The sequence below is a fragment of the Heptranchias perlo genome, chromosome 1 (assembly GCF_035084215.1).
Source record: "Heptranchias perlo isolate sHepPer1 chromosome 1, sHepPer1.hap1, whole genome shotgun sequence".
Classification (NCBI taxonomy): domain Eukaryota; kingdom Metazoa; phylum Chordata; class Chondrichthyes; order Hexanchiformes; family Hexanchidae; genus Heptranchias; species Heptranchias perlo.
In genome coordinates, this window is record NC_090325.1 from 59,428,845 (window position 1) to 59,500,933 (window position 72,089).

At 43.1% G+C, this 72,089-nt stretch overlaps 1 protein-coding gene and 1 long non-coding RNA gene across 3 annotated transcripts; one reads left to right on the forward strand and one right to left on the reverse strand.

Annotated features, from left to right (window-relative positions):
- Positions 1-7,704: 7,704 nt before the first annotated feature.
- Positions 7,705-15,058, reverse strand: LOC137322656 (uncharacterized). Of its 2 annotated transcripts, none has more exons than XR_010963202.1 (4): positions 14,796-15,058; positions 14,138-14,222; positions 10,151-10,278; positions 7,705-8,922 (listed from the first exon to the last, which is right to left on the reverse strand). It is a non-coding gene; the product is annotated as an uncharacterized lncRNA (long non-coding RNA). The 2 variants fall into 2 exon arrangements; XR_010963205.1 differs by having other exon boundaries at positions 7,705-8,926.
- Positions 15,059-15,166: 108 nt separating this feature from the next.
- Positions 15,167-39,329, forward strand: mrps30 (mitochondrial ribosomal protein S30). The gene is made up of 5 exons (XM_067985569.1): positions 15,167-15,972; positions 22,682-22,827; positions 28,586-28,691; positions 28,939-29,115; positions 38,893-39,329. The coding sequence occupies exons 1-5, from the start codon at positions 15,201-15,203 to the stop codon at positions 39,174-39,176; spliced, it is 1,485 nt and encodes a 494-aa protein (XP_067841670.1). The 5' UTR covers positions 15,167-15,200; the 3' UTR covers positions 39,177-39,329.
- The last annotated feature ends 32,760 nt before the right edge of the window (positions 39,330-72,089 follow it).

The following is a 72,089-nucleotide window of genomic DNA, read 5'->3' on the forward strand; positions in this document are numbered from 1 at the left end:
GTCTGCTGAAGTTACAGCAGAAAATCAGGAGAACTTCCACGGAAACTCTATCCCAGTGTACCTAGACTTTCAAAAGGCATTTGATAATGTTTCACATGAAAGGCTATCAGTTAAATTTAAAGCTGAGAGTATACAGGGTAAACCTTGGGAACAAATAAGAAGGGCTGCAAACAACAAGTACTCATTAGAGGAGTTATGACTGAGTAGAGGGAAGCACTGAGTGCAATGCCTCAGGATTCGATTTTGAGACCGCTACTGTTTTGAATTTACAGAACTGACATGGATTCAGAAACACAATGCAAAGTGATCAAATTCGCAGACGATACCAAACTAGGAGGGGCAGTGAAATTAGGGGAAGCAACTCAGAAATCATAGAATAAAGTGAACAAAATATGTAAGTGGGCAGTACAATGACAAATGAAATTTAATACAGGTAAGTGTAAAGTCCTGCACTTAGGAAGAAAAAATAGGCAACACACGCATTCCACGAATGATGCTGAAATAGCTAAGGATGAAGTTAAAAGAGACCTAGCAGTCTTAATGGACTCAATACTAAATATGTCCAACCAATGCAGAGCAGCAATCTGAAAAGCTAGTAGAATGTTGAACTATAGCCAGAACAGGAGGATACAAGTCAGAGGAAGTTACAACCAAACTGCAGAGTGCTCTGTCTGACCGCACCTTGAATACTGTGTCCAGTTCTCATTGCCAAGAAACAAGGGAGACACATTCAAGCACTGGGGGCAGTGCACAGAACAGCCACAATGCTGATCCCTAGGGGGTAATTTTAACCCACCCACAACGGGCGGGAGAGGGTTGTGGGGGGGGGTGTTAAATCGGCAAATATGTGAAACCCGATCCTAAACTGCTGCGAATGAGCCTACTTCCGGTTTAACTGCGGAGAGTTTGGGGGTGTCCAGGTAACCCGCTCTGGAGAGGCGGGTCTGTGAATATAACATTTAAGTGAGGCTCCAATGCTCAGATTTGGTGAGCCATTTGAATTTAACGGCTGCACAAGAACACACGAACACAAGAAATAGAAGCAGGAGTAAGCCATTCAATCAGATCATGACTGATCTTCGACCTCAATTCCACTTTCCTGCCCGATCCCCATATCCCTTGCTTCCCTTATTGATCTCAGTCTTGAATATTCTCAACGACTGAGCATCCACAGCCCACTGGGATAGAGAATTTCAAAGATTCACTACCCTCTGAATGAAGAAATTCCTCCTCATCTCAGTCCTAAATCGCCCACCCCTTATCCTGAGACTATGCCCCCTAGTTCTGGACTCTCCAGCCAGGAGAAACAGCCTCTCAGCATCTACCCTATCAAGCCCTCTAAGAATTTTATACATTTCAATGAGATCACCTCTCATTCTTCTAAACTCCAGAGAATATAGGCCCATTCTTCTCAATCTCTCCTCATAGGACAACTCTCTCATCCCAAGAATCAATCCAGTGAATCTTAGTTGCACTGCCTCTAAGGCAAGTATATCCCTCCTTAGGTATGGAGACCAAAACTGTACACAGTACTCCAGGTGTGGTCTCACCAAAGCCCTGTACAATTGTATCAAGACTTCCTTACTCTTGTACTCCAACCCCCTTGCAATAAAGGCCAACATACCATTTGCCTTCCTAATTGCTTGCTGTACCTGCATGTTAACTTTCTGTGTTTCATGGACAAAGATACCCAAATCCCTCTGAACACCAATTTAATAGTTTCTCACCATTTAAAAAAGATTCTGTTTTTCTATTCTTCCTACCAAAGTGAATAACCTCACATTTCCCCACAATATACTCCATCTGCCACCTTCTTGCCCACTCACTTAACTATATCCTTTGCGGACTCTATGCGTCCTCCTCACAGCTTACTTTCCCACCTAGCTTTGTATCATCAGCAAACTTGGATACATTACACATGGTCCCTTCATCTATGTCATTAATATAGATAATAAACAGCTGAGGCCCAAGCATTGATCCTTGCGGCACCCCATTAGTTACAGCCTGCCAACCTGAAAATGACCTGTTTATCCCTACTCTATTTTTTCTGTCTGTTAACCAATCCTCTATCCATGCTAATATAATACCCCCAGCCCCATGAGTCCTAATCTCGTGTAACAATCTTTGGTATGCTGGGTTTCACAGAGCTCGTGAAACCTGGAAGCTAAAGAGAGGAGATGATGCCGAATCCAGTAGATAAGTGCTTTTCCATCACTGCCTGTGGGCCAGGAGGAGCAGGAGTGCTTACCCCAGCCCCTCAAGCAAATCTTCTGCCGCGATCTGCTGATCCTACCCGCTACCTGCCGACCCCGCCACGATCTGCCTCCCTCCCCGTGATCTGCCAACCCCTCCATGATCTTCTGTCCCCCCTGCGATCTGCCTACCCCATCACTATGCTCCAAGCCTCCTCCACCACCCCACCACCGTGCCCCAATCTTTTCCAATTGCTGGGGACCATCCCCAGCGGTCCCCGGCTTTGGCCTTGTACCGCAGGCTTTCCCGCTCGGCAGCTGGCCGGCCTCTCAATCTGGCCAGCTGCCGGGCGGGAAACAGAGTAAAAAATATGATAAGAGGTCCTGCCGTTAAATTCAGCAAGATCTCTGTGTTACCGGCATTTCTGGGTTTCCCGGCCGCAAACACGCACCCCCACTCCCTCTCTGCCTACCCGTAAATATTGGGGCCCTAGTGTCAGGGGTCTGAGTTATGAGGAAAGACTGGAGAAACTTGAGCTTTTCAGCCTTGAAAGGAGATGTCTCAGAAGTGATCTTATAGAGATATATATGATTTTAAAGGGAATTCAAAAAGTAAACCCCGAATATTACTGTAAGTTAAATAGCTGGAATAGAATAAGGAGATACAGATTCAAATTATAGAGACATAAAATGAGGACTGATATCAGGAAGTTCTACTTCACACAGAGTGATCAATGTGTGGAGTCAAAGTTGAGGAGTGAAAAATGAGGGTCCATACGTACACGATTAAATGCAAGAAATTTAAAATAGAGAGCAGAAGAATCGTCTTTCCATAGAGAGTTGTGAGGATGTGGCATTTCCTTCCAGGGTTAGTAATTGAGGCAAAAACTATAGCCAGAAATTTAAACCAATGGTCGGCACATTCCGACCCACTTTACCTCCGTACAGAGTCAGGTGGGCAGCCCGCCTCAGCCAGGCGGAAGCTTACTTAAGATGCAGAAGTCACGGCCTGATGATGTCATCGGCACCGCGACACAACTTTAACTCCCGGCCTCGTGAGACCTGCACGACACTAAACCCGCCACCAAAACTACCAGCAATCAGCATCCGGCCAGAAAAGGCCCAGGTACGTGCATTTTTTTTACATTTTCTTAAGGTTCCTTGTGGTCTAGGGAGAGCAGGGGTGGGCCTCCTTCCCTGGGCTCTCCCACCCCCACATCCAGTCACGATTGGCCTGGACCCCACACGCTCACTTACCTTGCCGGAACCATTCTTTTGGGCCCCCAGCAGCGTCGGCCTCCTGCCCGATTTCCTGCTCCTACCCACCGACCGTAACGTCCTTTCCGCCGGCTTTGGGTGGGAGACAGTCTAGAGAAATGCAAATGAGGTCCGGGATTTAAAATGGCCCGGCCCTCACACTCAGCTGTCCGCTGGGGTTCCCGTCTGCCCCGTATGAGCCCCGAGTTAAGATCAGGGCTAATGTCAATATTCAATATTAGACTGGATAGGTGGATGAACGGAGAAACTGAAGGGATATGGGAACAGGGTAGAAGATAAATGTGATTAAAACTATTTGCTTGTGTCGAGGGTAACCACTGACACGAACTAGTTAAGCCAAATGGCCCGTTTATGTGTTGTAACGTATGTATAATTTTGCTGGAATGTAATTTAGACTTGATTAGTCAGATAGTGACCTCCAATGGTAGAATAAAGAACTGCACTGTTAGACAAAGCTAACAGTAATTTAAATATATACTTGCGTATCTAACCACAAAATGTAACTAGACTTATGAAAAAACTATGTTAAAAATAAAACCAGAAAATGTTGGAAATACATAGTATATGAAAGAAAAAGACAGATTATTGTTTTCGGTTGGCCCTTCATCAGGACTGTATGATGAGGAAAAGCGTTTGTAAGATAAGATAAGCGGATGTCAAGCATACAGATATGTTAACGAATAAAGCATTAAAAATGATTTTTTAACATGATTTATCATCTTGGACTGAACTTTCCTCAATTGCTTTTTCTTCACCATAGTATAAACAGAATATCACAAGTCCCAGTGCAGTGTCATATTTATATTGACACGGTTCTGTCCATAGGTCTATATCCAAAATGTTATTCTGTGTTTTTTCTTTCAGATACTGACTGATTTGTCGCAAATTTCCATAATTTTCTGTTTTTATTTGAGATTTTTAGCATTTCTAGGTTTTCCTTTTACTTAAAGAAAGAACTTGCATTAATATAGTGCTTCACATCCCAAAGCACTTTACAACCAATTAATTACTTTTGATGTGTAGACATTGTTATGTAGGCAAACGTGGCAGTTAATTTGTGCACAGCAAGGTACCACAAACAGCAATGGGATGAGTGATCAGTTAATCTGTTTTGGTGGTATCGGTTGAGGGATAATCAGGAGAACTCCCCTGCGCTTCTTCAAGTAGTGCCATGGGATCTTTTATGTCCACTTGTACAGGGTGGATGTGGTCTTAACTTATCATCTCATTCAAAAGACAGTACCTCTGACAATGAAGTACTCCCTCAATACTGCAATGGAGCGTCAGCCTAGATTATATGCTTAAATCCTGAAGCGGGGTTTGAACCCACAACCTTCTGACATAGAGGCAAGGATGCTACCAACTGATCCAAGGCTGACATTCACCATAATTATACAACTGTGCCAGTAATTTCCCGCCGCAACTTTGCTTCTGATTCCAAATTGATGTACAGTATAAATTGTACAGGCACTGAAATCTTTGTAGAAGCAAAAGAGCTTAGGAAAGAGGTAAAAAAAGACAAACATGACCAGAAGTTTGCAAGGCATCAGTTCACCAGATACATCTGAAGAGATCAAGATACCACACCCTACTAAAAATTCTGAGGGCTAGTCTTTTAACTTTAATCTAGCCCTGAGACTGGAAGGGGGTTAAATTGGGCCGTGTAGCCTCCGAGATGAGCCTGGTAAGGCTGCCTCTCGGAATAGAACATGATTGGGAACATGAAGGAAGACGCAGCAGAGCAAGACAAGAGGGACGGAGGAGGAGGAGGGCACTCAGCAGGAGGCCTTATCCACAGAGAGTATTCAAGGAGTACTTCTCCTACCTCAAATTCAGTGAAGAGGAGTGCATCACGCACCTTCGCTTCACAAAGGTGGTTGTGAGTGAGATATGTCAGTTGCTGTAGTCACAACTGCAGCCTCAAAGCAGGGCATGGGCAGAACTGCCTGCGGCTGTCAAGGTCACCGTTGCTCTGAACTTTTATGCGACATTGAACCTTTCAGGGTGCATCAGGTGACATAAGCAACAAGGGAACATAGGAACAGGAGTAGACCATTCAGCCCCTCGTGCCTGCTCCGCCATTTGATAATATCATGGCTGATCTGTGATCTAACTCCATATACCTGCCTTTGGCCCATATCCCTTAATACCTTTAGTTGCCAAAAAGCTATCTATCTCAGATTTAAATTTAGCAATTGAGCTAGTATCAATTGCCGTTTGCGGAAGAGAGTTCCAAACTTCTACAATCCTTTGTGTGTAGAAATGTTTTCTAATCTCGCTCCTGAAAGGTCTGGCTCTAATTTTTAGACTGTGCCCCCTACTCCTAGAATCCCCAACCAGCGGAAATAGTTTCTCTTTATCCACCCTATCTGTTCCCCTTAATATCTTATAAACTTCGATCAGATCACCCCTTAACCTTCGAAACTCCAGAGAATACAACCCCAATTTGTGTAATCTCTCCTCGTAACTTAACCCTTGAAGTCCGGGTATCATTCTAGTAAACCTACGCTGCATTCCCTCCAAGGCCAATATGTCCTTCCGAAGCTGCGGTGCCCAGAATTGCTCACAGTACTCCAGGTGCGGTCTAACCAGGGTTTTGTATAGCTGCAGCATAACCTCTGCCCCCTTGTACTCTAGTCCTCGAGATATAAAGGCCAGCATTCCATTTGCCTTCTTGATTATTTTCTGCACCTGTTTATGACACTTCAATGATCTATGTCCCTGAACCCCGAAGTCCCTTTGGACATCCACTGTTTTTAACTTTTTACCATTTAGAAAGTACCCTGTTCTATCCTTTTTTGATCCAAAGTGGATGACCTCACATTTGTCAACATTGAATTCCATTTGCCACAGTTTTGCCCATTCACCTAATCTATCAATATCGCTTTGTAATTTTATGTTTTCATCTACACTGCTTACAATGCCACCAATCTTTGTGTCATCGGCAAACTTAGATATGAGACTTTCTATGCCTTCATCGAAGTCGTTAATAAATATTGTGAATAATTGAGGCCCCAAGACAGATCTCTGCGGGACTCCACTAGTCACATCCTGCCAATGTGAGTACCTAACCATTATCCCTACTCTCTGTCGCCTTTCGCTCAGCCAACTTCCTAACCAAGTCCGTACTTTTCCCTCGAGACCATGGACTTCTATCTTAGCTAACAGTCTCTTATGTGGGACCTTATCAAATGCCTTCTGGAAGTCCATATAAATAACATCCATTGACATTCCCCTGTTCACTACTTTAGTCACCTCTTCAAAATATATTGCAATTCGCTATGCACTGCTGTATTAGGGATGTGACCGAGGCTCTATATACAAAGTGAAATACTTACATCTCGTTCCTAGTTGTAAAAGAGAAGCAGGAGGAGAGAGCAAGAGGTTTCACCTGTGTGACAGGGTTCCCCATGCTGCAAGGTGCCATTGACAACACGCATATTGCATTGCGTTCTCCCCATCACAACTCTGCAATCTTCATCAATAGAAAGGGATTTCACTCTCTCAACGTCCAGCTGGATTGCGACCACAGGCAGCGCATAGTGCAGGTCTGTGCCCGCTATCCTGGCATCAATCACGCCTCCTTTATTGTGCGGCAGTCATCTATGCCTCCAATATTCGAACCAGCCCTCCAAGTTACAGGTTGGCTTTTGGGCGACAAGGGCTATCCCCTCCGGACATGGCTCATGACTCCGGTCAGGAATCCATGCACAGATGCACAGCAGGAGTACAATGAGAGCCATGCTACCACAAAGAACATCATCAAGCAGACAATCGGCGTCCTCAAACAATGCTTCTGCTGCAGGGACCGTTCGGGAGGAGCCCTGCAGTACAGCACAGAGTGGTTATCCAGATTTGTGATCATCTACTGCATGCTACACAACTTCACCATCATGAGGAACCAGCCCTTGCCAGCAGACAAACTGAGGAGAAGGAGCATGAAGAAGAGGAAGATGACGAGGAGGAGGAAGAGCAGGCAGAGAGGCAGCAACCTAGACAGTCCCTTTCTGCCAGGGCTCTATGAGATCAGCTCATTGTGGAGCACTTCCACTGAGTTCACCAGCACCTCCCCATGCGTCAGCAGTCCCACACTCCTCACCTCTCCTCTTTCAATAACCATCACATTGTCCTCTGTCAGTTATTGGCACTTCCCTCACTTGACTGCAGACATTAAAGCCAACCCCAAATGCAAAATCAAATCAAAATTTATCAAAATAATCATTGCATTATGCATACAAAATAATCACCCTTGTGCATTCCCTTAAGCCTTGTCTTTTGTGTTCCTTTCCCTATCCTAGTGTCCCCAGAGTGGCTAGAGCTTGGCTGGAGGAAGACTGCTGACCCTCATTTGAGGAGACTGCCTTGACCTCGAGCAGCTCTGGGCCTAGAGGGCCTGGCTTCAGACTGCACCATCTTGGCCTGGGCTGACCGGCAGCAGCAAGGACACTGACGGAGTGACAAGGGTCGGAGCAGGAATGCTGTCATCTTGATACAGGACAGCAGGTTCCTTTTCCATAGAGCCACTGCCACATTCCCGGGGTGGTGCCTCAGCAATCCTGGTGATCCATTGGAGAACAGATTGCTGGACTGCTGTGATATCCTGGAAGCCCCTTTCAATAGTAGTATCCAGAGCCACGATGGCATCTGCGTATGCTGTGATGAAAGCTATCAGATTGGTTATCCATCACTGCATTATGGTGGGTTCCACAGCTGTGCTGATGGAGGTGACCACCCATCCCACGTTGGAAAGGATGGGCTCCAAGCTCTGCGCAAAGCCATGAGCCAAGTTGGAGCTGGACTCCTCAATGCTCCTTGACATTGTGCACAAGCTTTCCGGCAGGCTTCCAAGTGCGCCAAGCATTTCGTTGTGTACGTCCATCAGCCTTCTTCGATAGCCTGCCCCATCAAAGTCATCACCTGAGTCCTCGGTAGCAGAACTAATGTGCGACCCCACGCTGCAGTTGGCACCTGTGGCGTTCTTTTCCCCTGCCCTGGCTCTCGTGCTCTTGTACCCGATGACTCATAACGTATAGATTCCGCCTCTATCCTAGCCTCTAAAGTCCATGGAGTGTCAGTCTCTGAGCTGGTGGTTGCAAGAGTGACATCAAGTGACGCTGCATTTTTCTCACCGTTTTCTTCTTCCTCCACTGGCTGAGAAGCATCCGCTTCATGGGGATCCGAAATGAAAAAGGGACAAGAGTTAGGTTGTGGTGAGAGGACAGAGGAAGAAGTGGATTCTCATAGCATCCGCAGCTCCTCATTCAGACTGTGTGGGGTGAGGTAGAAATGAGAAGAGGGCAGGAGGATTAGGCATGAAGAAGCCCTGATTATCGATCCCTCCAGCGTTGCCAGTGGCCACGGCCTCCGCAATGCCCCTTTCCATGATTGCCAGGACTGTCTCCTCCGGGGAGTGAGCATGTGTATGTGCTGCTTCTTCACCAGTTGCAGTATGCTGCCTCCAAGAAAGACAGAAGTGTGTTAGTGAGTGTTCTGTGTTACATCTGGATAATGTGGCTGTCATGGTTGAATAGCTAACAGTGTGTGTGTGTGAGATGTGAGTGTGAAGTTTTCTATAGTGCTGAGTGTGTGAGGGTGAGGTTAAGAATATGAATTGAAGTGCTCAGTACTGATTGATTGAGATTGTAGGTAGGTGGGGGATGGGGGTGGTGAGAATTGAGCATTACATAGAATTATATAGAATTCACAGCACAGAAACAGGCCATTTGGCCCAACAGGTTTATGCTCCACATGAGCCTCCTCCCTACCCACATCATCTAACCCTATCAGCATATCCTTCTATTCAAAAGCAAAATACTGCGGATGCTGGAAATCTGAAATAAAAACAGAAAATGCTGGAAATTCTTAGCAAGTCAGGCAGCATCTGTGGTGAAAGAAATAGAGTTAACGTTAACTATCCTTCTTCCCTCATGTCTAGCTTCTCCTGAAATGCATCTATGCAAATCGCCTCAACTACTTGTGGTAGCGAGTTCCACATTCTAACCACTCTCTCTCTGGGTAAAAAAGTTTCTCCTGAACTCTCTATTGGATTTATTAGCAACTATCTTATGTTTATGGCCACTAGTTCTGGTCTCCCCCGCAAGTGGAAACATCTTCTTTATGTTTACCCGATCAAACACTTTCATAACCTTCAAGACCTCTATCAGGTCACCCCTCAGTCTTCTCTTTTCTAGAGAGAAGAGCCCCAGCCTGTTCAATCTTTCCTGATAGGTATAACCTCTCAGTTCTGGTATCATCTTCGTAAATTATTTTTGCACTTTCTCTAGTGCCTCTATATCCTTTCTATAATATGGAGAACAGATCTGTTCACAGTACTCCAAATGTGGTCTAACCAAGGTTCGATACAAGTTTAACAAAACTTCTCTGCTTTTCAATTCTATCCCTCTAGAAATGAACCCCACTGCTTTGTTTGTTTTTTTTAAATGGTCTTATTAACCTTTGTTGCTACTTTTAGTGATTTGTCTATCTGTACTTCCAGATCCCTCTGTTCCTCTACCCCATTTAGACTCTTATTATCATCCAAGCAGTATGTGGCCCCCTTATTCTTCCTACCAAAATGTAATAGCTCACACTTATCTATATCAAAATATAGATTATACCCCAGCATGTAATGAGGCTAGTGGTGCAGCTGCTATGAGGTGCTATTTGAAAATTGATCTTACCTTGACAACTCTTGTCAGATCATGGCATTCACCTCCTCCATGATTTCCTCCCACTGTCTCCTCATCGAATGTAGTGAGGGTTCCTGCACCCCCTGGAGATAGAGGATGTCCCTCCTTCTCTCCACCTCCTGCATCAAGACCCCAGAGCAGCATCAGAGAACCTTGGGGCACACTCTCTCCTAGCTTCAGCCATTTCAGTTAACAAACAATTCCCACCCCTTCTAGCAGCCACAATGCACCTCCCCTTTAAGAGGTGCTGGCTGCCTTTAAGTAGCGGTAGCCACTCCCTATACCAAAACTCCTCCTGATGTGTGCAGTCAATAAGCAGTGCAGGTAGTGCTGGCCGCACACGGTAATCATTAAAATCAGCAGGCAGCACAAGTTTAACGTGCTGCCTGCATCGCTATGAATGGGCATGGGTTAATCACGTACCATAATCCCCGCGCCCGTTTTCAGGGATTATCCAATTTAACCTCCGAAATGTCACAAATTGATTGATATGCTATGAAACCAATTTGGCCTAAATTGTATTATAATCATGAAAGGCAGCATCCAAATTATCTCTTATTTTTAATAACACTGCACTGGAGTGAGTACCAGGGAGACACTGGTTAGTTATTTCCTCAAGTTACAGAATACTTTAATTGTAGCCAAGTATTTTGATAATCCAAGTCCATGTTCATATATATATGATTAAAAAGTGCAATCTCCTTAGTCTAATACTTGTACATGTGACTCACTATTGGAAAGTTGCTACTTCAAGCTATTAGAAGGCTATACTAGCCCTTTAGCCTACTCTTTTTTTTTATTCGTTCATGGGATGTGGGCGTCGTTGGCAAGTAGGGATCTTGAGGCTGAAATCATTGTGGAGCTGAATTGAAATGGCAATAAGTAATAAAGGCGTTGTTTTTCTTTTAAACAGACCAGATAGACTTTTTTCCGTTACGGACTGCTTGAATCAAACCTTCAACATTACAAAACACACAATCTTCTATTTTTTCCAGTCAGGTTTACTTTTCCCATTACAACTACCAATTGGCTCAAGATCAATTGCATTCCTGGAGGGGGCCCTGTAAAATTTAAATGCCCTCCCACCCGCCATCGTCACACTGGACGCCAATATATGCTGGCATCCCTGATGTCCAGCGTTGGTATGCTGGTAATGGAAGGAAATATGATGTATGATGCCATCCTGTCATTATCATCCACATTGAATACACTCACCCATATTTGTCTGGACATATTCAACTACGTCATCACTTCTGGTGGAAAATCTGGAAGTAGCAGTGAAACAGCACACCGTCTAATTTTCCACATTGCCCCCCCTCCCACCCATCCACCGAGCTGCTTCAAAATCAGGAAGAATGGGAGTGGAAGATTCTACCTAATGATTTCAATTAAAGCCTGCTTCATTATTTGTTTTATTTTACCATAACTGTTTTCAGTTTGCTCTGTTTTTTGTATATCTTGCGTGTGCCAGCTCTGCATTGCTCTAAGCAACTGCTGATTTCCCATGGCATAACTGTGTCTTACGGCTAAGGCAAATCAAAATTTGATCAACTGTAAAGCAAGGGTTTATATACATTATTACTGTTGATGTGCCTGTGTCACTGGCCTAGTCAGGTATCTATATAACCTCCTGCTCCCTCGACCCTATTCTCACCAAAGGCTGACCATCCAACTTCCCTTCCTGGCCCCCATGTTAGCGGATATTGTTAACCGTTCCCTCTCCTCAGGTACTGTCTCCCTCCCCTTCAAATCTGCCATCATCAACCTCCTCCTCATAAAACCCACTCTTGACCCCTCTGTCCTTCCAAACTACCTCCCCATCTCCAACCTCCATTTCCTCTCCAAACTGTTTGAACATGTCGTCGCCTCCCAAATCCGTGCCCATCTTTCCTGCAACTCCATGTTTGAACCCCTCCAATCAGGTTTCTGTCCCTGCCACGGCACCGAAACAGCCCTTATCAAAGTCACAAATGACATCCTATGTTACTGTGAACGCGGTAATCTATCCCTCCTCATCCTTCTTGACCACACCATCCTCTTCCATCACCTCTCCTCCATTGTCCAGCTGGGTGGGACTGCACTCACCTGGTTCCATTTTTATCTATCTAGTCATAGCCAGAGAATCACCTGCAATGGCTTCTCTTCCCACTCCCACACTGTTATCTATGGAGTCCCCCAAGGATCTTTCCTTGCCCCTCTCCTATTTCTAGTGTACATGCTGCCCCTCGACGACATCATCTGAAAACACGTCAGGTTCCACATGTACACTGATGACACCCAGCTCTACCTTACCATCACATCTCTCGACCACTCCACTGCCATTGATTTGTCATGCTGCTTGTCCGACATCCAGTACAGGATGAGCAGAAATTTCCTCCAACTACATATTGGGAAGGCCGAAGCCATTGTCTTCCATCCCCACCACAAACTCCATTTCCTAGCCACCGACTCCATCCCTCTCTCTGGCCACTGTCTTGAGGCTGAACCAGACCATTCGCAACCTTGGCATCCTATTTGACCCCGAGATGAGCTTCCGACCACTTATCCGCTCCATCACCAAGACTGCCTACTTCCACCTCCATAATATCGCCCGTCTCCACCCCTGCCTCAGCTCATCTGCTGCTTAAACCCTCATCCATGCCTTGGTTACCTCTAGACTTGACCATTACAATGCTCTCCTCTTCCACCCTCCAGTAAACTCTGCTGCCCTTATACTAACTCGCACCAAGTCTCGTTCACCCATCACCCCTGTGCTCGCTGACCTACATTGGCTCCCGATCTGGCAATGCCTCGATTTTAAAATTCTCATCCTTGTTTTTGAATCCCTCCATGGCCTCGCAGCTATCTCTGTAACCTCCTCCAGCCCTACTACCCTTCGAGATCTATGCGTCCCTCCAATTCTAGCCTCTTGCACAGCCCTGATTTTAATCGCCTTCACTGCCTACGCCCTAAGCTCTGGAATTCCCTCCCTAAACCTCTCCAACTCTCTACCTCTCTCTTCTCCTTTAAGACACTCCTTAAAACCTAGCTCTTTAACCACCCATCCTAATATCTCCTTATGTGGCTCGTTGTCAAATTTTGTTCGATAATACTCCTGTGAAGCACCTTGGGATGTTTTACATAGAAACATAGAAAATAGGAGCAGGAGTAGGCCATTCGGCCCTTCGAGCCTGCTCCGCCATTCGATATGATCATGGCTGATCCTCTATCTCAATACCATATTCCCGCTCTCTCCCCATACCCCTTGATGCCTTTTGTGTCTAGAAATCTATCTAGCTCCATCTTAAATATATTCAGTGATTTGGCCTCCACAGCCTTCTGTGGTAGAGAATTATACAGGTTCACCACCCTCTGAGTGAAGAAATTTCTCCTCATCTCAGTCCTAAATGTCCTACCCCGCATCCTGAGACTGTGACACCTCGTTTTGGACCCCCCAGCCAGGGGAAACATCCTCCCTGCATCCAGTCTGTCTAGCCCTGTCAGAATTTTATATGTTTCAATGAGATCCCCTCTCATTCTTCTAAACTCGAGTGAATACAGGCCGAGTCGACCCAATCTCTCCTCATACGACAGTCCTGCCATCCCAGGATTCAGTTTGATGAACCTTCGCTGCACTCCCTCTATGGCAAGTATATCCTTTCTTAGGTAATTGTAAACAATTTTACAACACCAAGTTATAGTCCAGCAATTTTATTTTAAATTCACAAGCTTTCGGAGATTTTCTCCTTCCTCAGGCAAATGTTTCCTTAGGTAAGGAGACCAAAACTGTACACAATACTCCAGATGTGGTCTCACCAAGGCCCTGTATAACTGCAGTAAGATATCTTTGCTCCTGCACTCAAATCCTCTTGCAACATACTATTGGCCTTCCTAACTGCTTGCTGCACTTGCATATTTGCTTTCAGTGACTGGTGTCCAAGGACAACGTTAAAGGTGTTATATAAAGGCAAGTTGTTGTTGCAATTAGTTTCAACTTACTTATTTTTAAAAACAGCTGCATCTATAAACACAGTTTGCAACTTGTGCCATTCCTGACATTGGAACTTCTTCAATGACCACAACCCTGAGGAGGTGTAAAAATGGCATAATATAAATCATTAAACACAATTTGATATATTTTAAAATAAAAAAAGCTGATATCAGTAAAAGTGACATTTTACTTTTAAAAAGCTGTTGGATTGTCATAAAAGTGGTTCACTCATGTCATTTAGGGAAGGAAATCTACCATCCTTACTCAGTTTGGCCGATATGTGACTTCAGTCCCACACCAACGTGGTTGACTCTTAACTGCCCTTGAAATGGCCTGGCAATTCATTTAGTTGTACCAAACCGCTACAAAGACTACACCTTCATTGCAGTGGTTAAAGAAGGCCCACTCATCATCGTCTTCTCAGGGAAACTAGGGTTGGGCGTAGGGTTACCAACCCTCCAGGACTGCCCTGGAGTCTCCAGGATGTAAAGACTAATCTTCAGGTCACTGCTGTGAGCAACCCAGGAGAAAAATCATCAGGCCCTAAAAAACTTTTGTTTTAATTTTCTTTCAACACTTTTGTTTATTAATTAATCAGATTTGGGAATAAAGGCGGTTGACTGACAGTCAAGAATTATCCAATGAGGTAATGAAGAGTCTATTCACCTTCCGATTGGTGCCGGGCGGTGGGTCACCGTCAGGATGGACATGGCCCGGCCGCTGATGGAATATGTCCAACCCTAGACGGGCAATAAATGCAGCCAGAGACATTCACATCCCGAGAAATTGAATTTTCTTCCTTCCTTTATTTTAAAGTGTAATAATAACTAGGACCGGGTCATTTAGTAAGAAGCCCGTAGTAATATACAAAAACAACCGGCGTCCTTGAACAACAAATGACGAATCTGTCAGGGGGAAACTAAGCACCTCCTTTTCTTTCTCACCTCCTTTCCGTTCCAGCTTCTAGTCCCGCCTTTAATCTCTTCAATGATTGGTCACCGCGTGAGACCGAGACCGTTCTGCCTTCCATCCGGATGACGCGCATGCGCCCCTTCCAAGTTGCGCGGTAAGATGGCGGCGCGCGGCGGATGGCCGTTGGCGCTCGCGGCGCGTTTGAATGGCAGGCGAGGGTTCGGAGATGGGCGCGCGCGGCTGGGCACGGAGCCGGCGGCCGACCCCGGGCCCAGTTACCCGCCCGTCCTCCCGTCCCAGACCCCGGCGGCCGACCCCGGGCCCAGTTACCCGCCCGTCCTCCCGTCCCGGACCCCGGCGGCCGACCCCGGGCCCAGTTACCCGCCCGTCCTCCCGTCCCGGACCCCGGCGGCCGACCCCGGGCCCAGTTACCCGCCCGTCCTCCCGTCCCGGACCCCGGCGGCCGACCCCGGGCCCAGTTACCCGCCCGTCCTCCCGTCCAGGACCGCCAAAAGTAAGTCGGCTAAAAGGCGGCGGGAAGAAGAGTTCTTCCAGCAGGTTCACGGCGCCCCGACCGTGTCCGACAAGATCCGCCTCTTGACCAGGATCCAGAGGCTCAAGTATGTCGTTTATCCCCAGACGTTCGCGATCGACGCGGATAAGTGGTACCAGTGCTTCACCAAGACCGCCTTCGTGCCGGGGCTGCCCGGCGGGCTCACGGCTGGCGGCACCGGCGCCCCCCTGGACCTCGGCGAGCTGAAGTCGCTGGTCTGCGATGCCGTTTTGCAGGAGAATTTCTACCTGAAGAAGCGGCGGCCGTTCCTGTACCGGGAGAGGGAGCAGATGGCGCTGCCCCTCATCAGCAACCTGGTGCCCCGGCTCGTCAGCGCCCTGGCAGAACGTAACCCGCTGCTGAGCGCCTCCACCCTGGGTAAGGACTCGCCCTTAACGCCGCACTGACTGAGTCCGGCGCGTCCGCTGCTCCTCACAACAAATACTTGCATTTATTTATACAGCGCCTTAACATAGTAAAACATTCCGAGGTGCTTCACAGGAGCCATCGAACAATACAGAGCCACATAAGGAGAGATTAGGACAAATGACCAAAAGCTTGGTCAAAGAGGTCATTTACAAGGAGGTGACGGTTCACTGTGTCAGGATAGCACTGTCTCCTTGTAATATGGAGTGATCTATGTAAACACTGCTGGTCAAATCATGGTGCAGTCTGAGATTGCTATAACATGCATGCTGAACGTGTTTCATATGACCATATGAAATTGATAGGCAGGAAAAGACCATCAAGCCTGCCCCACACACCATGATGGTTGCAGCATAATGACTATAGACACTTCCTACCCACCCCGCAGCCATGTAACCTGGGAACTGCAAAAATCCCAGGGTCAATAAGGGAACAAATACTCTTGGGGGGGGGGGAGAAATCCTCTCAGTCCCCCTCAGGCGATTGAAACCAGTCGAGATCATGTGGACCAAGTGTTATCTATAAAGATAAGTCTACTCTGCTCTAAAGTAAATAGACCAAGACATTTAAGCCTATCTAAGTAGCTGAGGTTCTTTTAAGAAGACTAGTTCAACAGGTGTTAATAAAATATCTGAACTTGTTTGGTGGGAGATACTGTGGCTGGCATACTTTTATATGATAGTGTCTAGTGACATCGGCATTGCCTATAGCGGCTTCTAACCTTAACCACCACTCTCAACCGTAAACCCTAAATCGTGCAGTGTCACTAGTCTTTCTGACTGCACCGATGATGCAGATCGGTCACATTGTCAATAGTCACTTCGTCTATTATGTCTTGGCAATAGCGGTTCCTCATCCTGACCACTGACCCTAACTTGCACTGATAGTGCACTGCCAATATTTGTTAACAGTTCCCTTACTTGTAGTTTTCTATCTCAATCCCTAAGAAAGCAAAATACAGCGGATGCTGGAAATTTGAAAGCAAAAAAGAAAATGCTATAGCCGCTCAGCAAGTCAGGCAGCATCTGTGGAGAGAGAAACAGTGTTAACGTTTCCGGTTGATAACCTTCCAACAGAACTGAGGCCTCAGCTATTTACAATCTATATTAATGACTTAGATGAAGGGATCGAGTGTAATGTATCCAAGTTTGCTAACGATACAAAGCTAGGTGGAAAAGTAAGCTGTGAGGAGGACACGGTCTGCAAACGGATATAGACAGGATAGGTGAGTGGGCAAGAAGGTGGCAGATGGCACATAATGTGGGGAAATGTGAGGTTATTCACTGGTACAAAGAATAGAAAAACAGAATTTTTTTTAAATGGTGAGAAACTATTAGACGTTGGCGGTCAGAGAGACTTGGCTATCCTTCTACAAGAAACATAAAAAGTTAGCATGCGGGTACAGCAGACAATTAGGAAAGCAAATGGCATATTCACCTTTATTGCAAGGGGGTTGAAGTACAAGAGTAAGGAAGTCTTACTACAGTTGTACAGGGCATTGGTGAGACCTCACCTGGAGTACTGCGTATAGTTTTGGTCTCCATATCTAAGGAAGACCATAAGAGATAGGAGCAGGAGTAGGCCATTCGGCCCCTCGAGCCTGCTCTGCCATTTAATGAGATCATGGTTGATCTGATTTTTGGGGTAAAGAATTCCAAAGATTCACGAACCCCTGGGAGTAGAAATTCCTCCTCATTTCTGTCTTAAACTGGCGACCCCTTATTCTGAAACTATGCCCCCCTAGTTTTAGATTCCCCCATGAGGGGTAACATCCTCTCAGCATCTACCCTATCAAGTCCCCTCAGAATCTTGTATGTTTCAATAAGATCTCCTCTCATTCTTCTGAACTCCAATAAGTATAGACCCAAACTGTTCAATCTTTCCTCATAAGACAACCCTTCCATACCCAGAATCAACCTAGTGAACCTTCTTTGAACTGCCTCCAATGAAATTATGTCCCTCCTTAAATAAGGGCACCAGAACTGTACGCAGTACTCCAGGTGTGGTCTCACCAGCACCCTGTACAGTTGTAGCATGACTTCTCTGCTTTTATACTCCATCCCCCCAGAAATAAAGGCCAATATTCCGTTTGCCTTCCGGATTACCTGCTGCACCTGTATGCTGACTTTTTGTGTTTCATGTACGAGGACACCCAGATCCCACCGGCAGGACAGACCGACCAGAGGTGGCAGCACAGTGATATACAGTCAGGAGGGAGTGGCCCTGGGAGTCCTCAACATTGACTGGACCCCATGAAATCTCATGGCAAACATGGGTAAGGAAACCTCCTGCTGATTACCACCTACCATCTTCCTTCAGCTGATGAATCAGTCCTCCTCCATGTTGAGCACCACTTGGAGGAAGCACTGAGGGTAGCAAGGGCACAGAATGTACTCTGGGTGGAGGACTTCAATGTCCATCACCAAGAGTGGCTCAGTAGCACCACTACTGGTCGAGTCCTGAAGGACATAACTGCCAGACTGGGCCTGCGGCAGGTGGTGAGCGAACCAACACAAGGGGAAAAACTTACTTGACCTCGTCCTCACCAATCTACCTGTCGCAAATGCATCTGTCCGTGACAGTATTGGTAGGAGTGACCACCGCACAGTCCCGTCTTTGTACCGAGGACACCATCCAACGTGTTGTGTGGCACTACCACTGTGCTAAATGGGATAGATTCAGAACAGATCTAGCAGCTCAAAACTGGGCAACCATGAGGCGCTGTGGGCCATCAGCAGCAGCAGAATTGTATTCCAGCACAATCTGTAACCTCATGGCCCGGCATATTCCTCACTCGACCATTACCAACAAGCCAGGGGACCAACCCTGGTTCAATGAGGAGTGTAGAAGAGCATGCCAGGAGCAGCACCAGGCGTACCTAAAAATGAGGTGCCAACCTGGTGAAGCTACAACTCAGGACTATATGCATGCTAAACAGCAGAAGCAACACGCTATAGACAGAGCTAAGCGATTCCACAACCAACGGATCAGATCAAAGCTCTGCAGTCCTGCCACATCCAGTCGTGAATGGTGGTGGACAATTAAACAACTAATGGGTGGAGGAGGCTCCGTAAACATCCCCATCCTCGATGATGGCGGAGTCCATCACGTGAGTGCAAAAGACAAGGCTGAAGCGTTTGCAACCATCTTCAGCCAGAAGTGCCGGGTAGATGATCCATCTCGGCCTCCTCCCGATATCCCCACCATCACAGCAGCCAGTCTTCAGCCAATTCGATTCACTCCACATGATATCAAGAAACGGCTGAGTGCACTGGATACAGCAAAGGCTATGGGCCCCGACAACATCCCGGCTGTAGTACTGAAGACTTGTGCTCCAGAACTAGTCTGCGCCTCTAGCCAAGCTGTTCCAGTACAGCTACAACACTGGCATCTACCCGACTGTGGAAAATTGCCCGGGTATGTCCTGTCCACAAAAAAGCAGGACAAATCCAATCCAGCCAATTACCTCTCAGTCATCAAAGTGATGGAAGGTGTCGTTGACAGTGCTATCAAGCGGCACTTACTCATCAATAACCTGCTCACCGATGCTCAGTTCGAGTTCCGCCAGGACCACTCGGCTCCTGACCTCATTACAGCCTTGGTCCAAACATGGACAAAAGAGTTGAATTCCAGAGGTGAGGTGAGAGTGACTGCCCTTGACATCAAGGCAGCATTTGACCGAGTATGGCACCAAGGAGCCCTAGTAAAATTGAAGTCAATGGGAATCAGGGGGAAAACTCTCCAGTGGCTGGAGTCATATCTAGCACAAAGGAAGATGGTAGTGGTTGTTGGAGGCCAATCATCTCAGCCCCAAGACATTGCTGCAGGAGTTCCTCAGGGCAGTGTCCTAGGCCCAACCATCTTCAGCTGCTTCATCAATGACCTTCCCTCCATCATAAGGTCAGAAATGGGGATGTTCGCTGATGATTGCAAAGTGTTCAGTTCCATTCACAACCCCTCAAATAATGAAGCAGTCCAAGCCTGCATGCAGCAAGACCTGGACAGCAGCAAGACCTGGACAACATCCAGGCTTGGGCTCATAAGTGGCAAGTAACATTCGTGCCAGGCAATGACCATCTCCAACAAGAGAGAGTCTAACCACCTCCCCTTGACATTACCATCGCCGAATCCACCACCATCAACATCCTGGGGGTCACCATGACCAGAAACTTAACTGGACCAGCCATATAAATACTGTGACTACAAGAGCAGGTCAGAGGCTGGGTATTCTGCGGCGAGTGACTCACCTCCTGACTCCCCAAAGCCTTTCCACCATCTACAAGGCACAAGTCAGGAGTGTGATGGAATACTCTCCACTTGCCTGGATGAGTGCAGCTCCAACAACACTCAAGAAGCTCGACACCATCCAGGACAAAGCAGCCCGCTTGATTGGCACCGCATCCACCACCCTAAACATTCACTCCCTTCACCACCGGTGCACAGTGGCTGCAGTGTACCATCCACTGCAGCAACTCGGCAAGGCTTCTTCGACAGCACCTCCCAAACCCGCAACCTCTACCACCTAGAAAGACAAGGGCAGCAGGTACGTGGGAACAACACCACCTGCACGTTAGTCTCCAAGTCACTCACCATCCCGACTTGGAAATATTTCGCCGTTCCTTCATCGTCGCTGGGTCAAAATCCTGGAACTCCCTAACAGCACTGTGGGAGAACTTTCACCACACGGACTGCAGTGGAGTGGTTCAAGAAGGCGGCTCATCACCACCTTCTCAAGGGCAATTAGGGATGGGCAATAAATGTCGGCCTCGCCAGCGATGCCCACATCCCATGAATAAAAAAAAATATGCCAAATTTTTGCCCATTCGCTTAACCTGTCAGTATCCCTTTGCAGACACTTTGTGTCCTCATCGCAACTTGCTTTTCCACCTATCTTTGAATCATCAGCAAATTTGGCCACAAGACACACTGTTCCTTCATCCAAGTCATTAATGTATATTGTAAATAGTTGAGGCCCCAGCACTGATCCCTGCGGCACCCCACTAGTTACAGATTGCCATTTTGAAAATTACCCTTTTATCCCGACTCTTTGTTTTCTGTTAGTTAGCCAATCCTCTATCTATGCTAGTATATCACCCCCAACACCATGAGCTCTTATCTTGTGCAGTAATCTTTAATGTGGCACCTCATCGAATGCCTTTTGGAAATCCAAATATACTGCATCCATTGATTTCCCTTTATCCACCCTGCCCGTTACTTCCTCAAAGAACTAATAAATTTGTCAGACATGATTTCCCCTTCAGAAAACCATGTTGACTCTCCTTGATTGTATTATGAGTCTCCAAATGTCCTGCTACTACCTCCTTAATAATGGATTCTAGTATTTTCCCAATGACAGATGTTAGGCTAACTGGTCTATAGTTATCTGCTTTCTGTCTCTCCCTTCTTGAAAGGGGGTGTTACGTTTGTGGTTTTCCAATCCACTGGGACCTTTCCAGAATCTAGTGAATTCTAGAAGATTACAACCAATGCATCCACTTCCTTTAAGACCCTTGGATGCAAGCCATTAGTTTACCTAGTACTTTTTCTCTACTGATAGTGATTGTTTTTAGTTCCTCCCTCCCCTTTGCCTGTTGATTTTCTACTATTATTGGTATGTTATTAGTATCTTCTACTGTGAAGACAGATACAAAATATCTGTTCAATTCCTCTGCCATTTCCTTGTTTTCCATTATTATTTCCCCTAGGATATACTTGCCTTAGAGGCGGTGCAACAAAGGTTTACTAGATTAATTCCTGGGATATGGGGTCAGCCATTTAAGACTGAGATGAGGAAGGAATTTCTTCATGCAGAGGGTTGTGAATCCTTGGAATTCTGTACTCCAGAGGGCTATGGATGCTGAGTCATTGAATATATTCAAGATTGAGATCGATTGGCTATTTGGACACTAAGGGAATCAAGGGATATGGGGATCGGGTGGGAAAGTGGAGTTGAGGTTGAAGATAAGCCATGATCTTATTGAATGGCGGAGCAGGCTCGAGGGGCCGTCTTACTTACTCCTGCTTCTATTTCTTATGTTCTTATGTAACGAAAATGTTGGAGATGAACAGTTTTTGAGCAAGTATAGAGCCAGGGAAAAGAACAAAAGGGAGACGTCTGTGATAGGATGGAGGGCTGGAGTGATCAAATGACAGAAGTGATGATGGGTAATAGCTTATAAAGTAGCTTTTTAAATGTGTAAAAACATTTTGTTTCAAAGTACTATAAGTAATTATAGTGGTCAAATTTTTAACATGAAGATGAAATTCTGGAACGTAACGGAAAGATGTATGTCACTCAGTTCCTCACAAAAAAAAATCCTTTTAGTTTTGCTTTTAAAGAGTTAGTTCTGGTGACACCATTAAGGGAACTGGTGTGGAGGAGCAGTTTGAGGGAAGGTGTCTAGAATTTGGGGTGCAAGTACAGATAAGACTTCCTGTTGAATACCACTTTTAACTCTCATGGAGAAACTTCTTTATAATATATACCATGTCAGTTGTTTGATTTTTCACCTTGAAAGATTATGTACTTTGAAATTTTAGATTGATTAATATTTAGCAAGAAGAACTAGATTCAACTAAGTGATTAAATCTTAAGCATTATTGCATTTGTGTATTGTCACATCCCGATGTTTTAATTTCAAGAACGTTATTCTTGTTTCAGACTATGAACCAGAAGTTGGCTTTTACTGGTTGCGGGGTGAACGAACTGTTCCTCGAGGGCATCGGAAAGGGCAAGTAGACCCTATTCGTTTCCAGATTGATGACAAACCTTACTGCCAAATTCGGATTCCTAAACAGCTCTCTGAGGTAATAGCTTAATTAAGACATTTAAGTGCTTTATAGGCATCTTTTGTTTGTTTTTACCCAGAAGTTTCTTGCACTTTGGTCACCTGACAGAATCGACCACTTCTAGGTCAAGTAAACTGGCACTTATGCAGTAAAGTTGCCTCTGTTCTGCCCCAATACTGTGTTTTAACCCTTACTGCGTCATTAAAAAAAATCACTTGATTTTTTAAATAATTAGTGATCACTAATGCGATCTTTGGGGAATAACAAGCACTGAGCTTGACGGTAAGAAATCTGAGTTAAAATTAATTGATACAATCATTATCCTAGAGAATTTTACACTTTAGTGATGTGATGAGTTTCACTATGTTAATTCATTCACCTTCTGTTGAAAGAAAGTTTTTTCCAAGCCAATTGTTCCCTTTCTCTCTGCATCTCCACTCCCTAAATAAATTTAACAAACTATTAAAAGAAATCTTAATCCTTTTAACATTTTAACATAGGTGTGGTCATTTTTTAAAATAAAGTTTACTACAACAACAGCTTGCATTTTTATATAGCGCCTTTAACGTAGTAAAACGACCCACAGGAACATTATCAAACAAAATTTGACACCGAGCCGCAAGGAGATATTAGGACAGGTGACCAAAAGCTCGGTCAAAGAGCTAGGTTTTAAGGAGTGTTTTAAAAGAGGAAAGAGAGACGGTGAGGATTGGGAGAGAAATCCAGAGCTTGGGGCCTAGGCAGCTGAAGGCACAGATGGCAATTAAAATTGAGGATGTACAAGAGACCAGAATTGGAGGAGCGCAGAGGTCCCGGAGAGTTGTAAGGCTGGAGGAGGTTACAGAGAAAGCGAGGGGCGAGGCCATGGAGGGATTTGAAAACAAGGATGAGAACTTCAAAATCGAGGCGTTGCCAATGTAGGTCAGTGAGCGGAGGGGTGATGGGTGAACGGGACTTAGTGCGAGTTAGGATATGGATAGCAGAGTTTTGGATGAGCCCAAGTTTGCGGAGGGTGCAAGATGGGAGGCCGGCCAAGAAAGCATTGGAATAGTCAAGTCTAGAAGTTACAAAGGCATGGATGAGGGTTTCAGCATGAGATAAGCTGAGGCAGGGGCCATGTTATGGAGGTGGAAATAGGCAGTCTTGGTGCTGGAGTGGATTTGGGGTCGGAAGCTCATCTCAGCGTCAAATAGGACACCAAGATTGTGAAAGGCTTCGTTCAGCCTCAGACAGTAGCCAGGGAGAGAGATTGAGCCGGTGGCTAGGGAGCAGAGTTGGTGGTGACCGAAGACACCAGCTTCGGTCTTCCCAATATTTAGTTGGAGAAAATATCTGCTCCTCCAGTACTGGATGACAATTCAGAGGTAGTGGATGGCTGGAGAGAGGTGGTGGTGAGGTAGAGCTGGGTGTCGTCAGCCTAAGTGTGGAACCTGACGTATTTCTGGATGATGTCGCCAAGGGGCAGCATGTAAATAAGAAATAGGAAGGGGGCCAAGGAGAGATCCTCAGGGGACTCCAGAGGTAATGGAGCTGGAAGAGAAGCCATTGCAGGTGATTCTCTGGCTATGACTGGATAGATAGGAATGGAACCAGGCGAGGGCAGTCCCACCCAGCTGGACAGCGGAGGAGAGGCATTGGAGAAGGGTGGTGTGGTCAACCGTGTCAAAGGCCGCAGACAGGTTGAGAAGGATGAGGAGGGATAGTTTACCATAGTCACAGTAACATAAGATGTCACCTATGACTTTGATAAGGGCTGTTTCAGTGCTGTGGCAGGGGCGGAAACCTGATTGGAGGGGTTCAAACATGGAGTTGCGGGAAAGATGGGCACGGTTTTGGGAGGTGAAAACACTTTTGAGGACTTTGGAGATGGGTAGTTTGCAAGGACAGAGGGGTCAAGGGTGTTTTTTTTTGAGGGGGTTGTGATGACACCAGATTTGGAGGGGAGGGAAGGGTAACAATCTGAGGAGAGGGAACAATATCAGCTAACACGGGGGCCATGAAAGGGAAGTTGAATGGTCAGCAGTTTGGTGCGAATAGGGTCGAGAGAGCAGGAGGTGGATCTCATGGACAAGTTGAGCTCAATAGTCGCATGAGGGGAGATAGGAGAGAAACTAGAGAAAAATGCGAGTTCAGAGCTAGGGCAGGGGGGAAGTTTGGCTTGGTGGGCTCAGGGAAGGAAGGGAAGTGGCAGAGGCTGAACGGATGGTCTTGATCTTAGTGACAGAGAAGTCCATGAGCTTCTCGCACTTTTGGTGAGGGTGGAGGGGGCGGGGGAGAGGGGTTTATGAAGATGGTTTATAGTGGTGAAGAGAAGCCAGGGTTATCTTTGCATTCCAGGATGATCCTGGAATAGTGAGCAGTTTTGGCAGAGGAGAGCAGGACCCGATAGTGCTTTGTGTGGTCCAGCCAAATCTGGCGATGAATAGCTAAACTAGTTGTATGCCATAAACATTCAAATCTGCGTGCCATGGACTTAAGGGAGCAGAGCCTTACCAGGTTGGGACTGGTATATTGAGGCAAAGTAGAGAGAACTTTACTCTGCACCTAACCTGACCTGCGGGTGCTTGACGCTGGTATTTGGTGTGCACAATGATTTCCATTCACAAACAAAAATTCAGAAAAATGTTCTTTAAAAATGTATGTTAAGTTTAATTAAAAAGTCCTAAAAACTATTAGTATAATCAGGTACTTTCATTAAGTGTTCTTCTAATTTCTTAAACAAAATACCACGGTGAATTGATAGTCACAAAGGGAAATGGAAGATGTTACAAAATCTCTTGTCAGGTTATCATGGAGGTACTGCACAGATGCAGGATGACCTGCTTCAAACTGCTGAAAATTTGTTACATTAGGAGGGAAATTATTTTTTTTATGTTTATAACATGTATCTGCTGCAACATAACAGAACATTGTGGAGTAAAACAGAAAATGCTGAAATGGCTCAGCCATTCAGGCAGCATCTGCGTAGAGAGAAACTGAGTTAACATTTCTCTCTCCACAGATGCTGCTGACCTGAGTGTTTCCAGCATTTTCTGTTTTTTGCATAGAATGTACAGCACCGAAACAGGCCATTCGGCCCAACAGGTCAATGCAGTGTTTATGCTCCACGTGAGCCTCCTCTCACCCTTCTTCATCTAACCCCACCAACATATCCTCTTATTCCTTCTTCCCTCAAGCGTTTATCTAGCTTCCCCATAAATGCATCCACGCTATTCGCCTCAACTACTCCTTATGGTAGCGAGTTCCACATTCTTACCAATCCCTGGGTGAAAAAGTTTCTCCTGAATTCCCTATTGGATTTATTAGTGATTATCTTCTATTTATGTCCCCTACGTCTGGTCTCCCCCGCAACTGTTCTGGTTTATTTCCCATTACTAGATCCAGCAGTACTTCCTCTCTTGGGCTTTTTACATACTGAGTAAGAAAGGAGTCCTGCACACATTGTAAAAAAAATTCTTTTCCCTGTACCCCTTTACCTACTCCTCTTGCCACTTTATTTGGGACTAGTTAAAATCTTCCATGATTATTATTCTATGTCCTTTACTCATTTCACATATTTGCTTACAGGGTAAGGAATAAATGGTCAAGGAACAAATACAGTTATAAAACAAGTATAAAAGGACTGTTTAAAAATAAGTAAAAGGAACAATTATTAAAGATGAATTAAACTGCCTATGCAACAATGTACAGCAACTTTTTCCTCCACCTCCTTTCCACTATTAGGTGGTCTGTAGTATACCCCTATTAGCATGATCGATCCCTTTTATTACAATCCATATGGATTCTATTTCTACCCTTCTGTTAGTTATGTCCATTTTTTCTACTGCCATTATGTTATCTCTAATTAGTACAGCTACTCCACCCCTTTCCTTCCCTATCCTTTCTGATAATGCTATAGCCTGCAATATTTAGTTGTCAGTCCTGCTCTTCATGTAGCCGTGTTTCAGTTATTCCTACTACATTTGGTTCCTCGCTACAGATTATTGCCTCCAGTTCCCCTGTTATTTTCAACGCTGTGTACTTTGCTGCATAGGCAGTTTAATTCCTCTTTAATGGTTGTTCCTTTTATTTATTTTTAACACTCCTTTTATACTTCTGTTTTATAACTATATTTGTTCCTTGGCTATTGACTTTATCTTTATTCCTTACCCTGGCCTGACCTTTACACCCATTTCTTGTTTCTTTTATCGTGAAGTTTTTGTTATTGCTACACGATCCCTCCTCCCATTCTTGCTAGTTTAAAAGCTTATGCATCGCCCTATTTATCCTTTCCGCTAGGATATTGGTCCCATTCCGGTTCAGGTGGAATCCGTCCCAGCGGTACAGCTTCTTCCTGTCCCAGTACTGGTGCCAGTGTCCCATGAAGTGGAAACCCTCCTTCGCACACCATTCTTTCAGCCATGCATTCACCGTTCTGATCTGCCTATGCCAATTAGTACATGGCTCGGGTAGTAATCCTGGGATTATCACCCGTGAGGTCTTGCTTATTAATTTAGTTCCTAGCTTCTGATAGTCCCTTAGCAGGACCTCCTCCTTGTTCTTGTGGTCCTTGTCGGCACCAATGACATGATAACTGGATCCTCCCCCTCCCTTTCAAGTTCCTCTCCCCTTGTTCCAAGATGTCCTTTGCCCTTGTACCAGGTAGGCAACACATCCTCCTGGACTCTTGGTTGCGACTGCGGAGGATGCTATCTATGCCCCGATTATAGAATCCCCTATGACTACAACCTTTCTATTCTGATCCTCTTTCTCCCCCCCCTCCCCCTGCCTTAGACTGCCTCATGCTACACGGTGCCATGGTTAACATTCTGGGCATCCTCCCTTTAGCCTTCATCCTTACCTCTACAGGTATCAAGTACTTTGTACCTGTTGGATAGGACCAGTGTCTGTGGGACCTGCTTCTCTACCTCCCCCTCCCTTATGTGTCGGAGTGTCTCTAACTCGCAGTCCAGCTTAAAGACTCTGAGCTGGAGTGTCTTCAGGCAGAGACATTTACTGCAGATGTGGCAATCTGGGATTGTCTTGCTGTCCACAAACTCTCACATATTAGAGTCCCAACACACACTCTACTGTAATTTCTAGTTTTTATTTATATAATCAGTAGTTTATTTCCTAGGACCAATAGAATCACTTGAGATCTAGATTATATTTAGTAAATGGATTTAGCTTGATTTCAAAATAATTAGTAATTACTTTCTTAAAAAAAAATTATTTATTTTTTATTTAAGTTTTAAAAGTTGATTGATTAGCTATAGTCCCTTGGTGCTGTGCAACTCTATCCTAAGTTAATGAATCACAGGGGGAAAAACTCCAGAGAGTACAGGCCCATTCTACTCAATCTCTCATAGGACAACCGTCTCATCCTAGGAATCAATCTAGTGAACCTTCGTTGCACCCCTCTAAGGCAAGTGTATCTGTCTTTAGGTAAGAGACCAAAACTGAACACAGTCCTTCAGGTCTGGTCTCACCAAAGCCCTATACAATTGCACAAGACTTCCTTACTCTTGTACTCCAACTCCCTTGCAATAAAGGCCAACATACCATTTGCCTTCCTAATTGCCTGCTGTACCTGCATGTTAACTTTCTGTTGAAATGGTTGTTTTCATATCTTCTGCCTTTGGATTAGCAGATTCCGTCCCTAGAGAACTTATTTGCTATACTTGGTAACTGGTTGATATTGAATTTTTAATTGACCCATAAAAGTTAAATGTACTCTGTACTAAATGTTAACTTGAAAAGAGGCATTTTTAAAAATTCAGCTTGTTTTTCTTCCTAGTTTATGCCCTTAGAAAATTCGATCCCTGAAGATGTTCCTGTTATTCACCTTGAACCAAGCCGACTTCCATTGTTTCAACGGCAATATAACAACAACATTTTCGTTGGTAAGGGAAAAATGGATTTGCGGATGAGTTGGATACATTTTACTTTTTTTCACATTTAAGATTTGCATCTCCATTCATAACATAATTGAATGTTTTATGAAACTAAATGCTGTACCATAACTTGGTTACAGCTCTTTGGTGGGATGGGAAATGGAATTCAACGGAATTACTGTATTAAGTTGCATTCCCACTATGACCTAGTATGTGACTCTTGTGTCTTCTGTCCTTGTATGTCTTCTATTTTCAGGTTCAAAGATTGTTGATTCTTCCTGCTATGGACATACCCAGTTTCACTTTACTTCTGATAAATTGAGACGAGAAAAACTTATAAAAGACAACCTAACTGACCAGATTGAAGTGCGTTTGCGAGCCAATGGCATTGGAAGTCTGTTTGCATGGACTGGAGCACAGGCGGTATATCAAGGTTAGACAGTGCTAATTCATCAAAGTTTAACATTGCTGTTCATATAAAAATCTTTTTTAAAAAAATCATGTGACCTTTAATTTGTTCCTCTTCACTTATTTTCCTCTCGTTGTGGTTTCCAAGTTATATATCTCATTCAGACAGGCTGCTCCGAGCCTTCATTGGCTCTTGAGAATATTACTAGGAAATGCTCTTCCTTTATCAAGAACCCAGCCCTTACTGAGATTAGGGACTCAGTTGAGTTGGGGATTGAACCTACATTCCACCACTCCATTATTCAGCATGTTGCTCCAACATGTTTTGCTGCCTGCAATTTTGGGTGCAGTAGTGTAGGGATTATGATATTGGACTAACGGTCGTGAGTTCAAATCTCACCATGGCAAGTTGTGAAATTATATTCAATAAATCTGATAATTTGTGTGCTGGCACTACAAAAAATGACCATGAAAGCAGATTAATTGTCACTGAAAAACCCAACTGGATATCTTTTAATGCTTCAAGGGAGGAAATCCATAACCGCTACCTGATCTGGCTTACAGCTGACTCCAGTTAGCTCTTCATGGCCTCTGAAGTGTTAAAAACAGTCGCTACAGAAGGCCACCACCTTCTAAGGGCAATTAAGGATGGACAATAAAAGTTGCCTTGCCACCGTCGCCCATATCTTTTAAAATACTTTTTTTAAAAAAATCACAATTGACAATCAAATGAATGGACTAGTGTTAATTGTGTAGCCTTGGTATGAATTGGCACCCGAAAAAGGATGATCTTGCTGTTTGGTTATCATTAATTAATGCATAGGCACTTGCCTTGAGTTAGTTATGAACTAAAGCAGCTACTGAAAAACTTCAGTTAGAGAACTAAATTTCCTCATGTTCCTGGTAGTCATAACTAATTGAGGAAGAAGTTTAAATAGATACAAATCAACTGACAAAATGTTTTCCTTAGTATGCAAACGTTATGTCTTGCAGCATATTTTATATGACAATTCTTAATATTTCTGAGAGTAATAAACATGACCTAAGTGTCCTTTTTTAACTTGCACCTCTGTGAACCGGCTTGGGACGTTTTTCTATGTTAAAGGTGCTGTATAAATGTAAATTGTTTTTTTTCCCTCTATCTCCATCTCTCTTCTCCCCCCCCCCCCCCGCCCCCCCACCCAGCTGGTATGAAATGAATAGCTCTGCTGTTTGCCTATCACTTCAGTGTTTAAGAAAATTCTCTTTCCTCATCAATATCAATACTTACATACAGTCTTATCACAAGATAAGTTTCAATTCATGTTATTTCATTCTTCTAGAATATCAGCTCTACCATCTTATTACAAAATCTAGTTGTTTCTTAAATGAATCTGGCGTTAGACCTCACCCGAACCTTTTTCTGGCAACACGTTCTAGCTGCTGATCATCTTCTGACATCTGCTTTTGGTGTGTCCTTCACATCGTGTTGTCTTGCTGCCTTGGCATGCCTGAAAGTATTGTTTCATATTTATCTTATAAACCTAATTATTTTGTTTGTTGTTTGCTGCCTCACAGTTTGGACATCATGAGCAACAAGCCAACTAATGCTCATCTCTTTCAGCTGTTGCTTGGCAAATTCTGTCCAGCCTGTGAAGTGTACATGTCTCCTATTTTTACCTCTAGTATGTAGTATCTTGCATTTGTCCATGCTGAATTTTATTTGCCACTGATCAGCCCAGGTGAAAACACTGTACGATCTTGTAAGATCCTGGCTGCCTCCTCTGAGTCCACTGTTTCTTCACCCCCCTCCCCCCCCACCCCCAGCAAACTTGGTATAATCTGCAAATTAAGCTACTCTGCATTGAGAAGAGAGATCAGACCCTTGGGGTACGCCACTCAATAACCCCCTCCATTGCGATTTAGCTCCTCTTAAGATTGCCCTGTTTCATTCCCTTCAGCCAGGTACTAATTCATGTTCATGCCTTAGTCTAGATACCCACTGACCTCACTTTCTAAAAGAGTCTCTCATGTGATACTTGTCAAAGCTTTTTGGAAGCCAAGGTACATGGTCATTTGACTTCCCTCTTTCCGCCACAATAATTTGGGATGCTACCTCCTCAAAATCAAGCGTCAAATTTTTGAAACAGAAGCAAAATAAAGGTGCTGTTCAATGGTGTATATTGCATTCGATTCTAATAGAATAGGATGTACAGTGAAGTACCCTTCTGCAATATGAAGACACCATTAATATGACTGGAGAACAGGGGAAAAGAGAAGGCACCACGTCAAGCGTCTTGGAACTTTTTTCTACTTTAAAGGCGCACTATAAATGCAAATTGTTGGGGATGTGTGCAATGTCATAAACATATTAACAATCTTTTCTTTATTCATTTTAGCTTGATTGGAAAAAATGATAGGGTCAATTGAATTGTATGCAGTAACATTATTTGCAACACTAATTATTCACTAACAGTAATGCTGTTTGGAGTGACATTCGTGATTGTAGCCTACAACACGTAGTCCAAATTGCACAATTACAAATAACTAAGTCGGGTGAGAATAAATGGTTTAGGAACATTATAACTACCCATGAAACTTTGCTTTAATCAGAGTTTAAAATTCTTTGTAGCTGTGAAATATACGGTTAAATTCAAGAGCTTTAGAGCCAATGAGGAAGATTTTTCAGGGGGTTTCTACTTGTTTTTGCATCCAGACTTGTCTCCAATATCTTAAAATTTACACAAAACTGCAGTTTTTGTAATCATTATTGCCTCAAATCAAAATTGTTAAAATTGGTTAGATTTTGAAAATTATCTAATAATTTGGCACATCGACTGATGTATAGACCATTCAGCCCTTCGAACCTATTCTGCCATGCAGTTAGATCATGGCTTATCTATATCTTAACTCCATCTGCCTGCCATGGCTCCGTAAACCTGAATACCCTTGCCTAACAAAATCTATCAATCTCAGTTTTGAAATTCTCAATTGACCTAGCCTCAATAGCTTTCTGGGGGAAGATAGTTCCAGATTTCCACTACCCTTTGTGTGAAGAAATGTTTTGACATTACCCGAGTAGCCTAGCTCTGATTTTACGGTTATGACTCTTTTGTTCTGGACTCTCCCACCAGAGGAAACAGTTTTTCCCTATCAAATCCTTTAATCATCTTAAACACCTCAATTAGATCACCCCTTAATCTTCTATATTCAAAGGAATACACGTCTAGTCTATGCAACCTGTAGTCGTAATCTAACCCTTTTAACCCCGGTATCATTCAGGTGAATTTGCGCTGTACCTCTTCGAAGGCCAATATATCCTTCCTGAGGTCTGGTGCCCAGAACTGAATGCAGTACTCCAGATGGTGTGTAACCAGAGTGCTGTGATATAACTTCCCTCCCCTTTGTATTCTAGCCCTCGAGATAAAGGCCAACATTCCATTAGCTGTTTAAATTACTTTTTGTACCTGTCCACTAGCTTTCAGTGATTTCTGTACTTGGGCCCCAAAATCTCTCTTCTCATCCACAGTTCCTAGCTTCTTGCCATTTAGAAAATACTCTGTTCTATCTTGGGTCCAAAGTGGATGACCTCACACTTCCCCACATTGAACTCCACCTGCCACAGTTTTGCCCACTCACTTAATCTATCAATGTCCCCTTGCAACTTAGTGTCATCAGCAAACTTAGATATACGGCTCTATTTCTTCATCCAAGTCATTTATAAATATAGTAAAAAGCTGAGACACCAGTACAGATCCCTGGGGGGCGCCACTAGTCACATCCTGCCAATTTGAGTGCATACCCATTATCCCTACTCTCTGTCTCCTACTTATTAACCAATTCCTTCGCCAAGCCAATCTGTTGTCTCCAATTCCATGGGCTCTCATTTTTGTTAACAGCCTCTTGTGTGGAACCTTGTGGAAAGCCTTCTGGAGTCCATATAAATAAGACCACAGACACGTTAGTTACCTCCTCAAAAAATTCAACTAGGTTCGTTAGATGTGACTGGCTCTCTATGATCATCTCATATTTGTCCAAATGCTCAGTCACTCCGTCCCTAATAACAAATTCTAATAATTTTCCCACAACTGATGCTAGACTAATAGGCCTAATTTCCTCGTTTCTCTCTTCTACCCTTAAATGATAGGGAATGGAATGTTTTCCTTCCCTCCCCCTTCCATTATCCAACCTTAGTTTAGTCTTGCAGTTTAGCACTCCGTCACATTTTAATTTGTCTTTTACTTTTTCTGTCGTGATGTCCTCAACTTTTTTTGTACTTCTTTCACGTTCCCAGAAGTGCAGTTTAACTTTCAGCAGTGGAGTACTGAGCATCTGTTAGCTGTAGCAGCTTTCTTCACACCTATCTCCGTACAGAGGAGTTCAATACAGCGTCTATTACAATACAAATGAGTAGATGTAAAAAAAACTACTGGACTGTGTAGTTGTAATTTTTAATTGGTAGTGCAACATTAAATACATTTTAAAACTATAAATGCTAGGATAAATAAACAGCTTTTCGGTCTGCCATAATCTTTGAGTGTAATTCACACCCACTCCCCAATATTCCAAAATTGGGGCGTGTTATACAGATACTAATAAAACATTCGAATTAAGAGCAGGAGTAGGCCATTCGACCCCTCGAGCCTGCTCTGCCATTTGATAAGATCACGGCTGATCAGATTGTGACCTCAACCGTACCTTCCCGTCTACCTACTATAACCTTTGACTCCCTTGTTAATCAGGAATCTATCTAACTTGGCCTTAAAAATATTCAATGACCCTCCTCCACCGCTCTCTGGGGAAGGGAGTTACACAGACTCACGACCCTCAAGAGAAAAAATTTCTCCTTATCTCCATCTTAAATGGGAGACCCTTATTTTTAAACTGTGGCCCCTAGTTCTAGTCTCTCCCACAAGGGAAAACATCCCCTCAGCATCTACCCCTTGTAGTCCCCTCAGGATCTTATGTTTTATTACAGTCACACCTCATTCTATAAACTCCAGTGTATACAAGCCCAACTTGTCCAACCTTTCCTCGTAAGATAACCCCCTTATCCCAGGAATCAGTCGAGTGATCAAGGAGCAAGGATGTCCTACTGCAGTTATACAGGGCCTTGGTGAGACCACACCTGGAGTATTGTGTGCAGTTTTGGTCTCCTTACCTAAGAAAGGATATTCTTGTCATAGAGGGAGTGCAGCGAAGGTTCACCAGACTGATTCCTGGGATGGCAGTTCTGTCGAATGAGGAGAGATTGGGTCGATTAGGCCTGTATTCACTCGAGCTTAGAAGAATGTGAGGGTATCTCATTGAAACGTATAAAATTCTGACAGGGCTAGACAGACTGGATGCAGCAAGGATGTTTCCCCTGGCTAGGGGGTCCAGAACGAGGGGTCACAGTCTCAGGATACGAGATAGTACATTTAGGACTGAGATGAGGAGAAATTTCTTCACTCAGAGGGTGGTGAACCTGTGGAATTCTCTACCACAGAAGGCTGTGGAGGCCAAATTACTGAATACATTTAAGAAGGAGATAGTTAGATTTCTAGACACAAAAGGTATCAAGGGGTATGGGGAGAGATCGGGAATATGGTATTGAGATAGAGGATCAGCCATGATCATACTGAATGGCGGAGCAGGCTCAAAGGGCCGAATGGCCTACTGCTCCTATTTTCTATGTTTCTATGATCCTTCTCTGAACTGCCTCCAAAGCAATTATGTCCTTTCTTAAATAAGGAGACCAAAACTGCACACAGTATTCTAGATGTGGTCTCACCAATGCCCTGTACAACTGTAGCAAAACAACATTCCATTTGCCTTCCTAATCACTTGCTGTACCTGCATACTAACTTTTTGTGATTCATGTACTAGGACACCCAGATCCCTCTGTACCTCTGAATTCTGCAATCTCTGCATTTAAATGATATACTGCTTTTCTATTCCTCCTGCCAATGTAGACAAGTTCACATTTTCCCACATTATACTCCATCTGCCAAATTTTTGCCCACTCACTAAACCTATCTATATCCCTTTGCAGACTCCTTATGTCCTCTTCACAACTTACTTTCCTACCTACCTTTGTGTCATCAGCAAATTTAGCAACCATGCATTCGGTCCCTTCATCCAAGTCATTGATACAGATTGTACCACTTGCAAGCAACTCCAGATATTGAACAAAACTTTATTTAACTACTTAAAATGCAACACTTGAATTAAACTGATATAACTTCAACAAATGCCAATAACAGAAACATAGCTAACAGTGAAAAACCTTTCGAAATCTTGAAATTCAGAATCACATTTTTCAAACCAGTTATGCCCACTTATGTCATTTAAAACTTGAAAATCAAAACCAAGCCCTAAATGGTTAGTGTTACTTTATTTTAAACATACTTTGAAGTTAGATTTAACAGACAGAAACTGCAGGTGCAAGCCACCATTTCCACAAATTCAGTTAGTAGCTCAAAACCATTTGACGCTTTCTTTGTCCCTTTGAACTGCATTTTTTGTATGGCGTTATCTGTACCCGATTAACAAGTTTGGGCAGACCAGCAAAATCAACGTAAAAACATTTGCTGGGGGACGGAGAGTATGTGCCTGTATGAGGCTATTGAGAGATCGGGGCCGGACATTTGTTGGGCCATAGTGCCATAGTAATGGTGAATAACGGCGAACGTCATTACTATCATCTATAAAGTCCCAGATAATTATGGCATTCGTGAATAACACCACTGTTGTAGCAACGCCATAATCTGAAGGGTCTTTAGCGTCACTCTTTCGAAACCATCGCTGAAATCTGGAAAGGATTGTAATGTAAGGGCCAATGTACAGCATTAAAGCCAGTGTTTTTGCCACTTGTGGGAATGCTGTTTCAGAAAGGCACTGGAGAGGCAGGCTCAATAAATTTGTTACTATTGGAATGATTGTGATATTGGCAGCTGTGGTTTGAATATCCAGGTAATAATCAGATGTAGAAACAATTTAGAATGTAGATTTTCATATAAAAAGTTTGGCTATTGGAACAACACTGCTTTTCAAATGGTCTTTGAACTAACTGATTAAACTTAACATGATGCCATAGCAACACTTTGCATTCTTTCAATGACAATATAGTGTATGAATAATCTTAAAGTACAAAAATTCTACACTGAGGGTTTTTTTTAAAAGTGATGAATTACTTTATTCAGACTATGGCCAACTAAGTCATTGCAAGCATTGGGCTTTGCTAGTAATCACTGTTCAGGTTTTGGAACTAATCTTAGATTTACCATTAGAGTTCTTGAACCAATAGCAGAAGTTAAATTCTAATTACACTTGTGATTTGGCCATGATTGTTGAGGATCTGTGAATTATCAAAACATCCTGGGGATAGCTGCAACGGTACTTTTCAAGAACATACAAAGTAGTTTGATCTGTGTCTCGGACGTCTATGAAAAGTCCTTTTCATAAACTGAAATGGGATTCCCATTGAACGATAGCGCCCGTCTCCAAGTGAAACTGACCTGTGTGTACAGCTGGCACGCTTCTGAGCTCCTTAGATCACCACTATCATTGCTGTGACATACGCCAGAGTTTCCCAGCAAATTTTGGCTTTGCATCAGTGCTGGAGGATGGGGGCGAGTACTAGTCTGTCTTGTGGCGATTGTCATCAATAACGTCGTTGCAGCAAATTCCTGGCCTGTGCGAAAGGGTTCAGCGATGAGACCCTGAGCCTGTTCACTTTTTGCTCAATAGACTAGAATCAGTGTAATGTAACAAACTGAATGTAAAATATTTTTTGACCAAATACTACTGTAACTTTGAAAGTAATTTAAAGTTGTGTGACATCTCTAAATCTTTGTGAACAGCAGTGTACCTATATAGATATGAATTTTGAAAAATTCTTATGTTCAGTATAAACTGCCTAAAATAAATTCTAAAGTGAGTAACATTCTTTTTGAGCAAAACAACAATTCTTAGTGAAAATGAACAGTTATCTAAGATGAGCAGCTGTGATACAGAACTGCATTTTAGCACTTCCTAGTCAACCCTTGGTGTTCTACTTACACAGAGAAGGGATAATTGCTGTTCTCATCTTTATTGAAAATGCAAGAGGGAACACAAGGATGAAGAAATAGGAGTCTGTTGCAAAAAACCATGGAAGAATGTATAGATGTCAACCCACACAGGAATTAAATATGGATATCTATGGATGTTGTTTATTGAATGCCTTCTGGAAGTCCATATAAAGTCCCTCATAAGAGACTGTTAGCTAAAGTTGAAGCTCATGGAATTGAGAGCAAGTTATTGACCTGTTTAGGAAATTGGCTGAGTGGCAGGAGACAGAGAGTAGGGATAATGGACAGGTACTCAAATTGGCAGGATGTGACTGGTGGTGTCCCACTGGGGCCTCAACTGTTCACTATTTATTAATGTCTTAGATGACTGGATAGAGAGCCACATTTCCAAGTTTACTGATGACACATTGATAGGCAGCATCGTAAGCAGTGTAGATGGAAGCATAAAATTACAGATATTAATAAATTAAAATGGACAAAATTGGCAAATGTGAGATCATCCACTTTGGACCTAAAAGGATAGATCAGAGTACTTTATCAATGGTGAAAAGCTCAAAACAATGGAGGTCCAAAGAGACTTAGGGGTCCATGTACATAGATCGTTAAAATGTCATGGACAGGTACAGAAAAAAACCAAAAAGGTTAATGGAATGCTGGCCTTTATATCTGGAGGACTAGAATACAAGGGGGTAGAAGTTATGCTAAAGCAATACAAAGTCCTGGTTGGACCACACCTGGAGTAGTGTGTTCAGTTCTGGGCACCGCACCTTAGGAAGGATATATTGGCCTTGGAGGAAGTGCAGCGTAGATTTACCAGAATGATACCTGGACTCCAAGGGTTAAATTACGAGGAGAGATTACACAAACTAGGGGTGTATTTGCTGGAATTTGGAAGGTTAAGGGGTGATTTGATCAAAGTTTTCAAGATATTACGGGGAGCTAATAAGGTAGATGGAGAAGAAACTATTTCTGCTGATTAGGGAGTTTAGCACTAGGGGACATCGCTTTAAAAATTAGAGCCAGGACTTTCAGGAGTGAAGTTAGAAAACAATTCTACACACAAAGGGTGGTAGAAGTTTGGAACTCTTCTGCAAACGGCAGTTAATGCTAGTTCAATTGTTAATTTTAAATCTGAGATTGATAGATTTTTGTTAGCCCCATATCCCTTTATACCTTTGGTTAAGGTGGGTATACGGAGTTAGGTCACAGATCAGCCATGATCTCATTGATTGGCGGAACAGGCTCGAGGGGCTAAATGGCCTACTCCCGTTCCTATGTTCCTAAATGTCATACTGTAAAAGGATTTCATGTACCTGAAACTTGAAACAATTCAGACAAAAATAAGTTTTTTTTTTATAAAAGGAAATTGTTACATAACATTTTAAATCCAGCAGTTTCATTAAAGTGTATACTGTGTACATTTCATAAATATATATTTACAAGTACAATAGGCCAAATGGTCTCCTGTGCGCTATGATTTTGATATATTGTATTTTAATAAACATTTTTTAACTATTGTCCTTTTTTCCATTACCTGAACGTACGGATTTCTAAAGATAATTAAGACGGATATTAATAATGGGCAAAAACCTGAGGCATAATTTAATCCATTATCAATGGCTTAAATTATATATCGCGAAATCAAGAAACGCATTTTCAGTTGTGTAGCTATATCTGAGATCTGATTTTTCTTGCCTATTCCTATTGAAGTTCCTGAATACATAGAGAAGTTTTCAAACCCATATCTTCATTTGTTTTTGTTCTTCTAGGATTCTGGAGTGAGGCAGATGTGACCCGACCGTTTGTGTCTCAAGCTGTAATTACAGATGGAATTTATTTCTCCTTCTTTTGCTATCAGCTGAACACTCTAGCTCTGACTGTTAGGGCAGATAAGCATAATCACCGCAAGAACATTTGCTGGGGGACGGAGAGTATGCGCCTGTATGAGGATATTGAAGGAGATAATGTGAAAGGGTTCAATGATGAGGTCCTAAGCCTGCTTGTTCGCTTTTTGCTTAATAGACCAGAATCAGTGGAAAGTAATATAAGCTGAATGTAAAATCTTTTTGACCAAACAGCACTGAACTTTGAAAGTAATTTATCTTTAAATCTTCGCGTGAACAGCAGATGAATATGCATGGATTTTCAAAAACTGATATGTTTAATGTAAACTGCCCAAAATAAATTCTTCAAAAATGAGAAAATCCCCCAGCACTTTTTGGATGTATTTTTTTCAGGAGAGGGTGTTTTCTCAGTCAAATCCAAGTAGGATTCTGTTTGTAATAGTTGTGATAATCACCAGAATTAAGTTTAAGCACAAGTTTATCTAATGTTTATGTTAGAATCATAGAACATAGAAAGGTTACAGCGCAGAAGGAGGCCATTCGGCCCATTGAGTCCACGCCGGCTCTATGCATGAGCAATCCAGCTAGTCCCATTCTCCTGCCCTATCCCTGTAGCCCTCCACATTTTTTCCTTTCAATCAGAGAGCCAGCATGGATTTGTGAAAGGTAGGTCGTGCCTTACGAGCCTGATTGAATTTTTTGCAGAGGTGACTAAAGTAGTGGACAGGGGAATGTCAATGGATGTTATTTATATGGACTTCCAGAAGGCATTTGATAAGGTCCCACATAAGAGACTGTTAGCTAAGATAGAAGCCCATGGAATCGAGGGAAAAGTACGGACTTGGTTAGGAAGTTGGCTGAGCGAAAGGCGACAGAGAGTAGGGATAATGGTTAGGTACTCACATTGGCAGGATGTGACTAGTGGAGTCCCGCAGGGATCTATCGTGGGGCCTCAATTATTCACACTATTTATTAACGATTTAGATGAAGGCATAGAAAGTCTCATATCTAAGTTTGCCGATGACACAAAGATTGGTGGCATTGTAAGCAGTGTAGATGAAAACATAAAATTACAAAGCGATATTGATAGATTAGGTGAATGGGCAAAACTGTGCAAATGGAATTCAGTGTAGACAAATGTGAGGTCATCCACTTTGGATCAAAAAAGGATAGAACAGGGTACTTTCTAAATGGTAAAAAGTTAAAAACAGTGGATGTCCAAAGGGACTTGGGGGTTCAGGTACATAGATCATTGAAGTGTCATGAACAGGTGCAGAAAATAATCAAGAAGGCAAATGGAATGCTGGCCTTTATATCTAGAGGACTAGAGTACAAGGGGGCAGAAGTTATGCTGCAGCTGTACAAAACCCTGGTTAGACCACACCTGGAGTACTGTGAGCAGTTCTGGGCACCACAGCTTCGGAAGGACATATTGGCCTTGGAGGGAATGAAGCGTAGGTTTACTAGAATGATACCCGGACTTCAAGGGTTAAGTTACGAGGAGAGATTACCCAAATTGGGGTTGTATTCTCGAGAGCTTCGAAGGTTAAGAGGTAATCTGATTGAAGTTTATAAGATATTAAGGGGAACAGATAGGGTGGATAGAGAGAAACTATTTCCGCTGGTTGGGGATTCTCGGAGTGGGGGGCAGTCTAAAAATTAGAGCCAGATCTTTCAGGAGTAAGATTAGAAAACATTTCTACACACAAAGGGTGGTAGAAGTTTGGAACACTCTTCCGCAAATGGCAATTGATACTAGCTCAATTGCTAAATTTAAATCTGAGATAGATAGCTTTTTGGCAACCAAAGGTATTAAGGGATATGAGCCAAAGGCAGGTATATGGAGTTAGATCACAGATCAGCCATGATCTTATCAAATGGCGGAGCAGGCACGAGGGGCTGAATGGCCTACTCCTGTTCCTATGTTCCTAAGTACTTATTCAGTTCCCTTTTGAAAGCTGCCTCCACAACACTCTCGGGCAGTACATTCCAGATCCTAACCTCAGACCACCTTTGGTTCTTTTGCCAATCACCTTAAATCTATGCCCTCTGGTTCTTGACCCTTCCGCCAATGGGAACAGTTTCTATCTACTCTGTCTAGACCCTTCATGATGTGGAGATGCCGGTGATGGACTGGGGTGGACAAATGTAAGGAGTCTTGCAACACCAGGTTATAGTCCAACAGTTTTATTTGAAATCTCAAGCTTTTGGAGCTTTCCTCCTTCGTCAGGTGACTTTCCTCCTTCCTCACCTGACGAAGGAGGAAAGCTCCGAAAGCTTGTGATTTCAAATAAAACTGTTGGACTATAACCTGGTGTTGTAAGACTCCTTACATAGACCCTTCATGATTTTGAGTACCTCTATCAAATCTCCCCTCAACCTTCTCTGTTCCAAGGAGAACAATCCCGGCTTCTCCAGCCTATCCACATAATTTAAGTCCCTCATCCCTGGAATCATTCTAGTAAATCTCCGCACCCTCTCTAAGGCCTTCACATCCTTCCTAAAGTGCAGTGCCCAGAACTGGACACAATACTCCAATTGTGGCCGAACCAGTTCATCATGACTTCCTTGCTTTTGTACTGTATGCCTCTTTATAAAGCCCAGGGCCCCGTATGCTTTTTTAACCGCTTTGTCAACCTGCCCTGCCACCTTCAACGATTTGTGCACATATACCCCCAGATCCCTCTGTTCCTCTACCCCTTTTAGAATTGTGCCCTCTAGCTAATATTGCCTCTCCTCATTTTTCCTACGGAAATGCATCACCTCGCATTTTTCCACGTTATACTTCATCTGCTACGTGTCTGCCCATGCCACCAGCATGTCTGTATCCTCTTGAAGTCTATCGCTATCCTCCTCACTGTTCACTACCCTTCCAAGTTTTGTCATCTGCAAATTTTGAAATTGTGCCCTCTACTCCCAAGACCAAGTCATTAATATTTATAAAGAAAAGCAGTGGTCCCAACACCGACCCCTGGGGAACTGTACACCTCCCTCCAGTCCGAAAAACAACCGTTCGCCACTACTCTGTTTCCTGTCATTTAGCCAATTCTGTATCCATGTTGCTATTGCTGCCATGGGTCGCAATCTTAATAGTAAGCCTACCATGTGGCACTTTATCAAACGCTTTTTGAAAATCCATATACACCACATAACTGCATTGCTCTCATCTACCCTCTCTGTTACCTCATCAAAAAACTTGTTGGTTAAACATGATTTGTCTTTAACCGGTCCTTGCTGGCTTTCCCTAATCAATCCACACGCGTCCAAGTGACTCTTAATTTTGTCCCGGATTATCATTTCCAAAAGTTTCCCCACCACTGAGGTTAAACTGGTCTATAGTTGCCGGGTTTACCTTTGCACCCTTTTTTGAACAAGGGTGTAACATTTGCAATTCTCCAGTCCTCTGGCACCACCCCCCCGTATCTAAGGATGTCTGGAAGATTATGGCCAATACCTCCGCAATTTCCACATTTACTTCCCTCAGCATCCTAGGTGACTTATCTATTTTAAGTACAGCTAGCCTTTCAAGTACCTCTTCTTTCTCAATTTTTAGCCCATCCAGTATCTTAACTATATCTTCCTTTACCGAGACTCTGGAAACATCTTCTTCCTTGGTAAAGACAGATGCAAAGTACTCATTTAGTACCTCAGCCATGTCCACTGCCTCCATCAGTAGATCTCCTTTATGGTCCCTAAGCGACCCCACCCCTCCTCTTACTACCCGTTTACTGTTAACATGTCTGTAGAAGACTTCTGGATTCCCTTTTATGTTGGCTGCCAGTCTATTCTCATACTCTCTCTTTGCCCCTCTTATTTCCTTTTTCACTTCCCCTCTGAACTTTCGATATTCTGCCTGGTTCTCACTTGTGTTATTAACCTGACATCTGTCATACGCCGCTTTTTTCCACTTCATCTTACTTTCTATCTCCTTTGTCATCCAGGGCGCTCTGGCTTTAGTTGCCCTACGTTTCTCCCTCATTAGAATGTACCTTGTCTGTACCTGAATCATCTCCTCTTTAAAGGCTGCCCACTGTTCAATTATAGTTTTGCCTGCCAATTTTTTATTCCAATTTACCCCGGCCAGATCTGTTCTCATCCCACTGAAATTGGCCCTCCTCCAATTGAATATTTTTACTTTAGAGTTGTCCTTGTCCTTTTCCATAGCTACTCTAAACCTTATGATACTATGATCGCTGCCCCCTAAATGCTCCCCCACTGACACTTGCTCCACTTGGCCCGTCTCATTCCCTAGAACCAAGTCCAGCAATGCCTCCTTCCTTATTAGGCCATAAACGTACTGGTCGAGAAAGTTATCCTGAACACATTTCAAAAATTCATCCCCTTCTTTGCCCCTTATTATTGTTGTCCCAGTCTATATTAGGATAGTTGAAATCCCCTGTTATCACTACTCTGTGGCTTTTGTGTCTCTCTATAATTTCCCTGCAAATTTGCTCCTCTATATCCTTCCCACCAGCTGCTGGCCTATCGAATACACCCAGTAGTGTAATGGCACCTCTATTGTTCCTTAACTTTAATCAAATATATGCTGTCCTGGACCCCTCCAGGACATCCTCTCTCCAGCACTGCAATATTCTCCTTAATCAATACTGCCAACCCCCCTCCTTTCTTTCCTTCCCTATCTTTGCTGAGCACCTTGTATCCAGGAATATTTAGTACCCAATCCTGCCCTTTTTTGAGTCAGGTCTCCGTTATCACCACAACATCATATTCCCATGTGGCTATTTGCACCTGCAGCTCACCAACCTTGTTTACCACGCTTTGTGTGTTCACACACATGCAGCGCAAATCCGTCTTAGACTTTCTTGTACCCTCTCTTGGTCTGACCCCACCTAATACCTTACTATTTCTTACTCTAGGGCTATCCTCTCCTGATCCTTTGTGCCCCTTGTTTCCCCTTTCCAATGCTACTTCCTGGGGCCCATCCCCCTACCAAATTAGTTTAAATCCCACCTCCCATAGCACTAGCAAACCTCCCCGCAAGGACACTGGTCCCAGCTCTGTTGAGGTGCAACCCGTCCGGCCTGTACAGAATTCAGAACTGGTCCCAACGCCCTAGGAATCTGAAGCCCTCCCCCCTGCACCATCTCTCCAGCCACACATTCATCTGCTCTATCCTCCTATTTCTATACTCACTAGCGTGTGGCACCGGGAGTAATCCGGAGATTACTACCTTTGAGGTCCTGCTTGTGAATCTCTTTCCTAACTCCTTAAACTCTGCCTCCAGGACCTCATCCCTCTTCCTACCTATGTCATTGGTACCAATATGGACCATGACCTCCGGCTGATCACCCCCCCCAGAATGTTCTGCAGCCGCTCAGTGACATCCTTGATCCTGGCACCAGGGAGGTAAAATATCATCCTGGAATCACGTCTGCGACTGCAGAAACGCCTGTCTGCTCCCCTAACTTTGGAATCCCCTATCACTATTGCTCCCCTGACCTTTCTCCTCCCTTCCTGTACAGCTGAGCCACCCATGGTGCTCTAGTCTTGGCTCTGGCTGTACTCTGCAGAGGAACCATACTGGTTAGTGAGAGAGATGCCTGCAGGGGACTCCTGTACTACCTGCCTGGTCCTCCTGGTCTGCCTGGTAGTCACCCAGTCCCTCTCTGCCTGCACACTCTTAAGCTGCGGGGTGACCACCTACTGAAACGTGCTGCCCATGTAGCTCTCAACTACGTGGATGCACTGTAGTGATGCCAGCTATTGCTCAAGCTCCGAAACCCAGAGAATGAGCTCCTCAAGCTGGCGACACTTCCTGCACCTGTGGTTGTCCAGGACACGGGAAGCGTCCTGGAGTTCCCACATGGCATAGGATACGCATTCCACGGGTGTGAGCTGCCCTGCCATGCCTCTATTCATTAGATTAACTAAACTTAACTGGAAATAAATTAAAGACTTAAAAAAGACATTCGTCAGAAAAAGAAAACTTCACCAGCACAATGCAGTCAATCAACTTCCCTTGTGCTGATGTCACTCTTGATTTTCTTACCTCGCTCCTTGGAGCCCCGAACTCTTTATTCTCCGACACTCCGCCCCCGACTTCAAACAGATCCGCTCCTTACCTCAGGCGCTCCGATTGAGGCCTGTTTAAAAAACATTTCAAATAGAAGTGGTTGTGTATGAATCCTGTCTCCTATTGCTGTGTGGAGGGGAAGGTTTCAGATTCTTCGGACATTGGGACAAGTAGCAGGGCAGAGGCTTCACCTAATCCAGATGGTGTCTTTGCAGAAAGGACAAACAGGGTAGTTGGAGAAGGGTAACCAAAAGAGCAAAAATAAATGAATGACTTAAATAGCAGAAAGGTTAAATAAGAAAAGTTAAACAAGGAAAGGGATGTTTTGAAGTTTAGGGTTAATCTATTAAGCTGCATGAACTTAAGAAGTATTAATACGATAACTGAACTTGAGACTCTTGTGGTAGTTGGGGGCTAAAAAACATGGTTAACTCCCAATCACGGAGATAAGTGTGTTGAGTGTTCAGGAAGGACAGAGTAGGTGGGAAAGGTGGTGGAGTTGCTTTATGTGCTAGGAACATCTGGGAAGTGAAGGAAATAGCCCCATTAGTACAGAATAAGCATCCCAAAGAGATGGTCTGGTTGAAAGTATGTAGTGTGTAAGAAGTTGAGATAACTAGGAGTTGGATATAGACCAAAGGTTACTCCAAAGGCATAAAGAAAGTATGTGCAAACAGGTAATATTATCGGGAATGTTAATCTGATATAAACTTGGAATTCCCAAGTTGTTTAGCATCTGAGCTAGTAAATGGAGTGTATTATTGCTCCTTGACCCTGTGCATTAAGCAATGACAAGTGATGCAGAAAGCACAGTGGGAATAGAAGTAGTGGTAACTGTCCTATAAAATGATTAAATCAACGGTTATGTATCTTTTAAAAGGGCCAATTTCATGGGAATGACGAAAAAGCTTAAACAAATTGACTGGGGCAGCAGTACTCAGGAAACCTTGGTTAAGAACAAATCGAATACTTTTAAGGTCAGACTACTGAGCATTCAGGAAAAAGACATACCAAGGCCTCATTAGTTCAGAGTAAAGAAACATAGCCCTGTTTTTATTAACAAGATAATATGAAGTGAAACAGGGAAAGGAAAGTACTTTTCCTTTGTCTTTTTTTCTCTCGCTCTTAGTACAGTCTTTCCTTCCATTTCTCTTTCTGTATCGAATTTGACTTTAATTCACCCTATTTCCTTCTCTGTCGTTCATTCTGTTTCTTTATTAAATTTAATTGGTTAAGGAGATAGACTATTGGTCCCGTCGTTCACCAAGGTCTCAGATACCTCACTGCGCTGTTATTAATTTGCACTTTTTCGGAAAAAATTTTGAGCTGAAGGGTGAGGAAAAAGATTCAACTCACGGCAAATTCTGGCCAAGATTAAATTGACAGTGAAGGTGGAAAATTGTATAACGTAGACTTCCAGAAAGTCTTCAATAAAGTTCTGCAGGAAAGGCTACAACACAAATTTAAAGACAGTCCTCAATAAATCCTGTAAAGGATAAGGAATTGGCCAAGAAAAGGCAGCAGGTACTATTTAGGGGAGTGTTATTGGGTTGGAGAGATGTATTGAGATCGGTGTTCCTAATTCACATAAACAATCTAGATTCAGAAATTCAGTGCAAGTTGGTCAAATTAGCAGATACTAAATGAAGTCGTGGTAGTCATTTATATCTGATGGACTAGATTTACTGCCCATTCATATTCAAAACAAAAAATCTAGCTCAAGAAAAGTACTTAGACAAAATTTATAAATGGCTAGAGCTATGGTGGATGAAATCCAGTAATTAAGAACAAGGTGTTACACAGCGCAAGAAAAAAGTGATATTTGCATTTATATAGCACCTAACACAGAAAAATGTCCTAAAGTGATTCACCAAGGTGCAATGAAAAAAAAGGATGCTTAGCCAAAGGAGATATTAGGAGTGACCAAAAGCTTGATCAAAGTACTGGGTTTTATGGATGGAATTCCAGAGTCTGGGGCCTAGGCAGCTGAAGGCATAGCTGCCAATAGTGGGGTGAGGGGAAGGGTGGAGCAGCAGTTAAACGGATGGGGGCAGACTTTCTGCTGTGATGGTCCTGAGCTCCTGCCATATCTTTGGCGGGTGACTGGTGGAAACCCTGGAAAAATGGCATAAACTGCTGTTTACAACAACAACTACTTGTCTTTAATGTAGTAAAACATCCCAAGGTGCTTCACAGGAGTGATTATCAAACAAAATTTAATACCAAGCCACATAAGGAGATATTAGGACAGATGACCAAAAGCTTGGTCAAAGAGGTAGGTTTTAAGGAGGGTCTTAAAGGAGGAGAGAAATTCGCAGAGGTTTAGGGAGGGAATTCCAGACCTTAGAGCTTAGGCAGCTGAAGGCACAGCTGCCAACGGTGGAGCGATTAAAATCGGGGATGCGCAAGAGGCAAGAATTGAAGGAGTGCAGAGATCTCGGAGGGTTGTAGGGTTGGAGAAGGTTACAGAGATAGGTTTCTGTGTGGTTTCCACTGACGTCACAGTGGGGGATTGAGAGAACTCTCGAAATTTTACCCTACAGTGTATCTCAGTGACACATTTATGAGCTTTTCGCACTTGGGAGGTGACGATACAGGGCAGAGGGGTTTAAAGAGGTGGTTGTTAATGGAGAAAAGAATTGGGTTTACCTTTGCTCTCCAGGAGGCTTCAAGAGTCTTAGGCACTTATGGCAGAGGTAGCGTCTATGATGTGGTCCAATCAATGTGACGGATACACTCAAGCCTGAGCCCCTTGGACTTAAGGGAGTGAAGATGGAGGCTGTACCGGGGGAGCGACTAGACTGGGAGACAGTAAAGGTTCTGGTGCGCACAAAGGTATCAAAGGTAGAGGTGAGAGTGGTGGACCAAATCAATGGCTGCAGAAGTAATGTGGGAAATTGAGATGAAAGGCTAGGCAGTTGGAAAGTGTAGTTGTAAGTGACTTGTGGGGGAGGTTTTCCAGCAGCAGACACAGAAAGAAGTGAGGGTGGTAGGAGAATGTGGGGTGTTTGGGATACAAGGAAGTGGTCAGAGATGACATTTTCAGTGATTGAGACCACAGAAGTAGAAAGGCCACAGGAGATGGTAAGTCCGAGGAAGAGTTTATATGGAAGGAGAGGTTAGGGAGGACAGTGAATTCAGAAAAGAAAGGGTAAGGGGAGCTGAGATGTCAATTGAAATCACCAAAGAAATTGCTCAGTGCAGAGGCTGAGGGAGGAAATTATGAAGGAAATCTCAGGGTGGGGCTTGGAGGACAGTAAACAGCAAGGATTTTAAAGGAGAGGTGGAACAAGGTAAGGTGCTCAAAGTGGGAGAGACCAAGGTCTGACTTGGTGATAAGGGTCACTGTAGCAATTTGGTCAGAGCAGGTGGGAGAAAGTATAGCTAGGCTGGGAAGCTTTGGTAATGGGCAAGGTGTCACCAAGCTTCAGTCAAAATAAGGAGATCAATGCAATCATCCACGACAAGGATATAATAATGGTATTGAACTGGAAGGGAGGCTGAAAGTGATCTTGGATTGAGAGGGGGCAATTTTCCTCTTCTATGTCCCTGTCCCCAGTGTAAATTGGGCGGTGTGCTTTTTTGCAACCCAACTATTTTTACAGATTCAGTGATATTTTAATGGGCTGAGTGAGTGCTGGGTGGTTCTACAACTGGGGAATTGGGGCCGGGAAGTTATGCGCTGCTACAAGCCTTAAAAGCCTGTAGCAACATAAATTTTAGCCAGTGTTTTGGCCTTCTGGCCACTGTCAAATGGATTCCACCACCCGCAGACAGTCCTGAAGCCCAGGAAAATGTAATTAAGTGAGGTGCAAGGAAGTTGCTGGCTGCTCCTTTACAGATCCTCCAATCTGAAGGGACTGCCCCACAAGTTCTGATACCTAGTTTCCATGGGTGATCTTTATTCCAGAGTTGCACCAAGCAGAATAGCCAAAAAATGACACTCCTGTGTTACTTAAGCACACCCACCTGCTCAGGCGGAAGCAGAGACTTGGTGATACAGGTCTCAGCTCCAGTTTCCTGTCCATAATACCTCAGGACATGGTGCACATGAGACATTAGGCAAAGGAAAATAGGATCCATAGAATCATAAAATCATAGAAAGGTTACAGCACGGAAGGAGGCCTTTCAGCCCATCGAGTCCATGCCGGCTCTATGCAAGAGCAAGCCAGCTAGTCCCACTCCCCCCGCCCTATCCCTGTAGCCCTGCAAATTCTTTCCTTTCAAGTACTTATCCAGTTCCCTTTTGAAGGCCATGATTGAATCTGCCTCCACCACACCCCATGGCAGTGCATTCCAGATCCTAACCACTCGCTGTGTAAAAAAGCTTTTTGTCATGTTATCTTTGGTTCTTTTGCCAATCACCTTAAAACTATGTCCTCTGCTTCTTGATCCTTCTGCCAATAGGAACAGTTTCTCTCTATCTACTCTGTCTGAACCCTTCATGATTTTGAATACCTCTATCACATCTCCTTTCAACCTTCTCTGTTCCAAGAAGAACAACCCAGCTTCTCCAGTCTATCAATGTAACTAAAGTCCCTCATCCCTGGAATCATTCTAGTAAATCTCTTCTGCACCCTCTCTAAAGTCTTCACATCTTTCCTAAAGTGCGGTGCCAAGAACTGGACACAATACTCCAGTTGTGGCCGAAGCAGTGTTTTATAAAGGTTCATCATGACTTCCTTGCTTTTGTACTCTATGCCTCTATTTATAAAGCCCAGGATCCCGTATGCTTTTTTAACCGCTTTCTCAACCTGCCCTGCCACCTTCAATGATTTGTGAACACATACCCCCAGATCTCTCTGTTCCTGTACCTCTTTTAGAATTGTGCTCTTTAGTTTGTATTGCCTTTCCTCATTCTTCCTACCAAAATGTATCACCTCACATTTTTCTGCGTTAAATTTCATCTGCCACGTGTCCGCCCATTCTACCAGCTTGTCTATATCCTCAAGTCCAAGTCATTAATATATATCAAGAAAAGCAATGGTCCTACTACCGACCACTGGGGAACACCACTGTACACCTCCCTCCAGTCCGAAAGACAATCGTTTACCACTACTCTCTGTTTCCTGTTACTTAGCCAATTCTATATCCATGCTGCTACTGCCCCTTTTATTCCATGGGCTTCAATCTTGATGACAAGCCTATAATGCGGCACTTTATCAAAAGCCTTTTGAAAGTCCATATACACCACATCAACTGCATTGTCCTCATCTACCCTCTCGGTTACCTCATTAAAAAACTCAATCAAGTTAGTTAAACATGATTTGCCTTTAACAAATCCGTGCTGGCTTTCCCTAATCAATCCTCACTTGTCTAAGTGACTGCTAATTTTGTCCCGGATTATCGTTTCTAAAAGTTTCCCCACCACCGAGATTAAACAGACTGGCCTATCGTTGCTGGGTTTATCCTTACACCCTTTTTTGAACAAGGGTGTAACATTTGCAATTCTCCAGTCCTCTGGCACCACCCCCGTCTCTAAGGATGTTTGAAAGATTTTGGCCAGTATCTCCGCAATTTCCATCATTACTTCCCTCAGCAACCTAGGGTGCATCCCATCTGGACCGGGTGACTTACCTACTTTAATACAGCTGGCCTTCCTAGTACCTCCTGTTTATCAATTTTTTAGCCCATCCAGTATCTCAACTACATCTTCCTTTACTGAGATTCTGGCAGCATCTTCTTCCTTGTTAAAGACAGATGCAAAGTACTCATTTAGTACCTAGGCTATGCCCTCTGCCTCCATGAGTAGATCTAATTTTTGTTCCCTAATCGGCCCCACCTCTCCTCTTACTACCCATTTACTGTTTACATGCTTATAGAAGACTTTTGGATTCCCTTTTATGTTGTCTGCCAGTCGATTCTCACACTCTTTTTGTCCCTCTTATTTCCTTTTTCACTTCCCCTCTGAACTTTCTATATTCAGCCTAGTTCTCACTTGTGTTATCAATCTGACATCTGTCTTACGCCCCCTTTTTCTGCTTTATCTTACTCTCTATCTCTTTTGTCATCCATTGAGCTCTGGCTTTAGTTGCCCTACCTTACTCCCTCTTGGGAATGTACCATAGACTCAACATTTAAGACGTCCAGTCATTGGGGAACAACAATCAATAAAACAAACAGAATGCTGAGCTGTGTTGCTATATCGTTAGAGTTTAAATCAGAGGCCGACATGCTTTGGTTAGGCAGTACCTTGATTACCGTAATCAGTTGTGGTCACCGACGGTAAGGGAAACTGCAAACCCTTGATGTAGAACAGAGGACAGCACAAGTGCCAGAATACTGTACTATGAGTAAATTTTTAAAAAAATCTCGGACCCTTCAACCCTAAAAGGAGGCTAATGAAGAGGGGTTTTATATAGATATATGGTACTGAATGGAATGGAAAGTCAATCAGCAGCACTATTTGAAAATAACCACAACTGCAGGACCAGGGGATGATGGTACAGATTCTTAAAGGCAAGTTCACAACTAATATTATGAAGCACCTCTTCAGCCAATGATTAATACCTGGAATTATCTTTTGGGTAGGGTAGTTGAAGTAAAATTTCTGGAATTGTTTAACAGGTAGAAGCTGTGATTGGAAGGGAACCAAAAGTTTTTACGGAATGATGAGTTAGATGGGCTGAATGACCCCTTTGACCTGTATCTTTGTGAATCTCCCCTACTTACTTTGTAAGATGGATTAAACAGCGCTGCTGGTAACAGAAGGACAACTGTGCACTTGCTTGTTACAATAAAAGTTATTTCTGGCAGCCAGACCTTCCCCACTGATTGGAGACACAGCTTTACTGGCCTAGTGCTTAGTAAGGTGACAGTTATGGTATAAAAATCCTCTTAATTTATCTATGCTTATCATGATATTCTGTTCATTTCATTTTATTTATTTAATTTTCTAGTAGAGGGTTTTTATGAAGCTCAAATCTTGAGCTGACTGAAAGCAAATACTTTCTTGGAGATAGCTAGCAAAGTGTAGCCTTCCTATAATATTTTACATTGAAACTGTTAATCATCCACGAATCACAGTTGCATCAATGCCGTATAGATTGTAAATGCACACCAATAACTTGGTGCATGAAGCGCACCAAGATTTGCAGGACACGCACAATTAAACAGTTCTTTTGCAGAACATTATGAATCATTTTTAAAATTTATTATTTTGTATTGCACTTGTGAAAGGATGGACATTTACAGATAAATTTCTTTCTAAATTTGTTTGAGTTGCAAAAATAAATAATGGTTTAGTTTGATAATTGCAAAATGAGCAAAGAGGCAGCTGCAGGAGGAATACAAACTTGCGAAAAAATGAATGAATCTTGGAAAATACAGCTGTGACCTGCCTTTAATGACGCTCTCAATACTTCATGTTTATGCCATAAGAACATAACATCAAGCTGTGATGTGGTAACTAAACTATGACTGTATTCAGTTACACAAATTGTGCCTGGTTTTGCTTTCTGTTTACGTTTGTTTTTTTCTGAAACAATTGTTGGATAGGACAAGGTAATCTATTATCTATCAATAATTGCACTGGTGGCGCAAATAATTTGCAAATTACATTTTTATAAAGCAATGGAAATATTATTCAAATTTCAGTTTATTATAATTTGTGGTAAACAATCTTTGAGGGTGAAGTGCAAATTACTGAGGACTTTTATTTCCTGAGGGTTAATCGTTGATCTTTATTAATAACTGCTTGGGCACTTAAGCAAGAAAATGCATTTTAAGGCTTTCAGTCCTTTGATTTCAAGTTCACAACTTATTCTTGTTACTAACCTAAATCCAGAACTTAAAATAAATCCCTCTCCCCATTTTCTTGCTGCTTTCCTTTATTGTATCTGCGTATGCTAATAGTACTGAGTGCCCTAACTTTAGTTTAATTGCCACTTTGCAGCTGAATAAAATAGATTAAAAAAATCTGTTTATGTAGTTTTACTGCAGAGAATGTGAAGTAACCTTTTCCTTTTTTTTCCGAAATGATTTCGTTTTTCCCGAGCCTATAGTGATCCAAGCATAGTTCCAAAATTACTATAAATTCCATCTTTTGTTGACACTTTAGGGTAGATTTTGAGGCATCCCACCTGGCAGAAATAGATCGGTATCACCTGGAAAATGGTGGGGTGTGACTTACCGCCCTGTTCCGCCATCACTGTGGGGACCACCCCCCTCCCAGGCCTGCCGCTCGGCATGCGGAGCACCCGTCTGAGTCAGGCAGTAGGCCCAATTAAAGTGAAATGTACATAGGACCCTGTTTGCCATTTTAGAACAATACTGGGCGGAGTGCATGCTGAAGAGGAGAATGTGTTTGTTTTGTGGGTTCTTCCAACCTCCTCAAACCAGCCTGGGTTGCTGCCGCTCCGAGGTCCCCGCCTTATTTGGATATCGGATCCCTCCCCATAGACCTACCTTCTTCTGGCCAGGCTGCCCAATATTGCAGTTGTCCGGAGCCGGGGTGCTCGTTTTCCACCCGCAGGCCCCCAGCTGAGTGTTATTGAGGCCTAATAATGCTATAATGCCTTTCATGATCAGAAAGTGGACAGTATGCCGGCATTTATGCTCCACATGAAGCTCCTCCCTCCCTACTACATCTAACCCTATCAGGATACCCGTCGATTCCTTTCTCCCTCATATGCTTATCCAGCTCCCCCTTAAATGCATCTATACTATTTGCCTCAACTACTCATTGTGTTAGAGCATTCCACATTCTTACCACACTTTGGGTAAAGAAGTTTCTCCTGAATTCCCTATTGGGTTTATTAGTGATTATTTAATATTTATGATCTCTAGTTTCGGACTACCCCACAAATGGAAACATTTTCTCTATGTCTACCCTATCAAAACCTTTCATTATCTTAAAGACCTCTATCAGGTCACCCCTTAGCCTTCTCATTTCTAGAAAAAAGAGCCCCAGCCTGTTCAGCCTTACCGATAAGTATATCCTCTTAGTTCCGTATCATCCTTGTAAATCTTTTTTGCACCATCTCCAGTGCCTCTATATCCTTTCGATAGTATGGAGACCAGAACTGTGCAGAATACTCCAAGTGTGGTCTAACCAAAGTTCTCTACAAGTTTAACATAACTTCCTTTTCAATTCTATCCCTCTAGAAATGAACCCTAGCGCTTGATTTGCCGTTTTTATGGCCTTATTAACCTGCACTGCTACTTTTAGTAATTTGTGCATCTGTACCCTTAGATCCCTTTGCTCCTCTATCCTGTTTAGACTCTTATTATCCAAGCAGTATGTGGCTTCCTTATTCTTCCTACCAAAATGCACCAACTCACACTTATCTATATTGAAATTAATTTGGCAATGACACACACATTCTGTAAGTTTATTAATGTCCTCTTGCATTTTGACACATTCTTTCGTTGTATTAACTACACCCCCCAATTTGGTGTCTTCCGCAAATTTTGAAATTGTACTTCCGATTCCCAAATCCAAATTGTTAACGTAAATTGTGAACAACAGTGGTCCCAGCACTGATTCCTGTGGAACACCACTCCCCACCTTTTGCCAGTCTGAGTAGCTACCTTTGACCCCTACTCTCTGTTTTCTGTTTTGAAACCAGCTTGCTATCCATTCTGCTACTTGTCCCCTGACTCCACATGCTCTAACCTTAGTCATGAGTCTACAATGCGGTACCTTATCGAAGGCCTTTTGAAAATCCAAATATATTACATCTACTGCATCACCCTTGTCTACTCTTTCTGTTACTACTTCAAAGAATGCAGTAAGGTTGGTTGGTCAAGCATGGCTTTCCCTTCTGTGGAGCATGGTATCTCCAATTCTATAGTTATTCAAGTGGACAGTGTAACTGCAACTGTCATCTTAAATCCCATCACAGGTGTGGTTGGTTTTTCATTTATTGGATGCAGGGTAACATTGCTGTTGTGAACTTTCAATACAACACTTTGCAATCTGAAACTAGGTTAAAGGTAAATGTCTTATTTTTAAACTTTGTGTATTAAAACCATTTCTTGTTTTAATTGTCTTAAAAGCCTGACTCCGAAGAGACGCTGATGACCTCAAGTACATTAAATGCATTAAACATTATAGCAGCAGTGAGCCAGGATCCCTGCTGCTGCTTGCAGCGGTAAAATTGCTGAAGTACCTGTGATCTAATAGCTGCTGCTCTAATATAATTACCACTTCAGTCAAAGTCGCTATAATCTGTTTAATTAGTAACATAAAGTAATGGAAAATACAGTGATGTGACAGAGTGCTGCACAGTAGTTAAGTAATTGAAGGAGTACTAGAAAATCCAAATTGCTCATGATTCATTAGAAGACTATTGTAGTTTTAATTTTATAGGCTATTATACCATGAATCACCACACGCTGGACTCATACTGAGCACTGCATTGCTCTTTGCTTAGATCAGTAAATGACTAATTATATTCATTGCTGCAGTGTAGCTTATCAAGGGTTACAATTCTACCTACAATCCCAAAATTAGATGCAGTAAAAAGCTGATTTGCATCGTAGAACAGCTTTCTAAAACAGTTCTGCAAAGCTGGCTGTAACTCCAACTACAAAAAAAATATCCATTTATGTGGTGGGGCAGTTTCTATGATAATTTGGTCTACATTAAAACTGCATGCCCAAGCTTGTGAGTGTGCTTATTTATTTTTGAAGTCTGATAAAGAAGTAGATGAAATTGGACATGGAGAGTTACGTGGTCCTAGGACCAAGAACTGAAAGTAGCAGAGAAATTGACAAGAAATCAAAGGAAAATTTTTACCAGAAAAAAAAACTGAGAAAAACTCATTAGGACTAAGAATATGAATGTTATTGTTCATGACAGATGGTATAGTCCAAAATTTGTATCACTAATAAAATTATGTGCATAACTTGCTTCTTTGAAAATCCCTGGTGAGTAAACAATAAGAATATAAGAAAGTCATTCACCCCATTCAAAGCTCATTCTTTTTAACACCCCAACTCTCTCATCAGAGCATCCAACTCTATATTGTGACTTACACCAAAATGTATGACTTCATTACTGTTAGAAATGCTAGAGAGACAAACTTGAAGTTATTGGGGGCAATATTAACCTAACTTACTTGATGGGAGGCCGATGGGAATAGGTGGAACGCTGGTTTTACACCCCACCACATATTACTCCCCATTGACTTCAAGGGAGAGTAAAATCGGGCGGAGTGTAAAACCTGGGTGTTTCTGTGGAGCCAGGTGAAGCTGTTCTCCCCTGATCCTTGGGATCGCCCCCACCCCTGTTTGCGCTGCAATTCCCCCTCTGGGTCCTACCTTTGGGCCGCTGCTGGCGCAGCAAGTGGCCCGAAATTCATCTTACTAAAATGCATGAGCTGCCTGTGAAGGCAGAACAGGCTCAGGCAAAAAATGTTAATGTGGCACAATGGCCAATTTTGGGCCGGCCTCGGGCCTCAGGGTTGGGGGGTGCACTGTTGCCACGTCCCTGGTTATAACAGGTCATAACCAATTTCCACTCCAAAATGTCACTTACCTCGCTGGGTCATCAGGAGAAGCTACCATAAAGAGTTTCAACACGTCTCCATAGGAAAAGAAGGAAAATTACTGGCAGACTGACTCTGTCCTGTGCTCATGTACTTCTAGTGGTTAGTAGCAACAAAATAATATCCAGCATGCTATTAAGATGATAGAAATTCAAAATTCTTGATAAATTATAGTAATATAATTCTCTCTTTACAAATGTAACTTATCATTACAAATACACAATCTGGGTGCTTGGACTAGGATCCTACCCAGATTTACGGAATGAAAATCTTCCATATCCGGTTTGTTGTAAAGGTCAAAAGTGTGGAGTAGACAGTTTCTGGTAGTCACAGGGCCACACACAAAATTGTTCAGAACTTGGCACAAATTGCTAAGTGTGATTGGTGCTAATTTGGTCATCTCATTCACAGAGCATACAAAATGAATGTGCAATGGAAAAATTTGCACTTGTCCAGTTGAGGGTGAAGAAAAGTTTGCAGTGTATCTAATCATGCTTTTGGGTGCCCAAAGTGGAAAAAAATGTTCCATTTGTTAGCACCGACATCCCTTGCCTTGACGAACATAAACATTTGCCTATCAAAAGAAAACAGACTTTTCACTGATGGCAGTTACATTTATCCACTCACTGAAAGTAAAATTAAGCAACATTTTAACAACACTATGAGAGTATATTCATTAGAATATTACAGATAACATACTAATGTTTTCTACTAATTAGATGTAATTTACATAGGAAAATTAGATTAACAAGAAAGTAACTTTTAAACGGAAATATTACTGTAATATTTTTTTAGAGATAACTTGATTATACTAATCATACCTCACTTGCATATAAAATCAAGTATTAAACAATACACTTTCTCCACAATTTAAATTGCAAGGAGATTCTAACTGTTACATTGTCAAACATAACATGTAATTGGAGTATGGTAATTAGGTATGCATTACACATGCAACAGATTAATTATACGACTTCCTTTTTAACCCAATAAACAGAAGTCAATTTGACAGACAGAAGAATGCAAATTCAATGGCTCCTGCTACGGAGACACAGCACCATGATGTTGCCATGATTTAATGAGCCTCCTCTGAAGATGCTGGCTAATAAAAGCAGAAAATGCTGTAAAAATACAGTGGGCCCATCAGTATCTGTAAAGAGAAAAGAATTGTTTTGAGTGTGAACCATTCCTCAGAGTGAACCATTAACCTGTATTTTCTCTTTATAAATTCTGCTGGATCTGTGTATTTCCAGCATTTTCTGATTTTCATTCAGATTTCCAAATTCACAATTTTTATTTTCTTTCTACCTGTAAGGATTGTTAATAATCTACTCAGAAGTATTTATATATATGTACAACCTATTACCCATCTATGATCTGAATAGAATATCCCACTTGAATACTAGTTATCTGCGGGCCTCAAAATTTGTTTTGCAGCCAATTGGCTATATAAATTTAAACTGATTTGCATTTTCATGCATCAAGCAGATACTTGACTCTACAACTGGCAATTACTAAGCAGCAGTTGTCAGCAAAAATACCGATTCCTCGTCACATTGGTTATAGGATCATCTACACAGGCACTTTGTTGTGAACTACAAGGCTTGCACCTGTAATTAGCATTCATAACAGACTGTGCTGTGGGTTTAAAGGAGAGGTAAGTTATTTTAGTTTTAGTTAGAAAAGAACACTTGCAATTTTTTCAACCAGAAATGCTAATATTATTTTTCAACAATATTACAATGTATAACTAGTACTTAAACACTACATGAAGGTACCGAGTAGGATATTTAGTTGTGTTATCCATAGGAGAAAATTAATTAATTACTGCATTCAGCCATGAGTCAGTGGTAGCACTCTTGCCTCTGAGTCAGAGGTTGTGGGTTCAAGTCCTACTCCAGAGACTTGAACACAAAATCTAGGTTTATACCCTAGTGCAGTGCAGTTGGAGCTGCCATCTTTCGGATGAGACATTAAACCGAGGCCCCGTCTGCTCTCTCAGGTGGACGTAAAAGATCCCATGGCACTATTTTGACGAAGAGCAGAAGAGTTCTCCCCAGTGTCCTGGCCAATATTTATCCCTCAACCAACACCATTAAGAACAGATTATCTGGTCATTATCACATTGCTGTTTGTGAGACCTTGCTGTGAGCAAAGTGGCTGCCACATTTCCTACATCACAAGAGTGACTACATTTCATTGGGCTGCTCTGATGTTTTGAATGGCGTCATATAAATGCAAGTCCTTCTTCCTTTTTAGAATCAGTAAAGATAACTACAGGAATCAACTAACTAAACAAAGTTCCGAAACTATGATAGTGAGGAATCTGCTCGGCTGCACTACACGAGTGTGGCAGACCATCAGCCACGTGTACTGGCAGTGTTGAAATTATTAAGAAAGAAAGATCATTCATTTGACTAGTAGTGTGATCAGGCAGACCTACCTGTCAAATCTAAATTGCAATCACTGTAACTAAAGATAAGTATATATCAGAATAGTGCCTAATGTCCATCCAATATTAAATTAAAAACAATTTAGGGCATTTTAATAATGCAACTTTTGGACCCAACATCAAAGGTTCATACCTATTATCCATTTATTCTTACATAAATGCAGCTATTGTTTGTTACATATGTATTAGTAATTACATTTCTATCAGCAGAACTGTTTCTTCCAAAATCAAAATTCCAGATCTTAATAAACAATCCATGAACATCTTCCTCAGGCTGATCACTTGTGGGGATGTCAACGTGAATATCTACAGGGTCAGGTTTAAGCTTCAAAAGCAATATTATGTCAGAGTTGCAGGCAACTTTGGAGACAAACTTTCCAACATTTTTATCAAACAGCACTGCAACACCTGTAACTCAGTTTTGTGCTATAAACTAGTGCCCACTAGGAACTGAACTGGGACTGTCCAAAAATAATATTACTTAAGAGATTCACAATCAACAGAGGAGATATTTAGCACATTAGTCTGGGCTGATTTTGAACACAGGCTATAGAAGTGAAATGACAATCATCCAACCCACTGTGCCACCCAGTCTATATTACATAAAATTACATAGAATGTACAGCACAGAACTAGGCCATTCAGACCAACAGGTCCATGCCGGTCCACACGAGCCTCCTCCCACCTTTCTTCATCTAATCCCATCAACATATCCTTCTATTCCTTTTTTCCTCATGTGTTTATCTATCTTCCCCTTAAATACATATAGTCACCTCAACTACTCCTTGTGGTAGTGAGTTCCACATTCTAACCACTCTCTGGGTAAAGAAGTTTCTCCTGAATTCTCTATTGGATTTATTAGTGACTATCTTATATTTATGGCCACTAGCAAGTGGAAACATCTTCTTTACGTTTACCCGATCAAACACTTTCATAACCTTCAAGACCTCCATCAGGTCACCCCTCAGTCTTCTCTTTTCTAGAGAGAAGAGCCCCAGCCTGTTCAATCTTTCCTGTTAGGTATAACCTTTCAGTTCTGGTATCATCCTAGTAAATCATTTTTGTACCTTCTCCAGTGCCCCTATATCCCTTTTATAATATGGAGACCAGAACTGTCCACGGTACTCCAAGTGTGGTTTATCCAAGGTTCTATACAAGATTAACATAACTTCCCTGCTTTTCAATTCTTTCCCTCTAGAAATGAACCCCAGTTCATTGTTTGCTTTTTTAAAGGCCTTATTAACCTGTGTTGCTACTCTTAGTGATTTGTCTATCTGAACCCCCATATCCCTCTGCTCCTCTACCCCATTTAGACTCTTAATTTTCCAAGTAGTTTGTGGCCTCCTTATTCTTCCTACCAAAATTACCATCTTACACTTACCTATATTGAAATTAATTTGCCAATTACACGCCCATTCTGCAAGTTTATTAATGTCTTCCTATAATTTGTCATTGTCCTCCTCAGTATTAACTATACCCCCCAATTTGGTGTCATCCCCAAATTTTAAAATTGTACTTTTTATTTCCGAGTCCAAATCTTTTATGTAAATGATGAACAACAGTGGTCCCAGCACCGATCCTTGTGGAACACCACGTCCCACCTTTTGCCAGTCTGAGTAACTACCTTTAACCCCTACTCCCTGTTTTCTGTTTTGTAGCCAGCTTGCTATCCATTCTGCTACTTGTCCTCTGACTCCATCTGCTCTGACCTTAGTCATGAGTCTATTATGCGTTACCTTATCGAAGGCCTTTTGAAAATCCAAATATATTACATTGCATTACTCTTGACCACACTTTCTGTTACTTCTTCAAAGAATTCAGTAAGGTTGGTTAAGTATGACCTTCCCTTTTGAAATCCGTGCTGACTACTCTTCATTATATTTTCGGTTTCTAGATGTTTTTCTATTGCATCTTTGAGTAAGGATTTCATTATCTTTCCTACCACCGACGTTAAGCTAATTGGACTATAGTTCCCGATATTATTTTTCCTTTAATGATAGCTTTATACCTCTTTATTATTGCACGATTGTAGTTGAGTGTGACATTTTTCCCTAGTAGTCAGTGATGAACAGCTGGGTTAGTGCTGACAGATGAGCTGTCTCACCATGTTGCTAAACAACCAGCATGCTTTCTGACATATTTCTAACTGCTAGTAAGTCATCCAGACTCTCCGATATGCGTGCTTTTGTACTTTTCAGGTGATTTTTAGTTAAATATATCTTAGTAGCCCTTTTCTTATTTTGTTAAATTTAGTTTTGAACAGTGCATCAATTATGATGTATTTCAGTATCTTCAAAGGGGTTGAATTATTCTAATGCTAATGACACATTCTTAGTAGATTTTCAAAAATATTTAATTGTCACTTGACTCTAAAAAATTGGTTCAGGTTTATTGACTTCAGCTTACTTTGGAACTTTCTTATTGGGCCAGATCTTGCTGGAGTGGGGTGTCTTGCAGCGTGCCCCGTTTGTTAGACTTTTTCCTGCACCCTTCAGCTCGAAAATTTTTTTGCCCTGGAAGTTGCTGAAAGGGCAAGCTGATAACGTGCGGTGAGGGCCATCGGGGCATCTGGGACCTTGGTGAACAACGGGACAAACAGTGTATCTCCTTAATCAATGAGATTTAAGGATTGAGAAAGGAACAGAGGAACAACGGAGAAGGGCGGTGAATTAGAGTCAAATCAGGTACAGAAAGAGAAATAAAGGGAGGGAAAGAAAGATTGGATTAAGAGAGAGAGAAAAAAGAGACAGAAAGGAAAAGTAAGAAAAACATTTAAAAACTTAAAATTTGAAATTTTTAAAATCTCTAACAACAATTTACTACATGCAGGAATGAGACTCAACAGTTTAATTGTTCCCTTTCTGGCCAGGGAGATTGATTGGCATTGCATTAACAATTATCAAGTCATTAAAAGGGTACATACGCTCTTAATTACCAGCCCTAACTTTCTGCGGTGAGTTTAATGGGAAATTAATGTGCAAATCCAGCAAGTTCTAAAAATAATGGGAAGGCTAAGGGCGAGATGCTGTTTGTGCGAAGCAAACGGTAGAGTGGCATAAATCGACCAGCAAGTCCTGGAGATTTGCAACTCACGGCATATCTCTTCATCCCCTGAATTTGCTGGCTGATTTGAGCATTAATAATGGTGTGCGTTATTAACACGCCATTATCTTGTCAGCAAGATTTGGCCCATGGTTTCGTAAATAAACTACAAACAATCCATCAATATTTAGTCCACATGTGTGGCACAAAAAATTACAAACAGCAAAGGAAAAGAAAATAGAGAAATAAACTGATAAAGAAATAAACAGAGCAAAAGAAAGGCATAAAATAGAAAAAAAAACATGGAGAAAAGAGAGGAAGACATTTTGCAAATGATATTGCTCAAAAACAGAGTGATTGGGACTCAGGGATGTATCTCAGTATAGACTGGCCAGAGGCCAGCAGTTTCTTTGTAGTTTAACTGTGGAGATGTTCCAGTAACTTTCACTGTCCCATCAATCAGGAGGTATCTGAGCTTCAGTTATTGGGATTAACTAAAATAATCCAGCAGTTAGCAGTAGAGGGCAGTGTGTACTTTGGCTGCAACAAGACATTGTTGCAGCAGCTTCATAAATTGTAAACAATTTTACAACACCAAGTTATAGTCCAGCAATTTTATTTTAAATTCACAAGCTTTCTGAGGCTTCCTCCTTCCTCAGGTAAATGTTTCAGGAGCTCCTCGAAGCCTACGCATTTATACATATAGAACAATACATGGTGTTTACAGAATGCCCCTGCAACTGCCCGTTGCCAAGGCAATCACCGTGTTCAGACAGAGAGGTGTCACCTGCAGAACCCCCGAATACACATTCAACAAAAAAACAAACAGGAAAAAAAACAGAGAGAGGCAGAAACATCCGGAAGGCAGAGAAAGCCAGCAAATGACCCATTATATTAAAAACAGATAACATTTGTTCGCTGGTGGGGTAACGTGTAGCGTGACATGAACCCAAGATCCCGGTTGAGGCCGTCCTCATGGGTGCGGAACTTGGCTATCAATTTCTGCTCGACGATTTTGCGTTGTCGTGTGTCTCGAAGGCCGCCTTGGAGGACGCTTACCCGAAGATCGGTGGATGAATGTCCATGACTGCTGAAGTGTTTCCCGACTGGGAGGGAACCCTCCTGTCTGGTGATTGTTGCGCGGTGTTCGTTCATCCGTTGTCGCAGCGTCTGCATGGTCTCGCCAATGTACCATGCTCTGGGGCATCCTTTCCTGCAACGTATGAGGTAGACAACATTGGCCGAGTCACAGGAGTATGAACCATGCACCTGGTGGGTGGTGTCCTCTCGTGTGATGGTGGTATCTGTGTCGATGATCTGGCATGTCTTGCAGAGGTTACCGTGGCAGGGTTGTGTGGTGTCGTGGACGCTGTTCTCTTGAAAGCTGGGTAATTTGCTGCGAACGATGGTCTGTTTGAGGTTGGGTGCACAAGACCTCCAACCAACACTATACACCAGATACATCGACGACATTTTCTTTCTATGGACCCACGGCAAGGAATCACTAAAGAGACTACACGATAACATCAACAAGTTCCATCCCACCATCAAGCTCACCATGGACTACTCCTCAGAATCAGTTTCTTTCTTGGACACACGAATCTCCATCAAAGACGGGCACCTCAGCACCTCACTCTACCGCAAGCCCACGGACAACCTCACGATGCTCCACTTTTCCAGCTTCCACCCTAACCACGTCAAAGAGGCCATCCCCTATGGACAGGCCCTGCGAATACACAGGGTCTGCTCAGACGAGGAGGAACGCGATGGACACCTACAGACGCTGAAAGACGCCCTAGTAGGAACGGGATATGACGCTCGACTCATCGATCGACAGTTCCGACGGGCCACAGCAAAAAATCGCATAGACCTCCTCAGGAGACTAACACGGGACGCAACCAACAGAGTACCCTTTGTCGTCCAGTACTTCCCCGGAGCGGAGAAACTACGCCATGTTCTCCGCAGCCTTCAACATGTCATCAATGAGGACAAACACCTCGCTATGGCCATCCCCACACCTCCACTACTCGCCTTTAAACAGCCACCCAACCTCAAACAGACCATCGTTCGCAGCAAATTACCCAGCTTTCAAGAGAACAGCGTCCACGACACCACACAACCCTGCCACGGTAACCTCTGCAAGACATGCCAGATCATCGACACAGATACCACCATCACACGAGAGGACACCACCCACCAGGTGCATGGTTCATACTCCTGTGACTCGGCCAACGTTGTCTACCTCATACGTTGCAGGAAAGGATGCCCCAGAGCATGGTACATTGGCGAGACCATGCAGACGCTGCGACAACGGATGAACGGACACCGCGCAACAATCGCCAAACAGGAGGGTTCCCTCCCAGTCGGGGAACACTTCAGCAGTCATGGACATTCATCCACCGATCTTCGGGTAAGCGTCCTCCAAGGCGGCCTTCGAGACACACGACAACGCAAAATCGTCGAGCAGAAATTGATAGCCAAGTTCCGCACCCATGAGGACGGCCTCAACCGGGATCTTGGGTTCATGTCACGCTACACGTTACCCCACCAGCGAACAAATGTTATCTGTTTTTAATATAATGGGTCATTTGCTGGCTTTCTCTGCCTTCCGGATGTTTCTGCCTCTCTCTGTTTTTTTTCCTGTTTGTTTTTTTGTTGAATGTGTATTCGGGGGTTCTGCAGGTGACACCTCTCTGTCTGAACACGGTGATTGCCTTGGCAACGGGCAGTTGCAGGGGCATTCTGTAAACACCATGTATTGTTCTATATGTATAAATGCGTAGGCTTCGAGGAGCTCCTGAACATTTACCTGAGGAAGGAGGAAGCCTCCGAAAGCTTGTGAATTTAAAATAAAATTGCTGGACTATAACTTGGTGTTGTAAAATTGTTTACAATTGTCAACCCCAGTCCATCACCGGCATCTCCACATCACAGCTTCATAAAGGCAATTCTGAATTGTAAAACAATCATGTGTACAGTCATAAGCGTTACTGAATCTTTCCAATCAGCTCATAGGCTTGACCATCTACCAGGTAATGGTAGGGATACTGGAAGGAAAGAAAGAAAGATTTGCATTTATGTAGTGCCATTAATGACCTCAGGACAATGCAAAGCACTTTAAAGTGTAGTCACTGTTGTAATGTAGGGAGGCTTACTCACACATACCCCACCTACCCAATACCCCGCCCACGCAATATCCCACCCATATGCCTTCGCTCAAGGTTCGCTGAAGCTAATTGTTGATCTTGACAAAAACTTTTAATAAAGAACTCTAATTCAGTGGTGCTCAAGTTTTTTTCAGGCTGGGCCCCACCAAAAACTCGCAGCCTCTCACATCCCCTATACTTCAGAATACTGGTAATGGCAAGTCTGTAAAAAAGGTCTCTCCTTTTTCTACTCCTTTACTTTTCTCTTTCCTTCACTTCTATATGTATGTATCTCTCTTCTTCCTTTCCTGCCTCTTCTCCTCCAATTTTTTTCTTTCTCGTTCTCTTCTGCACCACTTCTGTCTGTCAAAAATTAACAGATTTGTTTTTGGGGATATTTATAATCAAAGGTTGACATGTTGCTTTAGCGAGCCATAAATGAAGGTGGGTTTAAAAAATAGTTTGCTACAGGGCTTCAGAATTGTGCTTCAAAAAAATTAAGTATGTTCACCCGGCCCCTCCAGAGGGATTTGGTGACCATAACTTAATTGTGCTTACTCCCCTCTGGCACCTCAGGCTTAAAAATATTTTCACAGTCTCTTGCCTGCTGCCAGTTACTTCTGCTTCTAACCACTGCAGCTGACTCTCCCTCACTCTGGCACAAGCCATATCTTTCTCCCAGGGCTGCTAGACCCCCATGAGCTTCCAGTACCAATGTTCCCCCTCAAAGCTCCGTACTCTGGTTCAGTGTTCCCACAACCCAGTCCCCCTCTAGTGTCTCTATCCCCAGTATTTCCACATCCCATCTCAGCCCACTCCTTCCACATCTCAGTCCTGCAATGATCTGAGTCCAGCCCCCACCATGCCATTAATCCCACCCCTCCCCAACTGTCTATAGGCCACAGAATTAGTTTTCCCAGATCATCAACCTTCTGAGTCTTCCTAGATCTCAATGGCCTCACATCATAATGATATGGGGCCAACTCAATGAACCAGCTGGTCTTTACTTGCCCGCCGTATGTTCTTACATCTTTAGTTAAAACTCGAGCAGATAGAACTTGTTTCTGTTTCAGTGGAGGTTCACTTATGATGAATATATTCAGTGAACATTGTGGACCCATCTGCAATGTTGTCTGTCTGGTTGCAGAGATACTATGCAAATGCTTAGTACATTTGTTAAACAACCATCACCCTTTGAACTGTATTTTGTTTCATTTATGGGTGTGTTAATTGTATTCTTTATATATCCTATAATTTGGAGGTGCTGCATTTGGAATTTTGCAGCAGACCAATTTGCCACTCAAGGAGTTAGTCTCCAGACTGAGGTGTGTCCTGAAGACTGAGTTGGGCATAGAACATGCCTGTTGACTGATCTAAATTATCCATGTGTGCTATTTTGTTATTCAAGTAAAGTGATGACTGATTATAATCCATTCAGGTCTATGAGCCAAGATATGTGATAAATTCATTTTTGAAGGATCATAACCATGTGGATATCATGGATAAGATGGGAGATATGAATCATGTTGTTTAAATTGACATTTCAGGGCCATATACACAGGAGAACAATCTTTGCATTTCACTTTTTTTTAGCACAACTTCTACATCTGTTCCGTAAAATAAAAGTTGTGATTTTGTGCAGTCAGCACCATCAGTGCCAGCACACCTGTGCAAATAGAAACATCAGCTGCTTAAGTCACTAGAAAACAGATTACAGTCAAGGTACATTGTGACCCTGTTTCTCTTTGAAAATAAGTGAAAATTTTAGTAGGTTGCAAGCATCAAGCACTAAAAGTGGACTCAGGAAAAAAGACTATTCAGGGAAGCCACAAGAGCAGGTCAGAGGCTGGGTATTCTGTGGCGAGTGTTTAGGGTGGTGGATGGGGTGCCAATCAAGTGGGCTGCTTTGTCCTGGATGGTGTCAAGCTTCTTGAGTGTTGTTGGAGCTGCACTCATCCAGGCAACTGGAGAGTATTCCATCACACTCCTGACTTGTGCCTTGTAGATGGTGGAAAGGCTCTGGGGAGTCAGGAGATGAGTCACTCGCCACAGAATACCCAGCCTCTGACCTGCTCTTGTGGCTTCCCTGAATATTCTTTTTTCCTGAGCCCATTTTTAGTGTTTATTTTTCAGTAACTAGTTATCATGGTTTGCACTCCAAACTGAATTTGATAAACGAAGGATGTACTAAGGGGAACTGTGAATGTTGTTATTCTTTTACTAGTGAGGAATAACTCACAATTGACTAAGTCACTGCCACCAGTAGGTTAAGGTCCATGCACATGTGAAGTAAATGAAGTGTATTTTTAATGAGTAAACTAGGCAAAGGGCTATAGCCCATAGTTTTTTTTTATTCGTTCATGGAATGTGGGCGTCACTGGCAAGGACAGCATTTATTGCCCATCCTTAATTGCCCTTGAGAAGGTGGTGGTGAGCCATCTTCTTGAGGCGCTGCAGTCCGTGTGGTGAAAGTTCTCCCACAGTGCTGTTAGGTAGGGATTTCCAGGATTTTGACCCAGCGATGATGAAGGAACGGTGATATATTTCCAAGTCAGGATGGTGTGTGACTTGGAGGGGAACGTGCAGGTGGTGGTGTTCCCATGTGCCTACTGCCCTTATCCTTCTAGGTAGTAGAGGTTGTGGGTTTGGGAGGTGCTGTCGAAGAAGCCTTGGCGAATTGCTGCAGTGCATCCTTTAGATGGTACACTCTGCAGCCACGTTGCACCGGTGGTGAAGGGAGTGAATGTTTAGGGTGGTGGATGGGGTGCCAATCAAGCAGGCTGCTTTGTCCTGGATGGTGTCAAGCTTCTTGAGTGTTGTTGGAGCTGCACTCATCCAGGCAACTGGAGAGTATTCCATCACACTCCTGATTTGTGCCTTGTAGATGGTGGAAAGGCTCTGGGGAGTCAGGAGGTGAGTCACTCGCTGCAGAATACCCAGCCTCTGACCTGCTCTCGTAGCCACAGTATTTATGTGGCTGGTCCAGTTAAGTTTCTAGTCAATGGTGACCCCCAGGATGTTGATGGTGGGGGATTCGGTGATGGTAATGCCATTGAATGTCAAGGGGAGGTGGTTAGACTCTCTCTCGTTGGAGATGGTCATTGCCTGGCACTTGTCTGGCACGAATGTTGCTTGCCACTTATGAGCCCAAGCCTGGATGTTGTCCAGTTCTTGCTGCATGTGGGCACGGACTGCTTCATTATCTGAGGGGTTGCAAACGCTGGGTCAAAATCCTGGAAATCCCTACCTAACAGCACTGTGGGAGAACTTTCACCACACGGACTGCAGCGCCTCAAGAAGATGGCTCACCACCACCTTCTCAAGGGCAATTAAGGATGAGCAATAAATGCCGGCCTTGCCAGTGACGCCCACATTCCATGAACGAATAAAAAAAAACTATGGGCTATAGCCCTTTGCCTAGTTTACTCATTAAAAATACACTTCATTTACTTCACATGTGCATGGACCTTAACCTACTGGTGGCAGTGACTTAGTCAATTGTGAGTTATTCCTCACTAGTAAAAGAATAACAACATTCACAGTTCCCCTTAGTACATCCTTCGTTTATCAAATTCAGTTTGGAGTGCAAACCATGATGACTAGTTACTGAAAAATAAACGCTAAAAATGGGCTCAGGAAAAAAGAATATTCAGGGAAGCCACAAGAGCAGGTCAGAGGCTGGGTATTCTGCGGCGAGTGACTCACCTCCTGACTCCCCAGAGCCTTTCCACCATCTACAAGGCATAAGTTAAGAGTGTGATGGAATACTCTCCAGTTGCCTGGAACTGAAAACTGTGCAATCATCAGCGAACATCCCCATTTCTGACCTTATGATGGAGGGAAGGTCATTGATGAAGCAACTGAAGATGGTGGGGCCTAGGACACTGCCCTGAGGAACTCCTGCAGCAATGTCCTGGGGCTGAGATGGTTGAAAAGAGTAGCAAAAGAGAAAGAAAGAACTTGCATTTATACAGTATGTTTCATGATCTCAGGACATCTCAAAATGCTTCGCAACCAATTAATGACTTTTGAAGTGTAGTCAGTGTTGTAATGTTGGGAAATGCAGCAGCCGGCAGCAGGTCCCACAAACAGCAAGAGATAATGACCAGATAATCTGTTTTGGTGGTGCTGGTTGAAGGATAAATGTTGACCAGGACACTGGGGAGAACTCACCTGCTCTTCTTCGAATTGCACATGGTATTTTTCACATCCACCTGACAGGGAAGATGGGGTCTGTTTCATCTGAAAGACTCTCAGTACTGCACTGGAATGTCAGTTTAGACTGTGTGCTCATGAGATAGTTCAGGAAGTTCAAGAAGTAGCTTTTGAGTAATGCCAAAGGATAAAAGTGTGTACTGGAATATTCCAGAAATGCATCTAGGTAGGGTGAACAAGCAATATGCTGATAGGCTCAAATTTACATAAGAAATGATATTGAAAGATCACAATGGAGTCAGAAAAGGAGATATTAGATATTAGAGAAGGAATAAGAAAAGTAACCCTTTTTCTTCAAGGACCAGTTAAATATACTAAAAAAATGTTATTACGTGATGTAAAACTTGTGAATGCATCAGCATTGTTATCTTCATTACTACCGTACAATAATATTTGTAAATAGAAATGCTCAGAAGACAACGTTTTCCTGATTAAAGTTTGCAATGGCACAATAGTTCTGCTTGTCACTGAACAGATATACACAACAGCAAGAGTGATAAGAATTATACTGTGGAAATAATGGATCTCCTGTGGCTTTCCCCATGGAAAGTCAGGACAAAAACAAACTTCCCTCACCAGGACAAAGCTGATGCTGAAGGTATTAGGTATGAGGATCTGCAGCTTCTGTAGTTTATGAAGTTACATCTAGTGGTAGATGTGTACAGTTGCAGATATGACTGTGTCACAGAATAGTAACACCCAAATAAGAAGTGCATGACATACATAACAAATTTAAGATATCTAAACAGTTGTGTTCAAAACAATGTGCAGTGACCCCAACTTGAGGACAACTGCGATGCTGTACAAATTGATCCCAGCCAGATTAAGCACAAATCCCAATGTGTCCTGTTTTCCCCCCAAATAAGGCCATCAATCCAATACAGAATATGTATGTGGAAAAAACCTATTATGTATTATGGAACCATTTTCACGGTTGGGCCTCATTAGCATTCCGTCGGCGAGCTGCTTGCAACTTTTGGAGAAGCTCGCTGATCGGAGGGGACGGGAAATCAGGTGGCTCGACCGCGGAGCCCAGTCAGTGCAGGTAAGTTAGAGGGGAGGCAGGTGATCATGGGGGAAGGCCTCAGAGGGTTAGGAATTGGTGGGGGTCAAGTTTTGTGGGGCCTTGAGGAGTATTAATGCCCCTCCTGGCCCTACAAAATATTATTTAAAAACCTTTTTCCATATTTTTTGAATGGCCTGCAGCAGTCCCTTTAAGAAACGCTAGTGAGTCTGTTCTACACCAAATACCAATGGGCAAAATATGTATGGAGCACCCTGCACCCATTGATACTTCAAAATTGCATTGGGGTCCTATTGTCATTGTGGCATAAGCATAAAAGCATAAACTGAAATTTGACTGGCTATATCTTAATTCCCAGCCTAGGCCCAGGTTTGCCTCTTGCTGCAGACATCCGAAGTGCCCTTGAATGTGTTTCTTTGTACTCTCTTTGGACAGGAAGTTGGCAGTTTGATCTCTGATCATCTCTCTGCTCATGGTAGGCTTACCAATTTTAATCCACTACCGCTGACCCAAGAGTGGATTTCTACCAGACAACCCAATGCTATTTACACAAGAACATAGCTTCTCCCACCGTCTCATGTGCAAATACCTGCTGGAAGCATCTGAAAAGAGAAAACAAACTCATTATTGTCCCAGATCATCATGGGTAATGATTTTAATAGCTGGCTCATAACTGTCAGGTGATCTCATTAATATACAAATCCCCCCTTTGTCTTGGTGGGACCAGTCTGTCTTTCTCTGTCGAGGTGACATAAAGGATGTGGACCTTTGACAATTAACCCTTAAAAATCCTGTAATAGAAACAAAAACTGCTGGAAAAGCTCAGCAAGTCAGGCAGCATCTGTGGAGAAAGAAACAGAGTTAATGTTTCAGGTCAATGACACTTTGCCAGAACTGGAAGGAGTTGAAGATTAAACTTAAAAATACTGTACCTGAATTCATATCAGAAACATATTGTAACTTAAACTGAAAACCCCAGCTAGATCAAATAGCCAATAAACCCTTATTTGTGATGCATGGGTTATATCATAGAAAGTGTAATGGTTCTAACACTGAGGGGGTTAAATTGGTTAACCCCCAAAACCAGGGGTGGGTATCGCAGCCTGAGAGCTTACCTGACAGTGAGAATGTCTAAAGAATGAGAATGTATAAGTGGCAAAGTATAGAATGAGAATGTATAAGTGGCAAAGTAGAAAAGTAGTAATAGGACAAGCAAGGGTTAATTAGAAGCTGCCTAGGTTAGAACAATGGGCCCCTTCAAGGCTAATAGTGAGATGAGTAACTCGTTAGATGTTGGGGTCTGCTTATGCTCATCATTGACATGTTGCCATTAGGGAGTAGGGAGTTTGGTGTAGGTGTCTTTGTATGGCTGGGTGATCAATAGAAATAATGAGCTTAGCGAAGCCAGAGACATTACAGGTTGGCTGATAAGGATGTGGGATGATTGGGGGAAAACATTCCAAGCTAGGAGATGAAGAGACATTCATCTATGTCTGTCACTGCGGCGTGATCAGCTAACTGTATTGTCCATGATTGGCCTGTAGTGAGGTAACCCCTCATGGCCAACCTATGCCAGGTTTATGATTGGTATTGACCCTCATGCTAACAATGTTCCAACCCCTATTGAACTGTATAAACGTGTGTATTTTCTGTATGTTCTTTGTCTTGCTCTGCCAGCATAGGTGGGACTCTATCGGGAGTCCAGATCAATGCTGCA

Coding starts and splice junctions, on each gene's coding strand:
- mrps30 (XM_067985569.1), top strand. CDS start 15,201: ATGGCGGCGCGCGGCGGATGGCCGTTGGCGCTCGCGGCGCGTTTGAAT. Junction 22,828..28,585: donor TTCCTAAACAGCTCTCTGAG/GTAATAGCTTAA, acceptor TTTTCTTCCTAG/TTTATGCCCTTAGAAAATTC. Junction 29,116..38,892: donor AGCACAGGCGGTATATCAAG/GTTAGACAGTGC, acceptor TTGTTCTTCTAG/GATTCTGGAGTGAGGCAGAT.